We start from the raw sequence: 71823 nt of genomic DNA, 5'->3' as shown, positions 1-71823 counted from the left end.
TATTCCCCTCGCTCCCAAATTGCTTATAGTATCAGCCTTTATATCTAAGTCATGAACCCATTTTGACTTTATTTTGGTATATGGAGTAAGATATTGGTCTATGCCCAATTTCTGCCATACTATTTTCCAGTTTTCTGATGAAAGTATTTTTAGGTATTTGTTGCTTTGCATTATTCAGAGTGCTCTGTTAGAGTTTTGGTGGCTATAAGAAGCTTCAGCTTGACTGGAGCTAGGGAAATTTAACTATAGATAAAATGTACATGTATTAAAAATGTATCTTCTTTTGTAAAGAAATTTGGTAATTGTGTATCTGGTGGGTGTGAGGTACACAAAGGCCAGGCATGTGGTGATCTCAGGTAGAACATTTGTGATAGACCAAAAATAGTTATAACTCAGGACTGCATGTAGCTTTTGAACATACTGTGACTTTGGAGAGAAAAATTAGAATGATTTAGAAAGTCTTAGGTGACTGGTCTTCTAGAAAAACTTTATGGACAAAACCAGGAATCATAGCTACAGAATTTGGTACTTGTAAGAGAGTGCAGTGAACATCTAGTCCAACTCACACCTGAAAGGAATCCATACTGTAACGCATCCTCTGAAAACTTAATAGGGAAATCCATCACCTCTAAAGGCAGCCCATTCTGCCTTTGGACAGCTCAGAGTGTTATGGAGTTTTTTCCTGACTTCAGGCCTAAATTTGTCTTTCTGCAACTTCTACTGATTTCTCCTGGCTCTGGCTACTGGGACCAAACAGACAAAGTTTAATCCTTCCCTCACATGACAGCTCTTCACATACAGCTGTTATGTCCCTCCTGAGTCTTTTTTAAGCTCAGTAACCCCATTTCTTTTCCTTCTCTCTCAAGGCAATTGAGGTTGAGTGACTTGCACAAGGTCATACAGCTAGTAAGTGTCAAGTGTCTGAGGCCGGATTTGAATTCCGGTCCTCCCAACTCCAAGGCCAGTGTTCTATCTACTGTGCCATCTTTCAACCAAACTTTATATAACAGAGATCAAAGTCTGTTCCTCATCCTGGTTCTTCCTTTGGATATTTTTCAGCGTATCAATGTCTTTCTTGAATTGTGATGTCCAGAACTGAACATAGTATGCCAGGTGAAGTCTGACGAGGGCAGAATACAATGAGACTATTACTTCCTTATTCCTGAGAGCTATGCCTCTTTATGTAGCCCAAACTCTCATTAGTATTTTTGTTTCCCACCACTGACCCAGTCAGCAAGCACTATATGCCAAGTACTGTGCCAGGTGCTAGGGATAAAAAGACAAAAGTAAAGCTATTAGTGCCCTCAAGGAACTTATATTCTAATGAGGAAGACAACATGAATACACACACATATAAGAAATATAAATTGACTAAAAAGTAGTTTTGGGAGGGCAGTGAACTAGTAAGGGGGGCAATGTTAGGAAGGGCTTCATTGTGTAAGGTGGTGCTTAGGGACAGCCAGTGCAGAGGCATGGAAGTAGGAGGTTGGAGTGTCATGTGTGCAGACCTGTGAACAGTCCAGTAAGGTTGGATCATAGAGTGTGAGGAAAGGACCATTGTGAAAATATAGGAATGGGTCAAGTTGTGAAGAGATTTAACTGTCAAAAAGAGGAAGTTAAATTTGGTCTTATAAGGAAATAAGGAAATATTGGCCTTATCGAGCACAAGAGTAGTATGATCAGAATTTTGGGAAAATTCCTTTGGAAGTAGTCTGGAGGATAGTTTGGAATGGAGAGAGAGCTCTGAGGACAGATTGAGCTTGTCCACTAAAACCCTCAAATCTTTTCTAAACAAAATGCTCCCTAACTATGCCTCCTCCAACTAGTACTTGAGAAGTTGAATTTTTGTACCCATCCAGCAGATTAAATTTTGCCTGATGCTCCAATCTATCAAGATATCTTTGTATGCAGACTCTTGACATCCAGTGTGTTAACCAGCCAGGTTTGTCTCATCTCCAGATTTGAGAGGCATGCGTGTCATCTATGCTTTTTTCCAAGTCATAGGTGAAAATGTTAAACAGTGCAGGAGCCAAGGGATCCTTTAGGTACTCCATTGGAGACATCTTGCTGTGTTGACATTTAACCATGAGGGCAGGCTACTTGTCCTCTCTCAGCTTTGGATTCCCCATCTGTAGAATGGGGATAATAGTACCTACCTTAGTTGTGAGGATCAAATGGGATAATGTGCAAAGTGCTTTGCAAACTTTAAATTTTAATAAAAAAAAACAAAAACAGAAAACAAACAAAAACCCCCTAAGATCTTGGCAGCTGGTCTCATCACTTCCTAACAGAAAGAGAGAGAAGAAATGGAAACTGTGAGATTTTATATTCTTGGGCTCAAAGGTCACTGCAGACAGTGGCTGCAGCCATGAAATGAAAAGACTTTTGCTCCTTGGAAGGAAAGCTGTGGCAAATCTGGACAGCATACTGAAAAGTAGGGACATCACCTCGCCAACAAAGGGCCACATACTCAAAGCTGTGATTTTTCCAGTAGCAATGTATGGCTGTGAGAGTTGGATTGTAAGGAAAGCTGAGTGCCGCAGAATCAGTGCTTTCAAATTGTGGCGCTGTGCAAGACTTTGGAGAACAGCAAGGTCAAATCAGTCAATACTTAAAGAAATTACACTATTCACTGGACGTCGAATATTGAAGCTGAAGCTTAAATACTTTGGCCATGTAATGAGAAGATGGGAATTACTGGAAAAGACCCTGATGTTATAAAAGATTGAAGGCAGAAGGAAAAGGGGATGGCCAAGGATGAGTGTTTCAACAATCTGGCTAGCAACTGTTGTGGGGGTGAAAGACCAACACAAGCCCAACAACAAGCACACTACCAGCACACTGCAAAAGCACAGGTTCTTTTGATGTGCTTTAGTAAGCAAAGCAATGTTAAGGGGTTGACAAGCTTACTTTAATCCAGCATACAAATATCACTCACTTAGTTCAGGGGAAAAATCCAGCACCCCGAACTTCGGAACAAATACAAACAAATTACAAACATCAACAGACAGACCTTGTCTGATTCAAATCCCAATACATAGTTACTGGAGTTCAACGAAGTCCCAGCATCCGGGTTTACAAGCTGGAGGGCTCGTAGCTATAGCTGCCCGGAGTCTCCGCATCATCTCACGCCATCTCGAGTGAGAGCCCTGTGCAAATGGCTCTGTCTTCTCTTCTTATAGCATTTCAGACGTCATCAAACGTCATCTGAGTGACCAGAACTTAGGCTCCTATGATTGGCTCTTGAGTTAGCACCTCCCCTTAGGACCCTGGGAGGTTCACATCCACATAGGTTAGGTTAACACCTAATAGGGGTTAGAGCCTGGGGCTTAGCACTTAGTAAGACTCAATGAAATATACTGAATTACTCAAAGGAAACAAAAGCCAAACTCTTCAAGGGCACTTGGTTGAACTAAGTGCTAAGAGCCCATTTTGCTTACCAACACAATGAGATGGATAGATAGTATCATGGAAAAAACAAACATGAACCTGAACAGACTTTGAGAGATGATAGAGGATAGAAGGGCGTGGTGTGCTATGGTCCATGGGGTCATGAAGAGTTGAATAGATCTGAACAACTGAACAACAACAAATAAATGCTAGATGTTACTACTACTACTACTACTACCACCACCACTACTAATTATAATAATAATATTCCAGCTAGTTCTCTACTTCTGAATTCATAAAATTTTATTATCATCTAGTCCATATCTGTCCGTCTTCTTTACAAGAATAACATGGAATACTTTATCAAAATTTTTAAAAGGTGAAAAGATCAAAAGAGAACTTGGGATATTCTGATGGAGTTCCCAGTCTTATATCAAAGAATCTGAATTCTCATTAAGTGAACCTGTATTCTCATTAATTGAAAGGCTAATAAGTTTCCTGTGCACAAAATCCAAACGATACCAGTTGAGTTGGCAGATGAGGTAACAGTGAGGGGAATCTCTCCAAAGAAGTTGAACCTAACTTCTTTAGAGACTAAATAGACAAAAAGAGGCATAGAGGTAGAATTAAAGGTATGTAGACAACTCCCCAAGAATAGATGGTCAGGACTAGTTCCCTGGAAGAGGAGACTGTTGACCAAAAGAAAAGTAAACATATCATATACAAAAATGTCAGTTTAGTACTATAGATCATAGGACCAACATCCTTATTTTAAAGATAAGGAAACAGGCCTACTAGAGAGATTAAATGACTTCTCTAGGGTCACACATGTAGTAAGTGTGGAGTGGGATTTGAACTCAGGTCCTATAACTTTTAAGTGAAATGTTTCTTTTTCCTCCCATGTACCACTGAGTACCTTGAAACTACATATTGCTAACTTACTTCAAATGCATATAGTTTATAGTCTTCAAATTCCCTCACACCATTAAAAATTGATTGTGTGCTGGACCTCTGAGCATGTTGTTCTGCAGTGATCATGGTGAAGGTTGGCTACTCCCAAAGAAGAAAAATTGAGGCAAGGCTGTGGATTCTTTGGAGGTGAAAGTCACACCTTTCAGATCACCCAGCTGCTGGAAGCATAAAGTTCACTTCTCCAGTTTTTACTTACCAGTTCCCAGGATATTAGCCTTCCTTTTTCATTAAGTTCAGCTCCTGGTTCATGGTTTCTCTTTCCATGCTGATTCTTTCTAGGGAATTTCAACATAAATATTAAATATTGATGTTCTCCCAAATACCTTAACTTCCTGATCCTTAATCTTCTTGATTCTCATGACCTACTTTTTCACTCCACCTCAGATTTTCACCCCCCCCCCACAGGGTTGGTGAACCTTAGATCTTACCATCACACAGAGGTGTTCCACTTTCTTCAGTTGGTAAATCCAAGGACCTTTATTATGTACCAGCACTGTGCTAGGCACTGGGGATACAATAGAAAGAATCCCTATTTCCAAGGAGCTTGCATTATATGGTCTTGATCTCTGAAATTTCTTTATCCAGTCGCAAAATTTCATATAAATAGGAAGAGCTGTTATCACGTATCATAACAATAGAGACATTAATACTTCTACTTCTGAAAGTTTTTATTTATCTCACAAAGTTACATAAGTATCGAGTAAATTAATGAATATAAAATACTTTGTAACCATTAAATACTATATAAGTGTAAATTCTTGTTATACTTTTTTCAAGATAGCCTTGAAATTTGCCTTATTTTATCAGAGCCTCCTCTCTCCCACTAATGGAGAAGGCAGCATTAAGATATTCTTAATAATAATAAATTATAATTAGTAAGTCATTTTTGTTGACCTCTCTAGACCTTTTTTGCATCCTTGAATGAATTTACCTCCCCAGTAACAGTGAACCTATCAAGTATGCTTTTGTCAAATGCATTATATTTATTGTCTCTCAGAGCTCTGTCCTGGAACCTCTTCTCTCTATTTATTAATTCATTTAACTGCCCCATGAATGTCATGAGAATTCCATGAAGGAAGAATGGATTTCTAGTAACCTGGAGCTATGAGTATGTCCTGTGGCTATATGTTTTCTCCAAGAAGTAATCCACTCTCCAGATTTTGCCCCTGTGTTGGGGGGATGTTACTATGACAACTGTCCTTGCCTTTTTAGAAGTTAATTAACTTTGATAATGGAGAGTCCACCAATAGGTGCTTATGACAGTTCTAGAAACCGTAGCACCTTAGCTTCATCCCTAGAATCTTTTTTTTGTCTTTTTTATTTTTGGAGGGGGGAAGGCAAGGCAATTGTGGTTAAGTGAGTTGTCCAAGGTCACACAGCTAATGAGTGTGTCAAGTGTCTGAGGTTGCATTTGAACTCAGGTCCTCCTGACTCCTGGGCTGGTGCTTTACTCACTGTGCCACCTAGCTGCCCCTTTATCCCTAGAATCTCGAGGGGAGAAATATTCACCTGCCCTCTGGGTACCCAACCAGTCAATGCAGATAGTTCAGGAATTAGCTCCAAGGCCTCCTGGACCACCTTAATCTCACTGATGCCTTGGAGCTTCTCCCCTGGGATATCACTGTCTTGATTAGTGATTACTCCAAGAATAGTTTTAGGAAAGCCCCGGCAGTGCTTCACTTTTGCTTCCTCTTGAAACTATGAGCTGTGATCCAATCAATTATCATATTCCCTGGGATAGGGTGTTGTCAGTCTACTCCCCTTTGGTTGTAATCATCATCCTAACTTTGAGACCACCTGGCCACCATGCCCTTATGTGTGTCTTTCTTCTATTAGAATGTAAACTCCAGATGAATCTTGTCTGTTTTTTTAATTGTATCTCCAACTCTTAGCACAGTGCCTGATATACTATAAGTACTTAATAAATGCTTTTTCATTTTCACTCATTCATCTAGTTTCTTAGAATCCTTCATATTTGTTATTTCCAATGCCACCATAATAATCTCCTACATTCATATACTATTGTTTGTTCAACCATTCCCTAATTAACGAGCACCAACTTTGTCTCCACTTCTTTACTAACTCAGAAAGTGTGTTTTGTACTTATGCCAACCTTTCTTTTCAGTCTTAGAGCAGGGCATTTATCTTGTATTACCTTCATCATTCAGAGTAACCATTAATCTGAAGCTTGTTTTTTCTTGATATTGAGGCTTATTACTTTTAATTAATTATCCCACTGCCTGGTTTTTATTAGACTCTTAGTATGCTTATACTTTCTCTATGTTAACAATTTATTCCTTAGATCCCCGGACTGTCCCCAAAGAAATGACCAAGGGAAAATAACGAAAAACACCCTCCTCCCTCCTAGGAAGTGAACCTCCTAAACTCTGCAACCTTAAAATGGCAGCAGCTTTGACCCTCCCAGCTCCGGAGGAGCAGAAGGAATTTCTGACAGTGAAGGTGGAGGAGGAGGATCATGCATGGGGGCAGGAATCTGGACTACAGAAGAATGACCCTTATGCTAGAGAGATCTTCCGGAGGCAGTTCAGGCGATTCTGTTACCAGGAGACCCCAGGGCCTCGTGAAGCTCTTCGAAGGCTTAGAGAACTTTGCCTTCAGTGGCTGAGACCAGACATGCATACAAAAGAGCAGATTCTGGACTTGCTGGTGCTCGAGCAGTTTCTCAACATCCTCCCTGAGGAGCTCCAGACCTGGGTGTGGGAACATCGTCCAGTGAGTGGAGAGGAAGCAGTGACTGTGCTGGAGGATTTGGAGAGAGAGTTTGATGAGCCAGGAGAGCAGGTGGGAACTGGAGGTGTAAACTGTTTGGAGAGAATAAGGGTTTGAACTAAATAGCAAAAAAGAGAAACAGGGATTCAGGGGTGATTAGTTGGCATGGTTCAGTCTCTTCTCTGCATTTTACTTTTTCTCCTATTTCTTGCTTCCCCAAGCCCCAAGGAAGTAAATTAGACACTTGTTCTTCCTTTCCTACCCTGTATCCCTAGAAGAAAGTTCCTTGTGGTCTAGTTTTTTATATTTAAATGTTGGTTCTTGGTAATTGCCTCACAAACCTGACTGTATTTAATTGCCCATAGGTTCCAACGCATGCTCATAAACAGGAAATGTTTTTGGAGGAGATAGTGCCTATGGAAGCAACACAGGAGTCACACAATATTCAGTTCCAGCCCTTGGAAACACAGATCCAATGTAAATCACAGGAGATGCATCTTGTTAAAGAAATTGGTGAGAAGCAAAATTTCATCTGGAAGCCCACTGCCCCCTAGAATTTGCCATTCTCTGAGTATTTTTATAGAAATGATTCTACAGAGACTGTTTATATGTGGGAAAATTGAACAGAATAAAGAAGATTTGATATGCTAGACAAGTGTTGTCTTTAACCTTGAAATATGATACAGGAAAAAAAAATAAAAAATAAAAAAAGAAATATGTTACAGGTAAAATACCATTATAATGACCGCCTCTAAATAACAATGTTCTCTGTGACCTAGCGGATGCCCATAGATAAGAACTGTTGATCCGTTAACAGTGAATGATCCTGTGCTATGCCTCCTCTAGTTTGTCTCTATAACAGTTTTTTAAAAATTACTTGTTTTAGTCAGCCAAAATCTTCTTCCTCTCCCTTTCAATTTTTCCCTCCTTTACCACTCCTCCACCTCCACCAATTAGAAACCCACTAAGAAGTAAACCTATTACAAAACATGCATAGTCAATCAAAACAACTTTTTACATTGGTCATGTCCTAAAAGACATCTCATTCTGCATTCTAAGTCCTTATTTCTCTATCAGGAGTTGGGTAGAATGTTTCATCGTTAGTTCTCTGGAATTGTGGTTGGTCATTACGCTGATGAGAATTTAGCACAATAGTATTGCATCCCATTTATATACCATAACTTTCCAGTTTATGGGCACCTCCTGAGATTCCAATTCTTTGCCACCTTGGAAAGAACAATAAATATTTTTTTACATCCTTAGAGTTTGTTTTGCTTAGGACTAATCCTTCCCTTAATCTGCTTTCCCTCTAATTCCCCCTCTCCCCTTCTCCCTTTTCCTCTTATTTCTCTGATGAGTATTTTTATACTCACCTATAAATATGAGTATGTGAGTATGTGGGGTGTGTGGGTGTGTGTATTCTTCCCTCCTTTGATCAACATGAGCATGAAGTTCAAGTGTCAGCCATTCCACCCCCATCCTCTCCCCTTTGTTTGTATAGATGTCTATACTTGTACACCCTGATTGTATGAGATAATTTCCCCTAATCCTCCTTTCCTTTCACCTCTCCCAGTGAATTCCTCTTCCCGTCTCTTCTCATTTTTCTCCATCTATAATCCCTGATGGGATTCAGAGAGGACACTTGTATCATCCCATATTTGAATGTAAGCAGTTTATCTTCAATCACTCATTTATCATTGTCCATTCATATTTAACTTTTTATGTTTCTTTTCACTTCTGTGTTTGAACTTTAAAATTTCTACACAGCTCTGGTGTTTTCATCAGGAATGCTTGGAAATCCTCTATTTTGTTAAAGGTACATTTTTCCCTCTATAGCTTTATACTCAATATTCTTTGCTTCTAGGTAGTTGTTAAGTAATACAGGGTCAGAGTAACAGGTTAGTGGAAGTTTGCTTAAGTATAATAGATGAATTATATTAATAGATACAAGGCTATTAGGTTGGTCAATCAAGAGTGCTTACTATGTGGCAGGTACGATGCTAAGCACTGGGGATATGAAGAATTTGTGTATTATATGAATTTAAAAAGATTAAAAGTCACTGAAGAGTTGTGATAGAGGAATAGTTTGAAAGCAGTATTTGAGAAGGTGATGCCAAGATGGCGGAGTGATAGGAAATAATGCAGTAAGCTCCTCTCCACAAATTACTCCTAAAAGATCTAGAAAATGCAGCAAGTTGCATACTGATGGGGAAATTCAGGAAAAAGGCACAGTGAGTCATTTGTCTAGCCAGACAGTAGAGAGACAGACAGGAAAGTCAGTGGACAATGGGGATTCAGTTGGACCAAGAACATGCTGCATGAGTGGTACACTCTAGAAACAAAGGAAAAGCTGTTCACCAGGGCAAGAGGAAATCTCAGAACCAAATGAGTCACCCTGACACCCACAAGAGCACTTCAGTGGGGAGAGGTACTATCTGGCTGCTTTACTGGCTGTTATCCAGTCCCAGGTGAAAATCCAGGGTTGAATGATAAGGGGAACCTGCACATTGGCAGTGGAGTTCCCTAAAGAGAGGCCATGGGCTATGAGAAAGAGGAGGAAGATGAGAAGCTGCTAGCAGTAGGAGCAACAGCAGTAGCAGTGAGAAATAATCTTGGCTAATTAAAACAAAATATTTTTTAAAAAGCCTACAAAACTTAGGAACTCTGATCAACACAGTGACCAACCATAGTTCCTGAAGACTCATGGTGAAATATATTGTATACCTTATGATAGAAGTGATGGCCGCGGAACACAGATTGAGACAAAACTTTTTTAGACATAGCTAGAGATAAATTTTGTTTTGCCTGATTATACATGTTTCTGATGGGTTTCCTTTGTCATGCTTTCTCAATGGTGGAAGAAAGGAATGGCAGTGCTAAGGGAAATGGATGGCAGAGAAGGCTGCTCTTTGTTTCAAAGTAAAATTTAATTAAAATAAAACAGTAGTAGGAAACAAGGAATATGTCTACCTTTGTTCCTGGTCTTGTGGATGGAAGAAAATAGCAGTAGCTTCTAGTGAATTCATTAATTCAAAATTAAGCATCTTCTACTGTGACCATCTGTCAAGCTCTTCTTATTTTTGTCCTTTTTATCTGGCCTCTTACACATTACTATTTTTGGCATCCTACCTAATCCTACATGAAACTCCTTTCTGTTTCTCCATGTTAAAACCTCTTGTAGTCATTTCAAATCATTTACTCTCAGTGAATTGGTTTCAGCTAAACTGACCGCTTTACCCCAACTCCCACCCTCAGGAGCCTTTTTTCAGGCCTAGAGAACAGCTGATATGTATATGATCTATCTTTTATTTTAGATGGCAAGACCGGCATTGAAAATGGAGAATTAGCTCCAAAGCGGGAAACTTCTACAGAAATGGATATAATTGACAAACTGAATGGTGATATTCTCCGGGGTCCTGAATGTAGAGAAATGTGTGAACGAGAAGGCAGATCAGAAAGACAATGGGGGAACCCTGCAGTGGAAAGACCTTATGTGTGTGGTGAATGTGGGAAAAATTTTACTCAGAATTCCATCCTTATTGAACATCAGAGAACCCATACTGGAGAGAAACCTTATGAATGCGATGAGTGTGGGAGAGCCTTCAGTCAGAGGTCTGGCCTTTTCCAACATCAGAGACTCCACACAGGAGAGAAACGATATCAGTGTAATGTGTGTGGCAAAGCTTTCAGTCAGAATGCAGGGCTTTTTCATCATCTCAGAATCCACACTGGAGAAAAACCCTATCAGTGTAATCAATGTAATAAAAGTTTTAGCCGGCGCTCAGTGCTTATCAAACATCAGCGAATTCACACTGGAGAAAGACCTTATGAATGTGACGAGTGTGGCAAGAACTTCATTTATCATTGTAACCTTATTCAGCATCAGAAAATTCACACAGTGGCCGAGTCAAACTAGCTCCTGGTACTAAGGGCTAGGATTAAATCATCCATTTCTTTGGTACAGGAAACTCCCAGAGAAGGAGACTCTCTCTCTCAATGCATTTTGGCACTTTATGTTCTTAAGAGAGTTGACTGGTGACACTGAGAGGTTAAATGTCTTGTGAAGGGTCACAAAACCAGTGTGTGTCAGAAGTGGGGCTTCAACCCAGGTCTTCCTAATTCCAAGGTGAGCTCTTTTTTCGCTGTGCTGTGTAATAAGTGGGGAAAAACTTACAGATGCCGGAATTGTAGGTGGTTTATCCATCAGTTCTTTATTTTATCCTCCTTTGAGAATGAGAGGATGTTAATTGTGTTTAACTTTTTAGTATAATAATATCCTTCCAGGGAAACCTAGTGGTGATGCCTATACCATTCTCTGAGATAGGTGCTTATTTTAAATAATGTATTAAGTACTGTAAATAATTATTTTAATAATGTAATGAACTTTTAATTAAGAAGGAGCCACATTCGTAAGAGAATTCAAAATGGTACATTGATAACAGCTTTGTCAGGGTGCTGCTTCCAATACAACTCAGTCATAGTGTATCGCTAATCAAAAAGGGACATCAGTCAAATATGCTTATCTGCTTGATACTTGCAAGGTGCCCTGTAGCCATTAAATTTTTCAGCCCATTTTTAATTCTTCTGGATGCAGAAAATGCCTTACAAATACAACCTGTGCACAGTGCTTTGTCAAAAGTCAGTTAATCTGCTTTGTTAAAAAAAATGGAAAATAAAAATAGTTAGTATTTTCAATAGCCTGATTCTATTCATCTCTTCCAATATAGTGACATATCCTTAAAACTGCAGAAGGGAGAAAGCCATGATGGGCTATACTTTATAGAATTAAATTAGTCAGCACTCTCAGAATTATAGAAAATATATTTTAGCAATTCAGTGAATAGTCATAACTTCTGCTGCATATGCTTGCACAGATAACTTTTAGAATACCAATTTATACTTTGGTATCTCTGCAGATTCTTTCGATGGGACTGTAACTTACCCATTGTTTCATTTGTCATCACATATAATCATTATGATGATTTTTCATGAGCTTAGGTGTCTTCAGCACTCCCTTTTTAAACAATCACCAAGGTTCCCATATTTTTTATTCCCAGATTGTTATCTGTTTATATTCACCCAAAGGTAAACTCTTTTCTTCTGTCAAACAACATCGATTGAATAATTACTGTATACAAAGCCTTGTACTAGACGTGCTGAAGGTATAAAGCAATTTAAGACATGATGCCCATGTTTGTGGAGTTTATAAGCTGGTTGGGAAGTTGGAAATAAAGAAAACAGCTTAAAACTCAGACTCCTGGAACTAGAAGGTAATATAGAAATCACCTAGTCCAAGGATTCTTAACCTACAGTCTGTGAACTTGTTTTTAAAAATATTTTGATAACCGTTTCAATATAATTGGTTTCCTTTGTATTCCTATGTATTTTATTTTGTGCATTTAAAAATATTCTGAGAAGGGGTCCATAGGCTTTGCTATAGGGCCTTTGCCAAACAAGTTTAAGAACCCCTGATCTGGAGCCAGATGCCTCATTATACAGATGAGAAAACTAAGGCCCAGAGAGGTTAAACCTCTCTTTACCCAAAGTCACACAGCTAATTTGAACAGTATCTTAATTCTCAGCTTTTCCACTATACCACCCTAAAGATAAATCATCACCCAATAATAATTATAAACATATCGTGTTAAAAAGAAATGTGACATGATTGAATTATAAATCAAGAAAATTATTTAACATAACTTTATTATCAGGCCATCTCAGCTATGTTTCAGTAAATCTGCACTTTCACTAATAATATTATATGGTCTAATAAATGCCCTTCAGATTTTTTCATTGCTGTATTTTAATTTGTTGCCTTTTCTATGTTTCAGTCTAATCCTTTCTTCAACCCATATTATCCTCTTCATATTTCAAAGCTAGCAGCTTCATACCATGCCAGGAAATAGAACTGGAGCAACGGCTCCTATCCCACTGTAGAAGAATGAGGAAAAGGAGTACTTAATAGTACTTAACAGACACTACAACAATACAACACGCTGTGTATTGATTGTGTTGATTCAGGTGAGCCTGATGTCCCTGACCTGTCTCAGGAAAACCAATGAAAAAGGTGCTGCGAGAATGTTTCCTTGTGTTTTTGGTCTCGACGAGACACTAGAGAGAGAAGGGAACAATCCCTTTTTGAAACAAAAGGTTAGATCTTGGAACTGGGTCTCCTTGCCCATTTTGACTTTGAGCTCTGTAGTTAGCCCAATGTCTCCATGGCAAAGAAGGTGGCAGTCTGTGTCCTGAGATGTTATCAAGGAGGCAGCTATGGGGCAGCCAATGCCAGTCAAGTTTGTAAGCCTAACAATGATGGTTCCAAAGTTCAGGAAGTTGGCATCATCTAAGCTTGCCTTGGTGAATTTCTCTTCAAGTTTTTAAAATTTACTTTTAAAGAATAAACCTGCCCAATACTCCCCTTATATTCTGTACAGAAGGGGGTTGTGTGGGATTTAAATAAATTTAATGTGCATGTCTCAAAAAAAAAATAAAAAAAAAAAAAAAACACTGTGTTGTATTGTTGTAGTGTCACTGTTTTTCTTTAGATTTTTTGTTCATCATGAGTAATTTAAGTAATTACCATTATCAGAAAAATACTAATTTTAATTTTTATTATGTGACTTCTTTTAAAAACCTTAAATATAATTTTTATTATGTGTTCACATCAAAAATTTTAATGGCAGAAATGAGTAGAAAAATTCACCATAAAGGAATCTGTCAGCATCCAAAATATACCATCAAGTCAAATGAAGTGAACAAGCATTTCTTAAAAGCACCTACTATATGTCATATACTGTTCCAGTCCCTGCCCTCAGGGAGCTCACAATCTAATGGGGAGATAACATGCAACAACTATGTACAAACAAGCTATATACAAGATAAATTATAGATAATTTCAGAGGTAAAGCATTAGCATTAAGGGGAACTAGTAAAGGCTTTTTCAGAATGTGAAATTGTAGTTGACATTTAAAGGAAATCATGAGGCAGAGATAATGGCAGAGAATTCTAGGTATAGGCGACAGCCATTAAAAATACATGGAAGAGGGAGATGGAGTATCTTGTTGGAGGAAGAGTAAAGAGGCCAGTGTCATTGTAAAGTATAAGAAGTCTGAAAAGGTAGAAAAGGGCCAAGTTATGAAGATCTTTTAAGAGACAAGTAGAGGATTATATGTATTTGATCCTAGAGGTAATAGGGAGACAGTAGACTTTATTGAGGATGGTAGCAGTTAGTAAAGGGGTATGACATAGAGTTATACTTTAGGAAGGTCACTTTGATAGCTGAGTGGAGGATAGATTGGAGTAGAGAGAGACAAAGTAGGGAGACCAACCAGTAGGCTAGTGTAGTAATCCAAATGTGAAGGTATGAAGGCATGCACTAGGGTGGTGGCAGTGTCAAAGGAGAGAAGGGTATATATCTGAGAGATGTTACAAGGATAGAATCTACAGGATTGGCAGATGACTAAATGTGGGGGAACTGAGCATGACGGAGGTGTTAAAAGAATGATACTAGGTTGTGAACCTGCTTGACTGGGAGAATGATGGTGCCCCTCACAATAATGGGAAAGTTAGAAAGAGGAGAGAGTTTGGCGGGGGAAAGATGACTTCAGTTTTGGACATGATGATATTAAGATGTCTACAGGACACCCAATTTGAGATGTACAATAGGCAGTGAGAAATGCAAGACTGGAGATGAGGAGAGAGTTTGGGATTGGATAAATATAGCTGAGAATCCTCTGCAAAGAAATCTGTGGGATCTGATGAGATCACCAAATGAGACATTACAGAGAAAGAAGAGAAGAGGACCCAGGACATAGCCTTGGAAGACATCCATAGTTAGCAGGCTGGTTGGTTGGTTATCCTTCATTCTCAAAGAGGACCAAAATGACATCGCTATGCTAGAGTCAAGTTACAGTGCGTTTGACTGTGGCTGATCAGACCAATATGAGCTCGGAATGTTGTACCACAGGTCAGGCACAAATAGTTCATGTGAACATCTGGAGTGGATTCTCTGAATTTGTGCATCTCACGTTTCTTTTGAGCTACTTCAATTCTGCTTTGCTTATACAGCACAGCACTGTCTCTGATGCGGGCACACCATGCTTAGCGGTCATGTGCCAGTGTCTCCCATGTCACACAATTCCAAAGTTCTTAAGATGGACTTTGAGAGTGTCCTTGTATCAATTCTGACTACCATGTGAACAATTGCCCTGTGTGAGTTCTGCATAAAATGATCTTTTTGGCAAGCATACATTTTGCATTTGAATAATGTGGCCAGCTCATCAGAGTTGCGCTCTGAAGTAGAATGTTTTGCAGTTTAGTTAGAGAAAAGACTTCAGTGTCTGGTATCTTATCCTGCCAGATGATCTTCAGAATCTACAGATCTTCAGAATCAGATAATTCAAATGGAAATGATTCAGTTTCCCGGCATGGCACTGGTATACTGTCCAGGTTTCACTGGCATACAACAAAGAGGTCAGCATAATGGCTGTGTAGACCTTCATTTTGGTAGGTAGTCTAATACTCTTTTCTGCCACGCTTTCCTTCAGAGCCTCCCAAACACTGAGCTAGCCCTAGCAACATGTGTATCAACCTCATTATTAATGTGTACATTTCTGGAAAGTTCACAGGACTTTCATCAGTTGCTGTAACTGATGGTTCCATGTATAGTTGGTGTGGTGGTGACTGATGGAGTACTTGTGTTTTCTTGGTGTTAATTGTTAGGCCAAAATTAGCACAAGCAGCAGAGAATCCATCCGTATCTTGTTGCATCTCAGTTTCAGAGGCTGCACTGAATGCACAATCATCCGCAAACAAAAAAAAAATAATGCACCAAAACTCCCTCCACTTTGGTCTTGGCTTGTAGCCATTTCAATTTGAGGGATTTACCATCCATGCAGTAGCTGACCTTAATGCCGTGTTTGTCCTCATTGAAGGCAGTTGACAACATGGCTGAAAATGTCATGCTAAAAAGCATGGGAGCAGGCACACAGCCTTGTTTCACTCCACTGATGACAGAGAAAGCAGGAGAGCATTGCATCCAAAACCTGAGCAAGCCTGCTGTCATGAAATTGACATACATGCTGATGAACTTCTCTGGGCAACCAAATTTGGACATAATTTTCCACAAGCCCTCACTTGACATATCAAAGGCCTTGGTCAGAACTACAGATGTTGTATACAGACCTCTGTTCTGCCTCTGGACTTTCCCCTGGAGTTGAACACCATATCGACCATTCCTCAGCCCTTTCTGGAGCCACACTGGCTCTCAGGTAGATCTTCCAGGTGAAGGAGCAGCCTATTAAGGAGGACTCTGGCAAGAATCTTGCTAGCAATGACTAAGAGAGACTCCCCTGTGATTGTCACAGGACAATCTATTTCCCTTAACTTTATAGAGATGGACAATGGAGGCATCCTTGAACTCCTGGGGGATAACCTCTTCTTGTCATATAACCTAGAAAATTTCAGTCAGCTTTTGTATGAATAATGGACTCCCTGCCTTGTAAATCTCAGCTGGAATAAAATCAGCACCAGGTTCTTTGCCACACTAAAGGAGCCTAATGGCATTAAAAACCTCTTCAGCTGGAACTTCAGCTAGCATGTTCCCAGTCAACTTACTTGACCCTTGAGTTTTTCGTCAGGGTATGACTGCTCATAGAGTAAAGAGTACTTTGTTCCAAGCTTGAGGGGATGCACTGTTGTTTTCAGAGCTATTTCTATACAGCCAACTCTGCCACACCAGCACTCCTCCTTCCCCAAGAATCGCCAACCCGGACCTGACTCAGATCTTAAGCAGGCTCTGCACTCCTGCTCTGATCCACCACTTAATTCCTCCCACCAGGTGGGGCTGGGGCCAGAAGCAACTGCAGCTGTAGTTCTGTAGCTGTCCCACCTCTGCTGCCCCTGGGGTGGTGGCTGAACCGCCAACTCCTTTCACTCCCCGCAGCTTTTCCCACTAACCTTCTCTGTTGTCTTTGGTGTTTGTGGGTTGAGAAGTCTCGTAACTGCCACAGCTCACTGATTCAGGGCACTAGGGCCTGTTCCGCCCAGCTCCCGATCTGGTTGGTCCTGCCGCCGCCCACGCTGGACTCCGCTCGCCTCCCCGCTCCGTGAGCAATAGACCTCACCCAGCCACCATCCAGGCAATCCTGGGCTGGAGCCCTGCTTCCCTCTGCTATTTTGTGGGTTCTGCAGTTCTAGAATTTGTTTAGAGCCATTTTTAATAGGTTTTTGGAGGGACTTAGTGGGGAGCTCACGCAAGTCCCTGCTTTCCAGCTGCCATCTTGGCTCCACCCCCTCCCAATTCTGCTTTTTAAGGCATTCTTCTCATTGGCTTTTTGGATCTCTTTTGCCATTTGGGTTAGTCTATTTTTAAGGTGTTATGTTCTTCAGTATTTTTTGGGGTCTCCTTTAGCAAGCTGTTGGCTCATGTTTTTCATGACTTTCTTGCATCACTCTCATTTCTCTTCCTAATTTTTCCTCTACTTCTCTTACTTGATTTTCTAAATCCTTTTTGAGTTCTTCCATGACCAATTCACATTTTTCTTGGAAGCTTTGGATACAAGATATTTGACTTTTTTGTTTTCTTCTGGTTGTATGTTTTGATTTTCTTTGTCACCTAAGTAAGATTCTATAGTCTGAAGTTTTTTACACTGTTTGCTCATTTCTTTCTAACTCTTTGTTAAGTAGGACTCTGCTTGCAGGGTGGAAGATGTACTGGCCCAAGCTTCAGGGCTTTTGTGCAGCTGTTTTTCTGAGATACTTCTAGGGATCTGTAAATTTTCAGTTCTTCCAAGGTGATATGATCAAAGGAAAGGTGTTTACTCCACTCCTGGCCTGTGATTGACCATAAGCACTCTTTTCTGCCCCAGAACTGGGAGGAAGATTCGCCCTCCTCCACAGCCACAAGCTTTACCACACCAATGCTCCTCCTTGCCCCAGGACTATCACCTAGAACTGAGACCCATATCTAAGCAGGGCAAAGGAAGGGAAACTTGCCTCAGCACCAGCAAAGAGATCCCTGAAATCTCCTTCTGATCAGCTACGCATTCCCCCCAACTGTCTGTGGCCCAAGAGCTCTGGAAGCAGCAGCTGCTGCTGCTGCTGCTACTGCTGGCACTGCAGCCACCTCTGTCACCCTGGGGCTGGAGCCTGACTGCACTCCTCTCTCACCCAGGTCCAGAGATACCTCTCCCACTGACCTGCTAAATTATCATTGGCATTTGTGGGTTGAGATGTCTAGAAACCGGTACAGCTGCCAGTGATTCAGTCCTCTGAAGCCTGCTTTGGCCCTGTCTGTCCTGGCACTGCCTATGCTGGACTGCATTCTTCTTCCAGCCAGATGCAATAGATCTTTCCTATCAACCTTCCAGGTTGTCCTGGGCTGGAAATTTGTTTCACTCTGTCATTTTGTGGGTTCTGCAGCTCTAGAATTTGTTGAGAGTCATTTTTACAGGTATTTGGAGGGGTTTGGAAGAGAGCACAAGCAAGTCCCTGCTTTTACTCCACCACCTTAGCTCCATCCTCGCCTCCAGGATTACTTTATAGAGCAAGAAAAAAATTATAACAAAATTTATATAGCCAAGAGAGAGCAGAAGGAAGTAGTACAGTAAACTTCCTCTCCTTCCCCCACAACTCCTCCAAACAGATCTAGAAAATGCACCAGACCAAATTCTGACAGGGAAATCCAAGAAAAAAAAATCACAATGAATCATTTTTTTCAGCCCAGCTTAGCACAAGAAGACAGAATAAGTTGGTGGACACTGGGGACAGAGCCGGGCCAGAAACATGCTACTCTCAGAGGATCCAGGTAACCAGGGAAAGGCTGTGCAGCAGAGTAAGAGGAGGTCCTAGACCCATATGGAGCACTATAATTGGAACAGTTGCCAACTGACAGCTTTGTCACCTACTACTCAGGTCTTGGTCCAGATTCAGGGCAGACTGAGGAGGTATGCAGCTTGGGCCCAGGGGTGTTGTTTTTGTAGGGAATTGTGTGAGACCCTGAACAATGTACTTAGGAGCAGGTTCAGAGGCAAGCAGTTAACTGTGGGACTCACACCCTAGGAGTCTCATTTCCAGCTTTTAGCTCAGTCTGAAGCTTATCAAGTAATATAGCCAGGGCAGGACTCCTAGATGAGAGGGAAGCATGCAATTCTGTTTCTCTACACCAACAGAGAGACTAGTTGTCCATTGGGAGCTGAGTCTAGCAGCAGTCTACAGGAATTTGTAGAGCTCAGACTAAGGGGGCAGCAATCATACTTTGTCCTGGATTGGATCCTTTTTAGAAGGACTAAAAGCTTGCAGGTTCCCAGCCAGAGATGTCCCTCAGATCCCAGAATAACACAACACTCAATACCCCAAGAAAGCAGCAACAGGACCAGCCCAAATCTTCCTTCCAGAAGTGGGCAGAGGTTGGCCCTAACATGAGGTCTGAAGTCAAGAGGTAGGCTGGAAGAATGAGCAAACAAAAAAAATCCCACTATAAAAAGATATTGTGACAAGGAAGCTCAAGACAAACCCAGAAGAAGAGAATGACTTCAAAATATCTAAAAGCAAAGCCTCAAACTAAAACAAAGCTTGGGCACAAACTCAATTAGAATTCCTGGAATGGATGAAGCAAGAATTTAAAAAAAAACTAAAAAATTTTTTTTAATTAAATGAGAGTGCTAAAAGAAAAAACTGGAAAATAAATGAGAGCTATGGAGGAAAGAATTAAAAGGGGAAATTAACAGCTTAATACAAGTGATCCAAATCCTTGCCCAAGCAACAAATTTCCTGAAAATTAGAAACCAAATAGAAGCCAATGAATCCATGAGACAACAAGAAATATGAAAACAAAGTCAAAGACTGGGGAAAAAATAGAAGGAAACATAAGATATCTTCTAGCAAAAACAATTAACCTGGAAAAGATATCAAAGATAAAAAATTTTAAAATCACCAGATTATCTGAACAATATGACCAAAAAAATAGCCTACATATTCTATTTCAAGAAATCTTAAAAGAAAACTGCCCAGATATCTTAAAATGAGAGGTCAGGGTGTCAAAAAGAAGAATCCCTGGTCAGATCCTGAAAGAAAACCCCAAATGAAAACTCCCAGGAACATTATAGCTAAAATCCAGAATTTCCAGGTCAAAGAAAGAAATCCTTTCTCTCCTTCGGCTATCCAACTCTTGATTTCCAGGGCTAGCTTTCTCTTTCTCTTTCTCAGCTACTTGTGTCCCATTCCCCAGAGCTACTTCCTCCTTGGAATGACTGCATCTCTGTAACTCTGTATCTCTGTCTAAAAAAAATTTACAAATTTTTTTTGCAAAGATGATTTCACTCAACATCAGTACATGTAATGTGCACACACTTATGGACAATGCAAAATCCAGTAGACCTGAAAGATGACTAGCTGTTGCTGTGAGAGAACTCGGCAGGTGTCACGTACAAATAGCAGCTCTAAGTGAAGGCTGGATACTGTTTTTCTGGAGTGGATGCAGTGAAGGGGAGTGCCATGCAGCAGGTGTAAGTTTCACAGTCAAAACTAATCAAAATCTAATCAACAAGCCTAGAACATGCTTCCCAAAAGGAGTGAATGAAAGGCTCATGATAATGAAATTGCCACTTGCCATGCCACCATCACCAGTGCATATGCTGCCACCATGACAAACCCTGTTAAGGTCAAAGAAAATGTTTATGAAGACCTGGAGACCCTCATCTTCAATAGGATGAAAGAGGACAAGTTTGTAATTGTGAGTGACTTTAATGCCAGAATAGGCACAGACTCTCAGACATGGCAGGGAGTTCTTGGGAGTAATGGAGTTGAAAACAGCAAAGGTAACAGTCACTTACTATTGAAGGCTTGTGCATCCCATGACCTTCTCATTATCAACACTGTCTTCCATTTACCTAAATGCATTTTTGTGACTGCACCCTCATAGCAAACGTTGGCATTTAGTAGACTATATCATTCTAAAGAGAAGGATGTGAGACAGAATGTGAGATTTATCAAGGCAATGTGTGGCACAGAGTGCTGAACTGATCGTAGACTTATCCTCTCCAAGTTAAATATTTGCATTTGACAAAAGTGGTGGCCCCAAGGCAAGATAACTACCCAAAGACATAATGTCAACAGAGTAAATGCTTCTTTGTAAGTGAACAATTTATTGCTAACTCGGAGGAAAAGCTGAGCCAACAAATAGTTGGCAACAGCAGAGGGAAAAAGGAGTGGGCAACTTTCAGAGATTTTGGTGTACAATGCTACATTTACTCATCTGGGCCAGAACAGTTGCAATCATTAATTTGATGATTTGATGAAAATGAGGGGGAAATTCAGAAGCTGCTGGAAAAAAAACAAGAATTCCACAGGGTTTGCCAGCAAGATAGTTCATCCATATTTAAGAAGGCAACATTTAACTCCATCAAAAGTAAAGTGCAAATGAAGCTTAGAGGATTCTTCGCTCAGTAGCAAAGCAGATGAAATTCAGTTTTACACTGATAGTAACAATCCAAAGTGCATTTATGATGCCTTTAAGGCTACTTATGGTCCAAAGACCTAGGGTGCATCTGAACTACTAAGCATTGATGGAACCACATTGATTAGTGATAAGGACATGATTCTGGAGAAATAACTTCCATAGGGTTCTCAACAGACCATCATCAATCAATGCTGAAGCCACTGACCATAAACCTCAGGTTGAAGTCAATCCTTCTCTAGACAGATTTCCAATTGAAAAAGAGGTATTGAATGCCATTAGGCTCCTCTTGTGGCAAAGTGCCTGGTGCTGATTCTTTTCTAGCTGATATTTACAAGGCAGAGAGTCCACTGCTCATACAAAAGCTGATTGAAAACTTCTAGGTTATATGGTAAGAGAAGCTTATCCCCCAGAAGGTCAAGGATGCCTCCATCGTCCATCTCTATAAAGGAAAAAGAAACAGGTTGTGCTGTGACAATCACAGGGGTTGGGTGAGTTTCTTTTAGTCACTGTCACCAAGATTCTTGACTCCTTAATAGTCCGATCCTTCACCTAGAAGTAGTCATTTACTCAAGAGCCAGTCTGGCTTCAGAAAGGGCTGAGGAGCAATTGATACAGTGTTTGCTGCCTGACAACTTCAAGAGAAATGCCAGGAGCAGAACAGAGGTCTGTATACAATGTCTGTCAATATAACCAAGGCTTTTGATACTGTCAGTTACTGTGGAAGAGCATGACAAAATTTGGTTGACCAGAGAGGTTTATCAGTACTGTATGTCAGTTTCATGATGGCATGCTTGCATGGGTTCTAGATAATGAATGGTGCTCTCAAGCTTTCTCAGTCATCAATGGAGTGAAGGAGGGCTGTGTGCTTGCTCCCCTGCTTTTTTTCTTAAAGAGTAATTATCTTTCTTATTTTTATTTTTTCCACTTAATAGTATTTTATTTTTTCCAATTATATGTAAAAATAGTTTTCAACATTCACTTTTATAAAATTTTGAGTTTCAAATTTTTTCTCCCTCCCTCCCTTGCCCCATCCCCAAGATGGCAAGCAATCTGATATAGGTTATACATGTACAATCATATGAAACATATTTCCACATTATTCATGTTGTAAAAAAAAAAGAATCAGAACAAAAGGGAAAAACCATGAGAAAAAAAACAAACAAAAAAAGAAAATAGTATGCTTCAATCTGCATTCACACTCCATCAGTTCTTTCTTTGGATGTGGATAGCATTTTCCATCATGAGTCTTTTGGAATTGTCTTAGATCATTGTACTGCTGAGAAGATCTAAATCTATCAAAGTTTATCATTGCACAATGTTGCTGTTACTGTGTACAATGTCTTCCTGATTCTGCTCACTTCACTCAGCATCAGTTCATGTAAGTCTTTCTAGGTTTTTCTAAAACCAACCTGCTCATCATTTCTTATAGCACAATAGTATTCCATCATAATCGTATACCACAACTCTTTCAGCCATTCCCCAATTGATGAGCATCCCCTCAATTTCCAATTCTTTGCCACCGCAAAAGAGCTGCTATTAATATTTTTTGTACATGTGGGTCCTTTTCCATTTTTTATGATCTCTTATCAAAGGGTATGCACAGTTTTATAGCCCTTTGGGCATAGTTTTAAATTCCTTTCCAGAATGGTTGGATCATTTCACAACTCCACCAACAATGCATTAATATTCCAATTTTCTCACATCTTCTCCAACATTTATCCTTTTCCTTTTTTGTCATATTCATCAATCTGATAGGCATGAGGTGGTACTTTGGAGTTATTTTGATTTGCATTTCTCTAATCAACAACAAAGAGAATTTTTATATGACTATAGAGACTTTAATTTCTTCATCTGAAAACTGTCCATTCATATCCTTTGACCATTTATCAATTGGAGAATGACTCGTATTTTATAAATTTTATTCAGTTCCCTATACATTTTAGAAATGAGGTCTTTATCAGAAACACTGGTAGTCACAGTTGTTTGCCAGCTTTCTGCTTTCCTTCTAATATTCATTTCATTGGCTTTGTGCAAAAACTTTTTAATTCAATGTAATCAAAATTATCCATTTTGCATTTCATAATGTTCTTTATCTCTTGTTTGGTCATAAATTGTTCCCTTCTCCATAGATCTGACTTGTAAAGTATTCCTTGCTCTCCTAATTTGCTTATGGTATTATCCTTTATTTCTAAATCATGTACCCATTATGACCTTATCTTGGTGTGCAGTTTAAGATGCTGATCTATACCTAGTTTCTGCCATATTATTTTCCAGTTTTCCGAGCAGTTTTTGTCAAATGGTGTTGCTTCCATGCTTTTTAGGCACGATGTTTTCATCGATGTTGTCAGATGTCTTCAACAAGGATAAAAATATCATCAAAGTCAGCTACCACACCGATGGTAAATTATTTAACTTAAAAAAGCTACAAGTCAAGACTGAAGTGAAGGGAGAGTTGGTACTTTGGTTTGCAGATGACTGTGCACTCAGTGCAGCTTCTCTGGCTGAGATGCAACAAAATAATTGTGCTAATTTTTTTTTGTTTTGTTTTTTGGAGGGGGAAAGACAGGGCAATTGGGGTTAAGTGACTTGCCCAAGGTCACACAGCTAGTAAGTGTGTCACGTGTCTGAGGCTGGATTTGAACTCAGGTCCTTCTGACTTCAGGGCCAGTGCTCTACTCACTGTGCCACCTAGCTGCCCTGTGCTTGTGCTAATTTTGATCTAACAATTAACACTAAGTAAACAGGTTCTCCACCAGCCAGCACCACACCATCCATATGTGGAACCACTGGAGAGATTTTGAATGCTATGGATGAATTCACTTACCTTGGCAGTATACTTTCCAGGGATGTACACATAGCTGATGAGGTTAATACATGGACTGTCAGAGTTAGCTCAGTTTGTGGAAGGCTCTGAAGGAAAGTGTGGGAAAGAAGAGGTATTACACTGCCCCCCCAAACTGAAGGTCCACAGCCCCATTGTGCTGACCTCATTGTTGTATGCCTGTGAAACCTGGACAGTATACCAGCAACATGGCAGGAAACCGAATTGCTTCCATCTGAATTGTTTTAGGAAGATTCTGAAGACCACCTGGCAAGACAAAGTACTGGACAGTGCAATCCTTTCTCAGCCTGAATTGTCAAGAATTCAAAATCTCAATTCTGATGGGCTGGCCATGTTGTTTGAATGCCAAAAGCACCTTTGCCTAAAAGACCATTTTGCAGAGAACTCAGTAACACAGGCAAGTACTCACATGGAGGACAGAAGTGATACAAAGACACCCTGAAGGTCTCTCTGAAGAACTGTAGAATTGATTGTGAGACATGGGAGACACTGGCACAGGCCCACCCAGCATGGTGTGCCCACATCAAAGAAGGTTTTGTGCTCCATGAGCAAAGCAGTATTGTAGTAGCTCAAAAGAAACATCAGATGTGCAAATTTAGTGATATCTCCACTCCAAATGCTCATATGGACTATTTTTGCTCAACCTGTGGTAGAGTCTTCTGAGCTAGTATTGGTTTGATCAGTCACAGTAGGACACACTGCACCTTGACCCCAACAGAGTGATGTCATTTTGGTCCTTTTTTGAGAAGGAAGGAAGACAACCAATCAACCAACCAACTGTGTCTATCTAGAGTGTATGCCTATCTCCCAAGCCTCATACAGTATCTCCTATTTGTGTAGCTCCCCCTCAAAACTGCAAGGCTGATGTAGGGGAAGGAGAGAGAGATTCCCTCTAGTCTGAGAAGTGATTTTCTCTCAGGCTGGGAGTTCTTTCTGGTGGCTCTCCTTCAAGCTCCAAATCTGTCCAGGGCTTAGCTATTTAAAACCTGGCAAAGGCTCCTTCCTTTTACTCTGTCAGAGAAAATTATTCACACTTCATAAAGCTACCAGTAGGTGTTAAGACCTAAATACCTTAGATTATGCAAATATCAATAACTTTAATAAATCAGATTAATAAATTAAATACCGACCAACATGACCAACCTTCAATTAACTATGAATGAACAATTAAATATTAATCAGTACCAACACCCTCAATGAACTATATTAATTAGATATAAATCAGCATGAACACCTTTAATTATATTAATAATTAGCTGAATATGAACCAGCAGAATAGCTTTAATTAATACATGGATAATTAATGAAATCTTAATCAACATCAACACCTTTAATAATAATCAGCATTCATTGTGCCGATAATTAATTATTGCTCAACACTGACAACTGTAATTATATTAATCATTAATTGAATATTAATTAACATCGACACCTGTAGTTAATTATATTAGTATCTTATACATTAATACCTTTGATATGTCACCTGTGGAGTGGGGTGGGAGAGGACCAAATTCCCCCTCCCTTAGACTTGTTATTTATATTTTCTCTCTGAATAATCAGACTAAAACAGGGAACCACAGAGTTCCAGATCCTCCAGAAAGCCTAGAACGCACCCGGAAGTGAGACTGAGAAGCGAGCTCTTTGCTTTTGTCTGCTCTTCGGAGGAAGTTGCCCACAATCCTCCGAAAGTAGACCCCTGGGACCCTGTTGTGTAGTGTGTTTGGTCACTATTCTGCACCCCATTTGACCCCCCACCACTGGGCGGTGAGCCCAGCTAGAGTCCTCTTTAGCCCCCCGGGACCTGCCGTGTGGAGGGTCCCCCCTTCCGTGCCCCCTGCCTGGGCTGGAGGGCGCGCGGGAGGCGGAGACCCAGGGAGCGGGAGCGGGACTGGGGCTAGGGGTTCTGCGGGGCTCTGTCGTGGGCTGCTGCGGAGGAAGCCGGGCCCTTTCTCGGGGTCAGGGAAAGACCCTCAGGAGAAGTGTTGGGGGTGAGGGTCGGGGTGGAGCCTCCTAGACACCTGTAGGTTAAAGGATGAGAGAAAAATCTGTTCATACCTTCCTCTATACTCTGACTTCTTCTGGCCCATCACTCGAGCTTTTTCACTAATGATGCATTCGTTCGTGTAGACAAGGGGAGGATGCTTGGCATAGTGGCTAGAGAACTGCCCTTGCAGTCGGAAGATCTTGGTTAATGTCCTGCCTCTGACATACGGGTCAATCTGGGCAACTCACTTCATCTCTCCTTCTGCCCCTCCCAAGACAACTGCTTTAGATTAAGAGCAGGTGCACAGTTGCATTAGTAGAGGGGGTTTCTCATCAGGAGTTCCATGTATTTCACAGGTCTAATACTTAAAAAAAAAATAGAAACTTTTTTTTCTAATTCTCTTTGTGATTAAAATACTTTTAATTATCTTTATGTCGGGGTAAATGTATTATAAATGTTGATTTTTAGTTAAATGTTTGCTACTAAATCTTACTCTTTCAGCCTAAAGTAGATTAAAGAACTGAAATCACTGAACTTCCTTCTGTTTTTGTAATCTCTCCACTTAAGGTAGCAAAATATCTACGCCTTGTACTGTTGTCACAGAACTCTGGTACCATTCAGTAATTTGCCCTGGTCACTGGTCTTCGTTAGTGTAGTTATGATTTCCTAACAATTAGCTTGTTGTTTCTTTGTCTTAAAAGTCTGTTATTTCTCAGGAATTTCCACAGATGAGTTGTTGAAAGGGAATCTTCCTGAAATTTAGGTAATCGATAGAACTTGCTGTCTGTTAGGCTTTGGAAGTTCAGCATGACTGACGTTTCAGCTGCCCAAGCTCCAAAGGAGCTGGAGGGACTTTTGATAGTGAAGGTAGAAGAGGAAGATCGTGCCTGGGGACAGGAATCTGACCCTCTTGGAAACAAAGCCTGTATCCAAGAGATCTCCCGCAGGAACTTTAGACACCTCTGCTACCAGGAGACAGGAGGTCCAAGAGATGCTCTGAACCGACTCCAGGAACTTTGTCATCAGTGGTTGAGGCCTGACATACACACAAAGGAGCAGATCCTGGAGTTCCTGGTGTTGGAGCAGTTCCTGACTATCCTGCCTGATTCACTGCAGACCCAGGTCCGTGATCACCATCCAGAGAGTGGAGAAGAAGCTGTGACGTTGGCAGAGGATTTAGAGAGAAACCTTGGTGCACCAGGAAAACAGGTGAGAAGAGATCGCTTGTGGGAGACGAAGGGCTTTATGCTGTGGAATCACAGCTACAGGAGAAATACTGCCAGCCTTCAAACTTCCTTAGTCCCATCAGAGCTACCAGTTTCTTTATCAGTTTCCTTTTCCTGCTCCCTACTGCCATTAAAAACCAAATGACTTTTTTTTTGGCCAGTTTTGCCTTTCCTAACCAAAGTTCATTGTAGTCACTTACCTAACATTTTATTTCCAAGCCTTCATGATTGTTTTGCAAGCCCAACTATGTATAATTGTTCCCAGGTCCAAACCTATGCACTAGGATGTGAAGGGCTTTTAGAGAAGGCGACATCTGTAGGAGTGTCACGGGATTTACAGAATGCCCATTTCCAGCCAGTGGAGACCCAGATTCCACATGAAGAAGGTAAGTTTTTGAACTTCATCTGAGGAAGAGATAGCCCAGGAATCATTTATCATTGTCAATTATATCTCCTCAGATTTTACCCACTGAGGGAAACTAGATCTTCTGACTTCCATCCCAGTGTATTTTCTACTCTATGCTGGTCTGGGTTGCCTTTCATGTAAAAATTTACTTCCTATGTATTTTAAGTTCTTTTCCAACTCTTGTCATTCAAATAAAATAATGTCCCATAATTTTCTTCCTGCACTATTATCTGGATGGAATTGAAGCATTGTTTTCAGCTGTCACCAAAGCCATATTCCAGATAATCACAATAATAACTTCAAAAATGATAACAAACAAAACGCTTTAGTGCATGGGTTCATGAGTTTGTAGGTAACAGAGAGAGAACCCAAATCCAGGGCTTCTGACGCTAAGTCCAGTATTCTTTCTCATATTTCATATTGCCTGCTGTGTTCTTTTCCACTGCAGTAAACTCTTTACTAACTTTACTGAACTGTTGTAAGAAAACACTCTATAAATTCTAAAGAACTTTATGAATATGATCTATTGTGATTATTACCCTCAGTGTTTATTATTAAAATCTATATACCAAAGTACAAGCACGTTATGTTTTAAAACACTCAAAGAATTTTGAAGCTGGGGCTCAACTCCCTCATTTTATAGATGCAGAAATCCAAGATCCAGAGAGTCAATAACTGGCCCAAGAAAGAGAAATAGAAAATTAGAAAAGAGAGCATAAAGCACATAGATAATTAGTGACAAAACTGGAACTAGCATCATGGGATTTAGAGCTTTACATAGGAAGTTGGAGCTCATGCGGTCCACCCGCCCCCTCGTTTTTCAGGTAAAGAAGCTGAGGGTCCAGAGGGAAATGACTTGCCCGTGGTTACACCGCTTGTGAGTGTTAGATCTTCTGATGATTCCCTGGCCAGCATTCTTTCCCTGAACCACATTGAGGCTCCCTACTCGTGGTCTAATTTACTTTACACTATGATATGCCACCTACAACATTCGTCGTTTTGATTCATTCAGGCCCTCCTGTGGTCTCGGTTGGCCTCCGTGTAAAATTAAGTACCCTCTGGTTCTCAGTTTTTACTCCGTTGCCTCTTCTGACATCTTCCAAAAATTCCACCCTCACGCTTCCAGTGCCCCCTTTTTCTGATTTTCCTGTTGCGTCTCAGCCTTATTTCGCCACTGAAAAGCCTCATAAAATCTCATAGTTGGGAGGGAGCTCAGAGGCTCTTTAGTCCAATTTGTACTTGAACAAGAATCTCCTCTAAAATATATTTTACAGATTGTCAATGTATATTTGCTTTTCAATCCTCCAATAAAGGAGCAAACACTGATGCTTTGGGTGGCCCATCCACTTTTGGATGTTTCTAATTGTTAGGAAACTTTTTGACATCAAGCCTAAATGTGCTGCCTTGCAATTTAGAACTGTTGCTTCTTATTTTACCCTCAGGGACTAAGGACACGATCCTTGATCCTTCTTCCGTGTGACAGCCTTTCAAATAATTGAACATACCCGTTCTCTTGTCTCACAATCCTAGGTTTCCTTCACCATCCTGGCTGCCTTTTTCTTGCCTCTTTCTGTCTTATCAACATCCTTCCTAAAATGTGATGTCTCAGACTAAACACAGTATTCCATATATGATCTAACCAGAATAGAGCCTCTTTTCAAGATGTTTCATTTTTCTTAATGTCCCCCTAAGATTGCATTCATTCTTTTGACTTCCATACCACATCACAGTCATAATGATTTTACCATCCATTTAAACACTTAGAATTCTTTCAGGTGAACTAAAACAATTCTAGTTACGTCTCCACCATTTTGTACTTGTGAAGTTGACTTTTTGAATCCAAGTGTTAAGAATTTATATTTATTTCTACTAAACTTAATTATATTTGCTTTCTCATAATCTAGTACAGGGCTGTCCAACCTTAGGTTTTTATTGAAACAACAGACAATCTATTTTGATTTGCCATTTTAGTGAGAGCTCTGCTGTAGCTCAGCTTCGTTTACTAAAGCATTTATGTAAATTTCTATGCCTGTAGGCTGGCCACGTAAATCACACTGTGGGCCTCAAGTGGTCCGCCCTGATCTATATCAAATATATGACAAATACTAAGTCTCTGCCCATTCCTAGACAATCTCTGTTATCGACTTATATATGTATATTCCTAGGTCATCCTTTTGCAATATGAGTTACAGTTTCCCCTGTAACCCTTTCCTAAAATGTTTTCCCTCCTCTTGTGCCCCTCTCGCCCTTTTTGTCCCTTATTAAGCCATGTCACTAGCCATGGCTAGAAAGTTGAGTCCATAGTCTTTTCAACTCCTTCCTTATTCATGTAGTCTGTTTATAGTTTCAGATGGTAAGACCAGATGCAGTGCAACAAAGTTGTCTCCAAAGCAAGCACTTTTGAAGGAAATGGAACCACATGAGGAGATAACTAATAAGTTTAATGGAGAAATTCTACAGGCTCCTGAAGATGGAGAAGCATGTGAACATGATGTCAGGTTAAAAAATCAATGGGGAAAGCCCACAGGCAATGAACAACATAAGCATGGTGAATCAGAAACGAACTTCATCCAGAACTTAGTTCAGAATTCAATTCAAAATCAAAGCCATCAAATAGGGGAGAAAGCCTATAAACATGTTGAGCATGAGAGGACCTTTAATCACAGTACAGGTGTAGTGGAACATCAGAAGAACCACATAGGAGACCAATCCTCTAGATGTGAAGAATGTGGGAAAATTTTCAGTTCAAATAATGGTCTAATTCGACACATGAGAATCCATACTGGAGTGAGACCCTACAAATGTAATGAGTGTGGAAAAGCCTTTTGTCAGAGATCAGTTCTTAATCAACACCAGAGACTCCATAGTGGAGAGAAGCACTATCAGTGTAATGAGTGTGGCAAGGCCTTCAGTCAGAATGCAGGGCTTTTTAATCATCTTAAAAAACACACTGGAGAAAAACGCTTTCACTGTAATCAGTGTAGCAAAAGCTTTACTCGACAGTCGATCCTTATTCAGCATCAGGGAGTTCACACTGGAGAGAAACCCTACGAGTGTAATGAATGTGGGAAAGCCTTTGTTTATAACTCATCCCTTTTTTCACATCAGGAAATCCACCACAAAGAAAAACATTTTAAATGTAATGAATGTGGGAAAGCTTTCTGCAGGAAAACAGGCCTTACTGAACATCAGAAAATCCATTATGTGGAGAAATCCTATGAAAATGATGAATGTGGGAAATCCTTCAATCAGAGTGGAAGCCTCATTGAACATCAGAATAACCACACAGAAGAGAAACATGAACATGAGGAAGGTGAGAGCTCTTTTAGTCAAAACACAGGATTCACTGAGCATCAAAACCATTCAGCAGAGAAACACTATGACCATGAGATAAATGAAAAAAGCCATAGTTCAAGTACAGGTTTTGCTCAACATCAGGTGGAGAAACACTCTGGACAGACTGAGGATGAGACAACCTATAGTCAGGGTACGAGTCTTACAGAACGTCAGACCATCCAGACTGGTGAGGAACAGTTTGAAGAAGATAAGAGTATAGCAAGCTTCGATCATAGTACAAACATGGTTGAACATCAGAGATCCTACACTACAGACCAACCATACAAATGCGAAGAATGTGGAAAAACTTTCAGTGCCAAAGCTGGCCTTATTCGACATAAGAAAATTCACACTGGGGAAAGACCCTATAAATGTGAGGAGTGTGGCAAAGCTTTTTGCCAGTTGTCAGCCCTTAATCAGCATCAGTCTGTCCACACTGGAGAGAAACGGTATAGATGTAATGAGTGTGGCAAAGCCTTCAGTCAGAACACAGGGCTTTTTTATCATCTCAGAGTCCATACTGGGGAAAAACCCTTTCAGTGTAACTTATGTGGTAAAAAGTTCAGTCGGCGCTCAATACTTATTAAACATCAGAAAATTCACTGGAGGAGGGCTTTGGTAGCATGACAAATAGAAAGTTTGCCAACCTGCTTTTGCCTTATTGGCATGTGATTAAGTTCTAGAAAATTTGTGTAATGACCAAGAAAATCAGGTAGCATTTCTAATGGAGTAAATTGTGCCTTACTCCTTTCACACCTGAACATGCTTTGGAACAAGGTGCTCAAATTCACTTTGATGCATCTAACAGTGTTTCCTGGATTTAGTGATTGGGAGAATATTTATCATTATGCCCCGGGGTCACAAGCCAGTATATTTCAGTGGTAGGTTGGTGGTATATTTTTATGGAATGATGATGTAGAAGCGTTTACTCAGAGAATTGCATTTTCTTACATTCAGTTGCAAAAATTAAGCTCTTATTATGGGGTAGGCATTATTCTAAGCCTTGGGTATTAATGAAAAATGACATAATCCTCTCCCTAGGGGTAAAATTATGAAGTTGTGCCATAACTACTTGTGATAGACTTGTATCTGGTGCCTAATTCCAATGCTGTCAAACTACTTGGTTTCCTTGTGATTCTAAAGATTGGTTGCTTTGCATTAAGCATGACTAAATTGTGTCTTAGAGCCAAAATTTTTCCAAATAAATCTTAGATTTTATAATGAAATGATCAGAAAATAAGAGTTCAGCATACTAGTATGTAACTTAGCAATTTTTCAATGTAGTAGTAGTGTTCTTGGTAATAATGTTTAGTGGGGATTTTGAAGGATACAAGTACCTTTTTCATACCCTAGTCTTAAACCTTGTAGGTCCTGCCTTGGTTTTATCACTATGCCACGGCTGATCAGTTTTGGGGGGACTGATTGACAATAACAATGCACAAAAAACTAACACTAATTAATTTACAGTAGAAGACATTGGTTCCAAGAAATAGAACCGTTCATTTCCAGAGGGCATTTTCCCTGTTGATTGATTTATATAGCAAACCAAATTACTTCCTAGAAGTTTGCTTGCTAAGTACAGAATTCAGAGCCGGGGAGATTGAATGTTCTCAAATTGTAACTTTGTTAAGCCGCAGTAGTTCAGTAGAATATCCTTCTCTACAGCAGAGTAGATGCGAAGGCTATTCTCCTTGTTTCCCTCTAAAACTGAGGAGCAAAGCAAACTTTTCCCAATTTGTTTTGGTTTTCTAGTACTTCACATCTTTATATTAAATAGTGATTCTATGATCAACCTAAGTTATGCATAAGACACTGTTGTGTTCCTTTGTGAGTTTCTTTAAGATTTCAAAAAATAGCCTATATTTCCATTTCCCCCAAAATGACAGTTTGAATACCTCATCCTACCCCCAAGGGTTTAAAATTTTACGTTTCTCTCCAAAGAAGTAGATCCGAAATCAGGGTACTTTCTCCATTTTGTCCAGTGCTGGACAAAAAACCTGGCAAATCCTTATTCTTATTTTTCTAGATCCAGAGACCTACACTTTTTGATTTCCATGGTTCTGCCTCCTTTCAAGACCTAGCAATTTTATACTAATGGTGCACATGTTCAGTGGGCTGTTTCCTGATTGCCCCCAGAAGGGCTTCCCGTAGCTGCTAATTCAGTCTGTCTTGTGGATTCTTTTTAAGTCTTACCAAGGTTCTCCCTTTTCTGACCTCACCTTTTCCTTAATGCCCTTCTTGAGAGTCATCTTTTTCTTCTCTTGAATTTTGTGGCAAGGAAAACATCAATAAGTTTCTCACGACAATCATAACCTCTTTATTTTGATACCAATATAAAGATACTTGACTTAAACTTGGCTACGATGTATTAGTAATAAATGAAAATTCAGAGGCAAACTTACGAGTTGTGTATGCTTTTTATGTCTGCGGTCTTAGCTTCCTCCATGTTGACAGAGGACCATTGCTTACTTAGCATTCAGAATTCTCTCTGTGCTTATATTCTCTTCAGATTCTGGAGACTTTTTCTCCCATTTTGCCTCTATGAGAAGAGGCTTGTTGTACTTTACCTGGGTCTGTGGCCAATTCGATTATTCCCAGGTAAATTAATATCCTACCACATGAGACAAGTTGTGCAGCCTTGTATCAATTGAAAGAAGCTCAAAGTGTTTGATAGTGTATCAGTAAATAATTTTTTTAAACAGACCTATAATTTCATTGGTATAGGGAACTCTCAGTGGGGAAAATTCCTGTACCAATGCAGATTGACATAGTTTATAGTTCTAGAAGGTTACTTGGGGCACTAGACTTGCCCTGGAGTCACATAGCCAGTATATTTCAGAGGTAGGTTGGTGGTATATTTTTATGGAATGATGAGAGTTAGAAGTGTTCACTCAGAGAAATGCATTTTCCTACATTCAGTTGCAAAAATTAAGCTCTTGTTATGGGGTAGGCATGATTCTAAGTTTGGGGTATTAATGAAAAATGACATAATCCTCTCCCGAGGGGTACAATAGCTGGAATACTGGACTCAAGAGTCAGCAAGATCTGAATTTAAATCCTAACTCAAGTGTTTACTAGCTGTGTGATCTTGGGCAGAGTTACTTAACCTCTCAGACTCAGTTTCCTTATCTGCAAAATAGGGATAGTAATAGTGCCCACTTCCTAGGATTGTTGTGAGGATCCATGGGATAAAGCACTTTGCAAACCTTCAAGTGTCATATAAATTCTAGTTATGATGAGAGATGAAGCATGTACACAAGTCACCATAATAAAATTGGAATGTAATTAAATGCATAGGGGAGGTCAGACAGGTATTTGAGGAGATTAGGATCATTTCTAGCTGGAGGTATCAGAGGTAGCTTTTATGGAGGAAATGAGACTTGAGTTAGGGAGGAGAGGTGGTTGTGTCAATAAATGGCATTCTACTTTGTTCCTAGCATTTCTGATTTGGACAGCATTTTAGTGTCATAGGAAGTATGCAGGATCTGGTGCCAGAGGTGCTGGGTTCAAATGCTGACTCTCCTGTGTGTCACAGCCCCTCTAGACTTCAGTTTCTTTTTCTGCTTAGTGAGGGGTCAGTCAATATTAACATTTATTAAGTACTTCTATGTGTCAGGCACTGTGCTAAAAGCATTGGGGATATAAAAAGAGACAAAACACAGTCCCCACTCTCAAGGCGCTCACAATCTAATGGAGAAGAACAAGAAAATAAATAGGTACAAATAAGCTATATATAGGAAAATTGTAAATAATTAAGAAAGGGAAAGGTATTAGAATTAAGAGGGGTTGGGAAAAGCCTCCTGTAGAAGATGGGCTTTTACTTGAGACTTAAAGGAAGCCAAGGAAGTCAGTAGGTAAAGACGAAGAGAAAGAGCATTTCGGGCATGGGGGACAGCCAGAGAGAATGCCTGGAACTGAGGGGGAGTGTCTTGTTCGTGAAATAGCTGGGAGGCCAGTGTCGCTCGATTGAAGAGAGTCATGTCACTATATGGGTAAGAAGACTAGGAAGACATGAGGGGGCCCGGTTACTAAGGGCTTTGAAAGCCAGAAGACTTTGCATTTGATCCTTGAGGCCATAGGGGGCCACTGGAGGTTATTGGGTAGAGAGATGACATGGTCAAAGCAGTGCTTTATAGGAAAATCACTTTAGTGGCTAAGTGGATTGGGGTGGGGAGAGACTTGAGGCAGCAGATCCACCAGCAGGCTATTATAGTAGTCCAGGTTAAGGTGGTAGAAGCTTGTACCAGGGTGGTGGCAGTTTCAGAAGAGGGGAGGAGACATTGGAGAGATGCTGCAAGGGTGAAATTGACAGGCCTTGGCAACAGATTAGATGGGGGGGGGGGCAGAGCGAGAGAGAGTGAGAAGTCTAGGATGACTCCTAGGATGAGCCTGAAGGCCTAGGAGGATGGATTGCTCTCTACAGTAATAGGGAACTTAGAAGGGGGAGCGAGTTTAGGAGGAAAGATAATGAATTCAGTTGGGGATGTGTTGTGTTTGAGGTGTCTACTGAACATCAAATATGAGACGTCTAAGAGGTGAGCACAGAGGTTGGGGCCAGATGGATAGATTTGGGAATCATCAGCATAGAGATGGTTATTAAATCCATGGAAGCTGATGAGGTCACCAAGTATAGAGGGAGGAGAGGGCCCAGGACAGAACCTTGTGGGACAACTATGATTAAAGGGCGTGATCTGGATGAGGATCCAGCAAAGGAGACAGAGAAGCAATAGTTGGAGAACCAGGGGGAATGGTGTCCCGAAAACCCAGAGAGAAGAAATTATCTAGAAGAATGAGGATTGAGAAAAGACCATTGAATTCAGTAACTTTGGAGAGACCAATTTTGGTGGAATGTTAAGGTAAGAAGCAGGATCACTAGGGGTTAAGTTAAAAAGAGAATGAGAGAAAAGAAAGTGGAAGCAACCATTGTAGATGGCTTTGTCAGGGAATTTAGCTACAAGGGCAGAAGAAAGGATCAAGTGAGGGGTTTTTGAGGGTGGGGGAAAGATAAGCATATTTATAGTCAATAGGAATGAGTCAGTAGATGGGAAGAAATTGAAAATTAATGATAGAATGGGAATAACAGAGGGGTTGGGATGGAATGAGATTGCTTAAGCAGGTAGAGGGGTCAGACTTGGTAAGGAATAAGGCCATCTCATCATGTGAGATGGGGTGGTTGGACCCAATGACTTCTAAGGTCTCTTCTAGCTTGAAATCTATGATAGCAGGATCATTTGAGTTCCTACTTCATTCTAACAAAAGTTCTATGACTTTTAGAATGATTTTGTCTCATTAAATTTAAGTGAGCATCTTAGTCATGAGATCACCTTGATTTTGAGAGGCTGCACAATGAATGTAGGAACGAGGCTTTCCTAATGACTCTGCTTAGAGAATTCACCGCTGCCCTTTCTGGAAAGGTGAACATTATTGCAGGGAAAATTAGTTGCCCATAATAACCACATTTGAGAAATTATTCCATGGAAATAGAAGACATAGGTACTATTCTTTGACAGTGTTTCTACATCCCTTACTTGAGTGTTCAACAGTGAGTAATGACTTATTGTTGGGCCTCTCTCCTGAAATTGTTTACAGGCAGCTTTCAGGAGGGTGACATCTTCTTTACAGAGGGTAGTAATAATTGATGTTTACATTACACTTTAAGGTTTACAAAGTCTATTCCAGCTGAAATTTTCAAGGCAGGAAGTCCACTGCTCATACAAAAACTGACCAAAATCTGCCAGGTAATATGGCAAGAAGAGGTTATCCCCAGGAGTTCAATGATGCCTCCATTGTCCATTTCTATAAAGGAAAAGGAAATGGGTTGTCATGTGACAATCACAGGAAGGGTTTCTCAGTCATAGCTGGCAAGATTCTTCTCAGAGTCCTTCTTAATAGGCTAATCCTTAGGTAGATGGTCATCTATATAAGAGCCAGTGTGGCTTCAGAAATGGCCAAGGAACTGTTGATATGGTGCTTGTTGCCCAATGACTCCAAGAGAAATGCCAGGAGCAGAACAGAGGTCTGTATACCATATTCATCAATCTGACCAAGGCCTTTGATACTGTCAGTCATGAGGGCTTGTGGAAGATCCTGGCAAAATTTGGTTGCCCAGAGAAATTCATCAGCATTGTATGCCATGACAGTATGCTTGCACAGATTCTGGATGATGGATGGTGTTCTTAGAGTGAATCAGGGCTTTTTAGCATGATTTTCTCAGCAACGTTGTCAGATGCCTTCAGCAGGGGTGAAAATGGCATGAAGGCCAGCTACCACACTGATGAGGAGAAGAGTTGGTGTGTGATGTTTTTGTTTGCAGATGATGGTGCACTCAATGTAGCCTCTAAAGCTGAGATGTAACAAAATATGAGTCGATTCTCTGCTTCCTGTGCTAATTTTGGCCTAACGATCAACACCAAGAAAACACAGGTTCTCCTCCATCCATACATGGAACCATTGGTAGCAGCAGATGGAGAGATTTTGAATGTTGTGGATAAGTTCACTTACCTTGGCAGTATACTTTCCAAGGATGTGCACATAGATGATGACATTGATGCACACATTACCAGAGCTAGCTCAGTGTTTGGAAGGCCTGGAGGGAAAGTGTGGGAGAGAAACTGCCTGCCAAACTGAAAGTCCACAGAGCCATTGTGCTGACCTCGTTGTTGTATGCCTGTGAAATTTGTACAGTATACCAGCGCCATGCTAGGAAACTGAATTGCTTCCCTTTGAATTGTCTTAGGAAGATTCTGAAAACCACCTGGCAGTTAAGGTATGGGATACTGAGGTCCTTTCTTAAGCTAAACTGCCAAGCATGGAAACTCTACTGCAGAGAGCACAACTCTAATGAGCTGGCCATCGTGTTCAAATGCTAAATGTATGTTTGCCTAAAAACCCATTTTATGGAGAAGTCACACAAGACAAGCACTCACACGGTGGTCAGAAGAAGCAATACAAAGACACTCTCATGGTCTCTCTGGAGAACTTTGGAATCAATTGTGAGACACGAGAGACACTGGTATGGGATCATGCCTGCATCAAAGAAGGTGCTGTGCTCCATGAACAAAGCAGAATTGCAGTAGCTCAAAAGAAATGTGAGACATGCAAATTTAGAAACATCTCCATCCAAGTGTTCATGTGGACTATTTATGCCCAACCTGTGGTAGAGCCTTCTGAGCTTGTATTGGTCTTTTCAGCCACAATAGGACACACTGTACCTTGACCCTGACATAGTAATATCATTTTGGTTCTCTTTGAACATGAAGGACAACAACCATTAACTAGCAGTTGGCCTTGAAAATTGCTTTGAAGAGCCATTAAACTTCTATTAGAAATCAGAAGAGGGGAGGTAATAAAAGCTGGCAGGCTTTTCTGCCATTCAAGCCACCATGGCAAAGCCAACATTCCCTTTACATGTGTATTCCAAAAATAACAAACGTAGCAGTGTTGGGATGGGGTTGGTTGATGAGCTGGGTTGTCTCATCACATTTATTTCCCCCTCATCCTACTACTGATTTGTTGCTTAGAAGAGTTTCCCAATGCAAATATTCCTTCTCTGCTTTGGGAAGTTGTATGGGAAGATAGAGAGACAGAGACAGGAAAGTACCACAAGATTGGAAAAGAGCCAATGTTGATGCAATTCAAAAAGAAAAAGGTTGGGGTGAGGGGGTCAGAGAAGGAGAGTGATAAAAAAAACTATAGACACTGGATTTGATTTCAAACAAATCATCAAAGATGGGAATGAGTCAAGTAGTAGTCAGTGATGACCTATAACTAAATGTGATCAGCTCTAGTCCTGATAATCTTGTTACCCAGCAGAACTTATGGCTCAGATTTTTTTTCTTTTCCATAGGTATTTTCCTCATATTTGCAGAGTGCTAATAATGATGCTACTGACAATTAATGACTTGTCTGTTTTATTGTTTTCTTTGATGCATATTAATTACATAATTATTATTTCATTATTACTTTATAGATTATATGTTTAAGGAATAATTTAGTATTATTGGTTACAAAATATATTTATCATTACCACAATTTTATATTGTATATTGTGTACCTAATCCGTTCCATTGACCAACCTATTTCTTACCTGGTACTAAATTGTTTTCATAGCTTTGATCTGGTATGGCTAGGTCCCCTTCCTTCCTATTTTTTTCCATTGATGGCTGTGATATTTTTGACCTTTTGTTTCTCCAGATGAATTTTGTTATTCTTCCTATTTCTACAAAGTAATTATTTTGCAATTTGGTTATTGTAACATTGGATAAGTAAATTAAATTAGGTAATATTGTCATTTTTTGTTATATTGGTTGGCCTACCTATGAGTAATGAATATTTCTCCAGTTATTTAGATCTGTCTTTATGTGAAAACACGTGAAGAACCTATATGAAGAATATTTTGTATTTGTGTTCATAGTTCCTTTGTGTGTCTTAGCAGGTAGGCTCCCAAGTATTTTATATTGTCCATGGTTATTTAAAATGGATTTTCTCTTTCTATATCTTCCTTCTACATTTTATGGATATTATGCAGAAATGCCAATGTTTTGGAGGTTTATTTTATATTCTGCAACTATGCTGAAGTTGTTAGTTGTTTCAGTTAGTTTTTTAGTTGAGGTTCTCTAAGGTTCTCTATAAGATAATACAAAAAAGTAATAATTTTGTTTCCTCTTTGCCTTTGCTTATTTCTTCAATTTTTTTCTTATCTTATTGCTACAGGTGGCATTTCTAGTGCAATATTGAATAAGAATGGTGATACTGGACATCTTTGCTTCACCCTTCATCGTAATGGAAAAACTTTTAGCTTATTCTTATTAAAGATAATGCTTATTTTTTATTTTAGATAGATACTACTTATCATTTTAAGAAAAGCTTCATATGTTCTTATCTTCTAGTTGTTGTTTTTTTAAACAGGGATGGGTGTTATGTTTTGTCAAAAGTTTTTTTTCTGCTTCTACTGAAATACTCAAATAATCAAATGATTTCAGTTGGTTTTGTTATCAATATGGTCAATTATGCTCAAAATTTTCCTAATATTGAACTAGCCCTGCATTTCTGGCACAAATTCCTGTAGTCTCTTTGCTAATAATTTATTTAATATTTTTGCATCAATTCAATAGAGAAATTGGTCTATAGTTTTCTTTCTCTGTTTTGAGTCTCACTGGTTTAGGTATCAAGGCCAAATTTGTGTCATCAAAGGAATTTGGCAGAACTCCTTCTTTACCAATTTTTCCAAACAGTTTATGTAGAATTGGAATTAATTTTTCTTTAAATGTTTTGTAGAATTCACTAGTAAATCTACTTGGTCCTGCAACTTTTTTTCTTTAGTACTTAATTTATGGCTTGTTCAATTTCTTTTTCTAAAATAGGGCTTCTTAAATATTCTATTAACATAAGAAATTTTTATTTTTGTAAATATTCACCCATTTCATTTAGATTGTCCATTTCATTGGCATATAGTTGGATAAAGTAGCTCTTTATAAGAGCTTTTATTTTTCATTAGTAGTGAATTTACCTTTTTCATTTTTTATACAGGTAATTTGGCTTTCTTCTTTTAATCTTCATCAAATTAGCTAATGGTCTATTTTATTGTTTTTTCTAAAGCTCCTAGTTTTATTTTTTTGATTCAATTTTGTTTAAATTTCAAGTTTGTTGATCTCCCCTTTGATTTTTCAGAATTTCTTTTGTGGTGTTTAATTAGGGGTTTTAATTCATTGGTTTTCTAGGTTTCTTTATTTGTACATCCAAGCCATTGAACTGCCCTTCATTTCTTTTTTTGATTAAGTAATTTAGAGATATAAATTTTCCCCTAAATACTGCTTTGACAGCATTCCACAAATTTTGGTAACTTGTCTCATTTTTTTTATTCTAATGAAATCATTGATTGTTTCCCTAATTTGTTCTTTGACTCATCCATTCTTTAGGATGTTTAGTTTTCAATTAGTTCTTAATCTTTGCTTCATCTTTCCTTTGTTAAATGTAATTTATTTATTTTGCATCAGGGTCAGAAAAAGATACATTTAATATTTCTGCTTTTCTGCATTTATTTGTGAGATTTTCATGCCCTGATACATGGTCAATTTTTGTGAATGTGTCATATACATCTGAGAATAGATATTTTCTTTTCTATTACCATTCAGTATTCTCTAGAGATCTAATATATCTAATTTTCTAAAATTTTATTTGGGTCCTTACCTTTATTCTTGTTCATTTTTTTGACTTGATTTATCTAGGTCTGAGATGGGTAAATTAAGGTCTTTCACTATATTTTAATTTTCTAATTTCTTCCTGTAACTCTTTTAACTTTTCCTTTAAGAATTTAGATACTACGCAATTTGGTGTATATATGTTTAGTATTGATATTAATTCATTGTCTAAGCTACCTTTTAGTAAAATATAGTTTCACTGATTTATGTCTTTTAATTAGGTTTATTTTTGCTTTTGCTCTGTCTGAGAACATAATTGCTATCCCCATCCTTTTCACTTCAGCTAAAGCATAATAGATTCTGCTACACTCCCTTATTTTAACCCTGTTTATACTTATGTTTCATCTGTGTCTTTTGTAAACAATATATTATTGGATTCTGTTTTCTAATCCATTCTGCTATACTCTTCCATTTTATGGAAGAACTAACCCATTTTTTTCCCTGTAGGATTTTACTCAGTTTTGCTGGGTAGGTTATTTTTGATTGTAAGCCTAGATCCTTTGCCTTCTGGAATATCGTATTTCAAGCCCTCTGCTTCTCTGTTGTGGTAACAGCTAAATCTTGTGTGATCCTGATTTTGGCTCTTTAGTATTCTTGCTTTATCATTGCTAACATTATTTTCCCTCCTCTATTTGGGAGCTCTGGATGTTGTCTATAATATTTTAGGGAGTTTTCATTTGGGGGTTTCTTTCAGGAGGTGACAGATTTTTTGATTTATACTTTGCCTTCTGATTTTAAGCTATATGGATAGTTTTATGATTTCTTGAATTATGTTGTCTTGGTTCTTTTTTCGTTCAAGACTTTCAGGTAGTCTACCGATTTTTTTTTTTTTTTTGGCAAGGCAATCAAGGTTAAGTGACTTGCCCAGGATCACACAGCTAGTAAGCGTCAAATGTCTGAGGTCAAATTTGAACTCAGGTGTTCCTGATTCCAGGGCCAGTGTTCTATCAACTGCGCCACCTAGCTGCCCCTCTAGTCCATTGATTCTTAAATTATCTTTCTGTTCAATCTGTTTTCCAGGTCAGTTTTGTTTTTGTTTTTTTTGTATGAGATATTTCACATTTTCTCCTACTTTCAGTCTTTTGGCTTTATTTTATTATTTTCCTTAAGTAACGTTTTGTGCTTCTGACTGGGTCCACTACAAATTTATGTTAAATAACCTCAACTGGACCCTCACTGCTGCTAGACAATCCTACTATACCTCTCTAATCAACTCACTTTCCCACTCTCAAAGCACCTCTTCTCAACCTTTTATCCCTCCTCAAACCTCCCATACTTCCCTCTCTCTCCACCCTTTTGGCCGAGAACTTTCTTCATTTTATAGAAAAAAACTGAGGCCATTTGCCATACTCTCTTTTCTCCCCTCTTCCTCATCTATCATTCGAGTGCCTCCTGACACTCTCTCTTCCTGTTCCACATAATGACATGGCCTTACTCCTTATCAAGGCTAATCCCTCTACTTGTTGAAGCAATCCCATTTCATCCCATCTCCTCCAACAGATTGTTCCTTCTATCATCCCTACTCTTTCATTTATTTTCAGTCTCTCTTCCTGTCTTTTGGTTCATTCCCTACTGCCTACAAACATGCCTGTATCTCTCCTATCTTGGAAAAAAAAAACAAAAAAAACTTTACTTCATCTTTCCATCCCTGCTTGAAAAAGCCATCTACAAGAGGTGTCTCTGCTCTTTTCCTTCTCACTCTCCTCTTAACCCCTTACCATCTAATTTCTGAACCTATCATTTCACTGAAACTGCCCTCTCCAAAGTTATTAATGATCCCTTAGCTGCCAAATCCAGTAGCCTGTGCCCTATCCTCATTCTCCTTGACCTCTGTGGCTTTCGAGACTGTTCATCACTCTGTCCTCCTTGATACTCCTTTCTATCTAGGTTTTTGGGATACCATTCTCTTTTGGTTTACCCCCTACATATCTGACCACTCCTTCCCCATGCCCTTTGCTGGATGTTCCCCCAGATCAGGGCTGTCCAATCTTAGGGTTTTATTGAAACAATAGACAATATATTTTGATTTGCCGTTTTAGTGAGAGCTCTGTGTTAGCTCAGCTTCCTTTACTAAAGCATTTATGTAAATTTCTATGCTTGTAGGTGGGCCGCATAAATCACACTGCAGGCCGCATGCAGCCAGCAGGCTGCATTTTGGACAGCTGTGCCCTAGATCATGCCCTCTAACCCCCTATACCCCTCAGGGTTGTGTCCTCGGTCCTCTTCTCTTCTCACTCTATACTACTTCAGTTGGTGACCTCATCAGTCTGCAAGGATTTAATTACCATCTCTATGTTGATGATTTTCAAATTTACCTATCCTGCCCCAGTCTGTCTCCTGAACTCCAATCTTGCTTCTCCAGTTTCCTCTCAGATATTTCAAACTGGATGTCTGGTAGACATCTTAAACTCAATATGTCCAAAATGAAACTCATTCTCTTTCCCCCTAAAGCCTCCCCCACTCCTACATTCCCTATTACTAGAGAGGGCAATACCATCCTCCCAGTCCCTCAGGCTCACAACCTAGGAGTCTTACTGAATTCTGCACCGTCTCTCACCTGCCATTTCTAATTTTTTTCCAAGGCCTGTTGATTTCACCTTTGCAATATCTCTTGAATACGCTCCCTTATCTCCTCTGACGCTGTCACCATTCTAGTGCAGGCCATCATCAACTCATACCTGGACTAATCTTGACCCCATATGGGGTAGAGACCCACAGATTAAGAAGCACTAAAGGGGTCGTGAGTGGAAAAGGTTTAAGAAGCCCTGGACTTGTAATTGTCTGCTGATGGATCTGCTCGCCTTGGGTGTCTTTACTCCAATGCAATCTCCATTCAGCTGCCAAAGTGATCTTCCTAAAGTGCAGGTCTGACCCTGTCACCCTTCTACTCAGTAAAGTCCAGTCATTCCCATCAGGATCAAATACAAAATTACCTGTTTGGCATTCAAAGCTCTTCATAACGTAACCCCTTCCTACCTTTCCAGTGTCCTTGCAGCTTACTACAGTGACACTGGCCTTCTAGCTGTTTGATGAAAAAGATACTCCATCTTTCAGCTCTAGGCATTCTCTCTGGCCTAGAATATTCTCCCTCTTCTGCTCCAACAACTTACCTCCCTGGCTCCCTTTAAGTCCCAACTAAAATCTCACCTTCTATAAGAAGTCTTCCCCAACCCATCTTCATTCCAGTGCCTTTCCTCTGTTAATTATTTCCTATTTATCCTAGCTATATGTGTGTATGTATGTGTGTATATATATTTGTTTGCAGGTTGTTTCTCCTGTTAGCTTGTAAGTTCCCTTAGGGCAAAGACTGCCTTGCTTCTTTGTACACCCAGTGCTTAGCACAGTGCCTGGCATATACCATAGTAGGTTCTTAATCACTGTTCATTGATTGATTGACAGTGTTCCTTTTCTAGGACCCAAGTGGCATAGTAGATAGAGTGTTGGGCCTGAAGAAGAGATGTAGCCAGCTTCACTATGAGAATGAGACCAGAGTAATAGTTCACATATTTTCACATTAAATATATTACTCATAATGATCCCCAACATCTTATGCTACTATCAGACAACGTTCTTTCCATATTTTGCTCCAGTCAAAGAAATAAGGTCCAATTTAACAATCAGATAATGAAGACAGTTAGTGGATAGGAAATACACATTGGTCAAAATGATTGAGGAGCTAAAACAAACACAAAAACTACCAACCTCTCCTGCTCCTCCCACTTTTAAAAAAATTGGCAAATGACTTTGCTACTGGCTCCTTTCTTGAATTTTTGTCCCTTGAACTTCTGGGTGCTTCTGCTGTTACTCTCCCCAAATTGTAGCTGTGATAGTATCTTGCTTGGTGGAATTGCATTGATTGTTTTCTCCATCCTCATTCCTTTTCTAAAAGGTGGTCGAGGTGAGATTGATAATACGTTGTTAGATAATTTGTTTGGGATAAATCAAATGGTAGACATTTACACTTTTGTTGTTGTTTTCTTTTGTTTGAGTATTGGGTTTCCTAGCTATTGTCACAAGTTTATCATTTAAAATTCCATTTATTTATTTTAAAGAATCATAGGATTACCTCCAATTCCCAGAGAGAACCCGGAAGTGTACGGGAGTGGGCTGGGGTGATTTGTACACTTCGGTTTCCCCCAAACCCGCGGAGACTCGCTGACACACTTCCGGTCTTTGTGGTTAACCTGGCGTGGCTGTAGGGGCGTCTTTCTGATCTAGTGTCGCCTGCCCACCGCGCCTTTGAGCCTGAGCGGGGCTGCACCTCCTCAAAGCGCTCGGGAGGGCGGGCGCACCAGCCTCCTCCCTCCCGGTTGGGTAGTGCGCCGGCGGCCCAGCCGACCCCTCCTCTGCGCACGGAGATCTGGACCCCCCGGTGGGGGGGGGGGCTCCTCTGAACACGGCGCAGCCCAAGAGAAGCCTGGGTCACTGAAAGCGCCAAAACCCAGGGCTGGGCCAGTGACCTGTGTCCCCGGGGCCCTGAACAGCTGGGACTACCCCCCGCCCGGGTTAAAGATTGAGATTTATAAAGCTGAAAGGGATTCTGGAGGGATTATCCGGTACAAATGCCCTGTGAGGAAACAGGCCCTCAGAGGTTAAACCTCCAATTAAGGGAATCTTCCCTTCCCCCCGCCCCGTGTAATTTCACTCCCATCCCTTTTTAATTTTCTCTTTAATTTTCTCATTTTTATCTTTTCTTTTTAAAATCTTTTATTCATGATTATTTCATATTTTTAGAATTTCCTTCTCTTTGGTGAATTGATGCTCATTAGTTCATGTTTAAATTTCTTGGTAGTATTTGTATCACTACTCATAAATGAATGAATCAGCAGAAACATTGTAAGTGCCTAGAGTGGAACTTAAGTGCTCTTCAGGCCTAGGATGGCAACCCCCTGGAACACTGAGACTCCACAAGACCTCGAGAGAGTTTTGAAAGTGAACATTGAGGATGAGGGTTACACTTTCAGGCAAGATTCCACCCTGCCAAAGAAGCATCTCAATACCAGAGAGTGTTTCCGGCAGTGCTTCCGGCAGTTTTGCTACCAAGAGACCTCTGGGCCTCGAGAGGCTTTGAGCAGGCTCCGGGATCTGTGCCACCAATGGCTAAGACCAGAGATAAACACGAAGGAGCAGATCTTGGAGCTTCTGGTACTGGAGCAATTTCTAACCATCCTGCCTGAGGAGCTTCAGACCTGGGTGCGGGAACATCATCCACAGAGTGGAGAGGAGGCAGTGACTGTGCTGGAGGATTTGGAGAAAGAGCTTGATGAACCAGAACAGCAGGTGGGAAGTGGGAGATGTGTGGGATTTGTTTGTTTGTTTTTGGTGTTTTTGTGGGCCAACAAGGATGTGTATCTGCAGTCCATTAAGTATCACCCACCAAAAGGTATTCATCCAAAATACATCCTAGAGTTATTATGGCAGACTGATGACCTGAACTGCCCCTTCCCTCTTCATGGTTTTCTTTCTAAACTGAATAGCATTATTTGTTGCCTCTGCTTTTAACTTTGGAAGTAAATACAGTCGTCATGGAAAAAAGACGTAAAACAGCTAGGGATGGAGTTCATGTTGCTTCAGTGTAGAAATTCAACAGCCATGAAAGGTCAAGATCCTATTTTTGTACTGCCTCTGCAATTCTTAATTGATGGTATTCAGAACAGGAGAACCAGTTACAGTGGAGAAATGAGATAGGGAAGCAGTAGTGAGAAGGGGGTGTGGTGAGAGAAGTTTCTTGCTTACCAGTACTTCTCCTAGGACCATTCCAAACTATTCCTTTACTCTGTCCCTGTCTCATATGATTAGTGGCAGTGACCCAGACATATTATTAGCTCATAAAGTCCTGGAGCTGGAAGGCGTCTTAGAAATTGACTTCCTTTACTATATAGCTCTTAAGATACTGAGCCAGATGTAGGCCTTCCAACTCCTTATCTAGTGCTCTCTCTGCCTCCCTTTTCTTGTTCTATTTCCTCTCCCAGGATATTGGTGGATGATGACATATCTTTTTGATCTTCCGCTCTTCTTTACTTCATTCATTAAATCATTCATTCATTGTTTAGTTCCTCCTCTTTGCTTAGCACCATGGAAGATATAAATATTAAGCTGTGACTGTAAGCTCCTAGAGGGCAGTAATATTCTCTTTTTTCTTTTATATCTCTAGTGCCCAGAACAATGACTTTCTTAATATTTATGGAAACGAATTGAGGAATTCACATCCTAATTTGAAAGATGAAACATAATGTGTGAAGTTAAGGCAGCATATGATCACTGCCAATTAGTATAGACAATTTGTGCTGAAGAAATTCAGAGGAGCAAATGTTCAGTGTGTCTGGAATAGTCAGGGTTGACAAGAGGAGGAGGAGGTTTCTTAAGGTCTTGAAGTTAGATGTACCTAGAGGAATCATTCTCCTAGGAAGTACAGTATATTCAGAGAGCAGTAAATAGAATGAGTTGTTTGGATTGTAAGTGTAATGACAGGACATATGGGTAGATGGATGACCTCAGGCCAGATCGTGGAGGGCCTTGAATTTGAACTTTATCCAGTGAGTCAGTGACTCCCAATAGCTGGCTTTGAAGCCAGCTCTTTAACCACTATACCACACTGTCTCTCATCACCAAAAGAGAAGAATTTTACCTATTTTTAAAAAAATGTAATATTCAGGATGCAGGTGATTAATTTGGGGTAAAAAGGGCCTCCCACTGCCTCTCAAATCACGTAGTTTGGGGAACCCTTTACACAGTGGCAGACTTTGGCTATACTCATGCTTCATATAGAGGAAATATGAATCCATATTAGAGGGGGATGACACTTGCCTAAAAGAACCCAACCAATTTTACTTGTCCTTAGCAAGGGAAGGTTAAGAAGTTAAAGGTGGGAAGGAAGGAAGGGAATGCTGCTCAAGAGGCCAGCATCTCTGGTCCCAAACTTTTACCACCAGCTTCCCTCGTTTGGAGTTGGTCTTTCTTTCCGCAGCCATTGTGTGGGCACTAATGGTAGCTGACAGCAGTTTGATTACCTGCCATAAGCATGGTATGCCTTGAGAACCTGTAAAGGTCTTCAGTTTCTCATTCATTTCACTTCAACAAACATTTAGTGCTTATTACATCTAAAGTGCTGCTAGAGGCTCTGAGATACAAAGGTGACTAAGATGTTGGCCCTGTCTTTAAGCAGGTTATAATCTAGTTTCCTGCTCTTGCTCCAACTTGAGTTGTACTCAGTAGGACCTAGAGATAGGTGATGGGAAGGGTTGATTGGTCTCCAGGGTTCCACTTCCAATTTGTATGTGGCCTAGAAAAGGCTGTGGACATAATCCCAGCGCTTTCCTGAGCTTGCCCAGAGGTTGCTGCAATCCTTCATGGCCCTTTTATACATCTTCAGGGACCCTAATTTGGGTTGTAATCTAAGTATAAGCAGTGGAGAGCCATTAATTTTTTTTAGCAGTGGAATGACATTAAAAAAATTTTAGGAAATTAATTTGGTGGTGTGTTGCAAAATTAATTGTAGAGACTGTTGGTAGGAACACCAAATATAAGGTTATTAAAGAAATCCATTTGTAAATTGATGAACACCTAAAATGGGCTGGTGGCAGTAGGGGGAGAGAAGAGACAGGGATTTACCAAAGGGACATTCTGAGTGAAGAACAACAGGACTGATAAATTATTGTTTATATGGATGACTTCAAATGTTTCTGTTTGTTTGTTTTGTTTTGTTTTTAGGCAGTTGAGGTTAAGTGACTTGCTCAGACTCACACAGCTAGTGCATGACTGAGGCAGGATTTGAGCTCAGGTTCTCCTGACTCCAGGACCATTGCTCTGTCCATTGTGCCACCTAACTGCCCCAGTGACTTCAAATCTTAATGAATCCTTAACAAGAATAGAGAAGTCATTAGGGAAAGATGATGGTTTAGGCCTATTGGTAATGTCAATAAAATAGCCAGGGTGTATGTACCTGGTGGAATTCACAGCAAATCTTCCAGCCAATTCTCATGCAGTTAGTTAGTATGCCTTACTTCTCTAATAATTAGAAGCAAGCCAGGTGGGTATATTAAATAGAATGCTGAACTCGGAGTCGGGAAGACCTGAATCCAGATACTGCTTCAGACACTTATTAGTTGTAGCCTTACTATCTGGGCAAATCACTTAACTTCTTATCCTCAGTTTACTCACCCATAAAATGGAGGGAATAATAGCATCTACCCTGGAGGGTTGTTTTGAGGATTAAATGAAATAATATTTGTAAAATACTTTGCAAACCTTAAAACACTATAGAGGAGTTAGCGAATATTACAATAATACATGTCTAGGATGAAATTCTGCCCAAGGAGCGAATGGATGATGGTATCAGTCAGCAGAAGTTGAGTAGAGAAAGGAAGGGGAAAAATAGGAGGAAGTATTTCTCATGAAATAGAGAGGGAGGGAAATAAAGAGAGAATATGTAATTAAGGGGTCAAGGTCCCAAAAGAGGCAAAAGAGAATGAAATTGAGAGCACTAAAAAGAGAGGGCTATGTCTTCCTTGGAGCTAAAAGGGAAGAAAGTCGGGTGTAGAGAGAAAAAATACTTTTGAAGTAGAGAGAAGGGAAGATGTGAGACCTTGTGGGTTCGTGCCCTTAATCTCAGTTCGATCTTAAATTGGATCATAGACCTATAGCTGGAAGGGATCTCAGGGATCATTTAGTCCTACTCCCCTCATTTTACAGATGTGGAAAGGGAGGACCCGGGTTAAATGACCTGACCAGGGTCACATAGTAGTGGGATTTGAACCCAGATCTTCTGACTCCAGAACCAGTGATGTCTTCAAGATAAGAAGTACAGCCATCTACTAAGAATGGCAGGGTGGATGTGGATTTGGAGATTTAAATTAAATAGAGGAAGTTTGGAACTGTTGTGTGGAGTGCACTAGAGAAATTCTCTCCTTTAATTCTTCTCCTTCTTTCCCCATATTTTTTCCTCATTTCTCCACATTCTCCCCTTCTTTTTTTCTCTTCTCTTTTTTCAGCTTCTTCCTATCCTTTCATTCTTCTCATCTCTTTTCCCTTTCCCATTACATTTTCCCCCTCTCATATTTTCTCCGTTGCTCCATCCCTCTTTATTTCTTTTCTTCTCTCTGTTCTAAATTCCTTTTTCCCCTCTTCTGTTTTTCTGTTTGAAATATATTTAAACATATATTTTTTCAAAGGATTGCTATTTCCTCCTCTCCATCCTCAACATGCCCCTACCAAATTTTGTGAAAGAGAAGTAGAATTTCACTGGGGTGCCATAAAATGAAACATTTTGAAAAGCAGTAAGATCAGTAAGCAGTAAGAGCAGTAAGAGGAGAATTCAGTTTCAGGCTTCATTTGACCTGGATGAGACTGTAGGTTTCTGAATCTTTTACTCTTTGAATTTTGGGATTGAAGGAGACATTTAATGTTCAGAATTACAGGATTTCATATTTGAAAGGGCAAACTCAGAGGCAAACAGGTTCAAGCCGTTCCTAAACAAGACGCCTTGATTCAACATCCCCAAAAGATCATCATCCGACTTTTGCTTGAAGACCTGAAATAAGAAGAAATCCACTCTCTCCTAAGATTCCACTTAAGGATGGTACTAATTAGAGAGTAAATCTGTCTCTTTTACCACTTTCTCTCATTGCTCTCCATTTTGCCCTGTAGGGTCAATCAGAACAAGTCCAATCTCTTTCCCATCTGCCAATGCTTTAGTTACTTGAAGTCAATAATCATACAGCTCCTAAGTCTTCTCCTGGTCTAAATCCCCAGTTCCTTCAATTGATGCACATATGCCATGAACTTGAGGCCCTCGGCCATCTTGGTTTTCTTCCTCTGGATGTTCTTCAACAAGTATGTATTGCCTGTTCTCTTTAAGGGTCAATGCAAGGCACTGTAGGGAGCACAAAGATGATTAAAGTATGATCTCTGATGTTCTAATCTACTAGGGGAAATAAGATATGTATGCAAGTTGTAATACAACTCAATACAACTCAAAATATGATGAGTGTTGTATTACAAATAAAATGCTATAAAAACACAGAAGAGAGGAAAATGGCCATTGTCAAGGAAAATTTTGTGGAGGAGGTGACATTTGAACTTGGCCTTGGAGATGAGTAGGATTTTGATAAAGGCGACAGTGAGGAAACATTCCAGGTTGAAGGAAATGGTGTGAAAAAAAGGTGAAAAAGGACAAAGCATTGTTGCTTCTTCTCCTTGTTTTGGATAATGTGAAATTGTTACTTCCTGTTCCCAGAAAGATTGTCTCACAAACCCAATTAAACCTAATTGTCCCCAGGACTCAGCATGTTCACAAGGACAGGAAATGTCTTTGAGGGAGGTGGCATCTGTAGAAAAAACACAACAACCTTTGAGTGTCTCTCGCTGGCCTGTGGCAGCCCAGTTCCAGTGTGAATCACCAGAGCCTCAATCCCTACGTGAGAGAGGTGAGGAGATCTGTAATTATTTACTTTGTATTTATTTACCTGTCTACTTTTCTCTCCCCCTTTTACCAAAGTAGAATATAACCTCTTAAAGAGAGACTGTCTTTGAATCCTCAGTGCCAGTCATAGTGTACAAACACATAGTGGACACTTAATAAACGCTTGTTGAATGGAGGAATAACTTATCTGTGGAGAACAGTGAGGAGAGTTACCCAGAAGTGCTTTAGTGCTCTAAATAGATAGCGTTCCTTTTATTATTATGCTAAAAGAGTCTTTTCCACTTTCCTGTTTCCTCTAGTCTCAGCCTTGCTGTGTATTCTTCATTTCTTTCATCCATTTCAACCTGCTGTAGTACATAAGACTTGGAGGAGACCTTAGACATCATCTAGCCCACCTTGCTCATTTTAAAGATAAGGAAACAGGCCCAGGGAAATCAAGTGACTTCCCCAAGGTCACAAGTAGTAGAGTTCTGATTTGAATCCAAATCCAGTGTTCTTTTATACTTCCTCCTTCCCATTCAAAATGTCCCCAGGTTCTGCTACATTTTATCACTTAGTTAAGCCCTTTCCTAGCCTTCTGCTCATTAAGCTCAATGCTCCTAGCTTTTATCCAAACAAGTTTTCATTACCAGATCATGACATTATCATGATATCTCTTTGACTCTGTCAAGTCTTCAAAGGCTTTTCTTACTATGTTTAACTGCTTTTTTGGTTTGAAGGACCATAGAATGGAAAGAGCACTGGATATGGAGTTCAGATCCTAGCACTGCTATTTAATACCTTTGTGACCTTGGGCAAATCACCGGGACTGAGCATCAGTTTCTTCATCTGTAAAACGAAGCAGATCCTGAAATCTTTCCAGCCCTAAATATATGATTCCGTTGCTTCAGTCGAGATGTTTCCTCTGTATTATTTTGTTTCCTCCCTTATTTCATGTATGACTGATCATTGTTTACCATTACTAGCCACAACATTTTCCTTATTCACAGTCTTCCCAGCTTCCTCCGGAGAGGTAATACTAAGTAACAAAGGTGAGAGAATATAAAAGTCTTCCTTAGTACATGTGTACTTTATATTCAGAAAATGTACATGGGACGAGTTTTACTGCCGTGTCTCCTTAGATTGTAGGGTGGGGATCGCACAATAAATCATCTCAGTTGAACCTCCTTCCTCCCTCCCCTTCACGTCTCACTTTCTGACTGGATAGCTTCCATGTTATAGTTATGGAAAGAGTCACTCACCATTCCTTGGTTTTAAATCACCTTCAACCTTATTGAATGAGTTCCCTTTCTGGTGCCTTCTGATTGGCCTTCCTGCGCCGTATTCTGAAGTGATTGTTGCAGACGAGCCATAGATCCTGGTTCGTGTTTGTTTCATTAAGACCTGCATTGGGAGAAGTTCAGTGAAATAATAAGTCTGCTTTTATCCCTATCCTATCCTACGTTGTTCCTCCCTTGCAGTTTATTGCTTCCCAACACGGGGGAAAGTGTCATTAACCACTTCTTTTTATAGTTTCAGATGATGAGACCAGAAGTGAGCGCGGAAAGTTGACTTCAAAGCTGGAAAACCTTGAAGAAATGGAAAAAATCAGGGAAATATCTGGCAAACTTACTAAAGGAATTCCCACAGGTCCTGAGAATGAAGAAACCTGTGAACAGCAGGAGGGAAAAGTAGAAGATCCCCGTGGATATCCTCCAGGGGATAAGCGGTCCAAGTGTGATGACAATGGAATGAACTTCACTAAGAGCCCAAGTATTATTGAAAATAAGAGAATGTATTCTGGGGAGAAACCTTATGAGTGTGATGAGTGTGGGAAAACCTTTAGTCAGAACTCTCGGCTCATTGAACATCAAAGAATCCATACTGGAGACAGACCCTACAAATGTGAAGAATGTGGAAAAGCTTTTCGTGGGAGAACTGTACTTATTCGACACAAAATAATCCATACTGGGGAGAAACCCTATAAATGTAATGAATGTGGGAAAGCTTTTGGTCGATGGTCAGCCCTTAATCAACATCAGAGACTTCATACTGGAGAGAAACACTATCATTGTAATGAATGTGGGAAAGCCTTCAGTCAGAAAGCAGGCCTTTTTCATCACCTCAAAATCCACACTAGAGACAAGCCCCATCAGTGTGGTCAGTGTGATAAAAGTTTTAGTCGTCGCTCAATCCTTGTTCAACATCAGGGAGTTCATACAGGGGAGAAACCCTATGAGTGCAGTGAGTGTGGAAAAGCCTTTGTTTACAATTCATCCCTTGTTTCACATCAGGAAATCCACCACAAAGAAAAATGCTATCAATGTAACGAATGTGGGAAAGCCTTCAGTCAAAGTGGCCTTATTCAGCATCAGAGAACCCACATTGGGGAGAAACCCTATAAATGTGACGTGTGTGGGAAAGCATTCCTTCAAAGGACGAGTCTTATAGAGCATCAGCGGATTCACACTGGAGAGAGACCCTATAAATGTGATCAGTGTGGGAAAGCTTTCACTCAGAGATCGGTCCTTACCGAACATCAAAGAATCCACACTGGAGAAAGACCTTATAAATGTGATGAGTGTGGGAATGCTTTCCGTGGGATCACTAGTCTTATTCAACACCAGAGAATACATACTGGGGAGAAGCCCTATCAATGTGATGAGTGTGGGAAAGCCTTCCGACAGAGGTCAGACCTTAGTAAACATCAGAGAATCCACATTAGAAGTGGCTCATATAAATGCAACGAATGTGGAAAGACTTTCAGTCATGACTCAACTCTTACTCAACATCAGTCTGTCCACAACGTAGAAAAATCTGTCTCTTTGTAATGACCATAGGAAAATTTTGTCAAAGTTTAGCATTAGGGCAGCTACATTGGAGTGGTACCCAAAACATATTGGGATAAAGTTTCGGTCACCATTCCTACAAACAATAAATATTTAATAGCAATAGGTGCTGTGTGGATCAAGAAGTATGAGACATGGTCCTTTGTCCTTGAGGATCTTACAGTCTCTTTGAAGAGATAAAACACACACCTAAAACAAGAGTTTCAAAGTTGTTTTAATTGCGTGAGTAGGAAAAATGAGTGCAATTGGAATTCAAAAGATAGAAAGAACATTGTGGTTGGAAGTGTCAGGAGTAGCTTCACAGGGGAGATGGGGCTTGAGTTGGATTTTAAAAGTTGAATAAGGTTTTAGATATATGGAACTGAAGGGAGAACTACTATGCACAGAGGAAATTGTATGAGCTAAAGTGAAGAAAGAGGATGCACACAGGGTGTCTGGGGACAGCAGGCATAGCAGTCTGACAAACAGAAGCACAGATTTGCCTTGGGTTGCCACTTTCTTCGGATTAGATTTAATTGTAATGGGAATAGGTCATTTTGAAGTAATGACTCTCCATATAAATGGTGTGTGGTTTGGTATTTACCCAGTTTGCTTGTAAGGACTAGACTAATATGGTCACCAGGCTAGATTCTCTGATGCTACCATTTTTGTTGGTACCCTACTATATACAGAATAACATCCAAATTCTTTTGCCTGATATTCAAGGCTCTTCAAAACCTTACCCTAACCTAACATTACAATTCATTCTAATCTGGGGGAAGTTGCAGCCCAAGGCATATCTCCTGAGTATCACCTGTGGAGGTGGGGAGGGGAAGACATTACAGTCAGTTATCTCTTCCACATCTCAACTTTCCCCATAATGTAGATGACACGTGAAGGCCAGCAGATGACACAGAAAAAGTTTAGAAACTGAAACGCATAAATATATATGTAGTATTATCTAATAGCAACATTTTATCTTTTAATACCACAAATATACCCAAACTTTACAATAAGGTACTATAAATACCCCATAAAAAGAAGCAATTCAGACTTCTCTGGTAGGAAGGGAGGGTCAAAAAGTTTTATATGGATTTTCCAAATCACAGGGGCACCATACACCATACCCCTAACTCCTGCAGTGTGGAAGGGATAGCTGTACTTCTCTCTTACTTTTTTCCTATCAAATTTAAAGCACTACACAAATGTCATTTATTTCCTTTTGAAGTCATTATTCTATTCCCTAATCTAAATACTACCATTGAAGAGTGCTTTGCAAACTTTTTAAAACTTTTCATATTTTATTTTTTCTAATTACATGTAAAAACAGTTTTTAACATTCTTTTTAAAAAAAAATTTGAGTTCTAAATTTTTCCCTCCCCCTTAAGGCAAGCAATTTGATATAGATTATACATGTGAAGTTGTGCAAAACATTTCCGTATTAACCATGTTGCAGAAGGAAACGGACCAAAAAAAACCCAAGAAAAATGAAGTTTTAAAAAAAACAACGTATGTGTCAATCTTTTGCAGGCTTTTACAATGCTAAGGCCACTTCAAAATGCTAGAATCTGGTGATTTTTGCCATTTGATCCTACATGACACTAGACCAACATTTAAAACAATACCAAAATAGGATGAATGGGTAAACTATTAATATTGCTTTTGATGAAACACTGGTGAGAAATATCAATAAGCAATTATTCCAGCTGCAAACAAACATACAGGAGTTCCTGACAAACATATTTCTTGCATACAAGTGAATTTTTAAAAAGCTCATTCCACCGCTGGCCCTGGGGAGATTTGCCTCCCTTCTGTCACTCTCATGCCGCAAATGATATTGCTGCCTGCATCCTCCCTACTATCCATAATCCCATACTCCCTTGCTCAGCCTTCTTTGACTTTATTCTCCCTCCACCCCTTCACTCCCTTGATGAAATCTCCACCTCCCATGGCTACCAACATAAGTTTCCACGTGTGAAAGCATATTAACCCTGCCCCCATCCTCTCCCTTTTAGAAATATCAAGTCATGGCATTATGTCAGAGTCCTAGTCTGAAATACTTTTTGTAACATCCTTATCAGAGATCCAAACGGTTTCTAAAGGGAAATTACATCAAAGTTCTGGGAGAAATTCTGATTTCCCTGCAGAGAGGGTGGTAACTTGGGCACAGGTAGGAGCCTTTTAGATTAATCCAATTACAAGCAGTATCTCTTTTTCTCCAAGTGAATTCTTAAGGTTGTGCTGAAGTTGTTGCTTTTATACTGTTTGGGGAATCAAAAACTCTTAACCTAAATTTCGGACTCTTGTTTAATCTTTACTGTGCAATTTTGCCTCCTGTTCTTGAATGCTGTAAGTTATAAGTAGGACATAGCTTGGGTCACAGAGATTTTCAAAAGAAGGATAGGTCTGTGTCCTTTTGGATCTCTCTAAGCAAAGCTGCTTGGGTTTAGAGGATTGATAAATTTGTTTTTAACAAACTTTTGCCAAATAAGGAGAGTATCGAAATTTTTTCTACAATTAAATAGTCTTCGGACTCAGATTTAAGCATCTGTTAAAAGCTAGCCTGCCTGGACAGCCTTGCTTTGAAGGACTTCCTCTGTCAACTAAATAAAAGGTGAAGGACATTTTGAACCTTTGTAGGATTGTTTTTCAGGATAGAGCTGTCCCATCTTGCTTATTCCTCATATAGGTTCATAGAGTCTGTGACTGTTCTGAAGAAAGGACTGTTAGGCATACTAAAAGGTGTTTGCCTGTGTTTCTCTGTATGCTCATGTTGGTAACTATCTAACATGCTTTATTGTAAACTTAATCTATTCCAGGTTTCTTTAGTACACATAGACTTGTTCTATATTTAGATATAGCAGACAAGTTGTGGGTTTAAGATTAACTAGGCAAATTGCTGAAAAAGCCTGAAAAAATACAAAAGGACAGCAAAAAGGCCTGTAGGAATAAGACCAGATACCCTGTCATTTGGGTGAGTCTTAGACCAGGTTACTGCCACACAGTAAATTCTAGAATCAGGTTCCCTCAGTAGATGAGTTCTAAGACCAGATTCCTTGGATGAATGAGGCTGGAAGCAGGCCATAGTAGGTTAGTGGGCTTTGAGGACAATTTCCCTATTAACTCAAGATCCAAAGAGTGTCTAATGAGGGGAAAGAAAAGTTGGTAGAACTTTCAGAATGGGGTATAGAATGACTCTGTTCTGGGAAAAAGAGCATTTTACACTTCACCCAATCTAGGCATGAAAACTTGCAAATTCTTAGGCAATTGGAGTGGCAAAAGATGTGTTTAAATATGAAAAAGATACTAGCTCAATGCAGAGAAAATTGTACTAATTTGCTAAGAGACAGATTCAGTGGAGGAAAGGAAGCCGGATCTAACAAAACAACTAGAACACTTGAAATGAGATTTGTAAGCAGAGAATAAAATTAAAAGAGTGAAATACAGAACCTACAAACAGACATGCAATTTTGTGATATGTTCCATTCAGTCTGGGTTAATCAGAAACAGGAAATGGACAAAAAGTTTGAAAAAATTAAAGGTAGTTAAAATGTCATAGCAGTGACATAATAGAGATGCTCTTGATGTTAGAAATTTGAAAGTGCAGCTCTGAACAAAGTATTTACTGATTTGGAGCTCTAACCAATGTCTTCAGTCTCTGCCCCACCCCCACCCCCACTCTGCCCAGGAAGATAGAATTAATGATTTTTCTCTTAAGTAGAAACCAACACAAGGGCCTCCTTTTTTGTGATAGCTAAAGCAGTCTCCAGCAAGGGAAACTGAAAAGTGGCAAAAAACCCCCCAAAACCAAACAACCCCTCCCCACCAATACCCCAGAAAGTAGCAACACGAGTGTACTGTTTTTTTAAAAAGACCTCATTTAAGCAAGTACTCCAGATGGAAAAAAAAAATGCTTTTTATAAATATGGGGTTCCTTATTTATTTATTTTTTTTTTTTAAAATGCAATTTATTTCTTTAACATATTTGGTTTTCAGCATTGATTTTCACAACAGTTTGAATTACAAATTTTCTCCCCATTTCTGCCCTCCCCCCCCACTCCAAGATGGCGTATATTCTGGTTGCCCTGTTCCCCAGTCAGCCCTCCCCTCTATCACCCCCCTCCCCTCTCATCCCCTTTTCCCTTCCTTTCTTGTAGGGCAAGATAAATTTCTACGCCCCATTGTCTGTGTATCTTATTTTTTAGTTGCATACAAAAAGTTTTTTTGTTTTTGAACATCTGATTTTAAAACTTTGAGTTCCAAATTCCCTTCCCTCTTCCCTTCCCACCCACCCTCCCTAAGAAGTTGAGCAATTCAACCTAGGCCACACATGTATTATTATGTATAACCCTTCCACAATACTCATGTTGTGAAAGGCTAACTACATTTTGCTCCTTCCCAACCCATCCCGCTTTATTGAATTTTCTCCCTTGACCCTGTCCCCTTTCCAAAGTGTTTGTTTTGATTACCTCCACCCCCATCTGTCCTCCAATCCATCATCCCCCCACCTTTTATTTTTTTTTTATCTTCCTCCCTCTTCTTTCCTGTGGGGTAAGATACCCAACTGAGTATGTATGGTATTCCCCCTCAGGCCAAATCTGATGAGAGCAAGGTTCACTCATTCCCCCCTCACCTGCCCTCTCCCCTCCTCCCATAGAACTGCTTCCTCTTGCCACCTTTATGCGAGATAATCCACCCCATTCTATCTCTCCCTATCTCCCTCTCTCAGTATGTTACTCTCTCATCCCTTAATTTCATTTTATTTCTTTTAGATATCTTCCCTTCATCCTCAACTCACCCTGTGTCTGCTCTCTCTCTTTTACATATATATATATACACATACATACACATACATACATATACACATAGATACATACATACATACACATTCACTTATATATATACTTAAACATATATATATATATGCATATATATATATATGCATATTCCCTTCAACTACCCTAATACTGAGGTCTCATGAATCATACTCATCATCTTTCCATGTAGGAATGTAAACAAAACAGTTCAACTTTAGTAAGTCCCTTGCAATTTCCGTTTCTTGATTACCTTTTCATGCTTCTCTTGATTCTTGTGTTTGAAAGTCAAATTTTCTATTCAGTTCTGGTCTTTTCACTGAGAAAGCTTGAAAGTCCTCTATTTTATTGAAAGTCCATATTTTGCCTTGGAACATGATACTCAGTTTTGCTGGGTAGGTGATTCTAGGTTTTAATCCTAGCTCCATTGACCTCCGGAATATCGCATTCCAAGCCCTTCGATCTCTTAATGTAGAAGCTGCCAGATCTTGGGTTATTCTGATTGGGTTTCCACAATACTCAAATTGTTTCTTTCTGGCTGCTTGCAGTATTTTCTCCTTGATCTGGGAGCTCTGGAATTTGGCAACAATATTCCTAGGAGATTTCTTTTTGGGATCTATTTGCAGAGGCGATCGATGGATTCTTTCAATTTCTATTTTGCCCTGTGGCTCTAGAATATCAGGGCAGTTCTCCTTGATAATTTCCTGTAAGATGGTATCTAGGCTCTTTTTTTGATCATGGCTTTCAGGTAGACCAATAATTTTTAAATTATCTCTCCTGGATCTATTTTCCAGGTCAGTGGTTTTTCCAAGGAAATATTTCACATTGTCTTCCATTTTTTCATTCCTCTGGTTCTGTTTTATAATATCCTGATTTCTCATAAATTCACTAGCTTCCACTTGCTCCAATCTAATTTTTAAAGTAGTATTTTCTTCAGTGGTCTTTTGGACCTCCTTTTCCATTTGACTAATTCTGCCTTTCAAGGAATTCTTCTCCTCATTGGCTTTTTGGAGCTCTTTTGCCATTTGAGTTAGTCTATTTTTTAAGGTGTTGTTTTCTTCAGTGTATTTTTCAGTATTTTTTTGGGTCTCCTTTAGCAAGTCATTGACTTGTTTTTCATGGTTTTCTCGCATCCTTCTTATTTCTCTTCCCAATTTTCCTCTACTTCTCTAACTTGCTTTTCCAAATCCTTTTGAGTTCTTCTATGGTCTGGGGCCAGTTCATGTTTTTCTTGGAGGCTTTGGTTGTAGGCTCTATGACTTTGTTGTCTTCTTTAGGCTGTATGTTTTGGTCTTCTTTGTCACCAAAGAAAGAATCCAAAGTCTGAGACTGAATCTGGGCGCGTTTTCGCGTCCTGGCCATATTCCCAACTAACTAACTTGACCCTTGAATTTTTCAGTGGGGTATGACTGCTTGTAGATTACAGAGTTCTATGTTCTACGTTTGGGGGGGAGGTGCCAGCTCTGTCAGAGCCGCACTCCTCCTTCCCCAAGGACCCCCAGTCCAGACTGGGCTCAGATCTTTGGCAGGCTGTGCACCCCTGCTGCGATCCGCCACTTAATTCCTCCCACCAGGTGGGCCTGGAGCCGGAAGTAACAACAGCTGTAGCTGCCCCACCTCCGCTGCCCCCGGGGCTGGAAGCCGAACCGCGAACTCCTTCCACTCCCGCAGCTTTTCCCACTAACCTTCTCCGCAGTCTTTGGTGTTTGTGGGTCGAGGGGTCTGGTAACTGCCGCAGCTCACATATTCAGGGCGCTAGGGCCCCCTCCGCCCGGCTTCCGGTCTGGATCGTCCACGCCGCTCAGGCTGGGCTCTGCTCCACTCCGTTCCCAGCTCCCAGCTCCCAGCTCCCAGCTCCGTGTGGAATAGAGCTCACCCAGAGACCATCCGGGCTGTCCTGGGCTGGAGCCCTGCTTCCCTCTGCTGTTCTGTGGGTTCTGCCGTTCTAGAATTGGTTCAGAGCCATTTTTATAGGTTTTTGGAGGGACTTGGGTACGGAGCTCACTCTAGTCCGTGCTTACCAGCCGCCATCTTGGCCGGGTTCCTTATTTATAAGAGGAAAAAAAATCACCATCTAGTAGAGAACATATTGGACTCTCAAAAAAATCATGTAGAATTCCAGAGCCAAAAGGAAAATGGAGAAAACCTAGGACAGATTGAAAAGGATTAGACCAGCAAATAAGGAAATTTGCCATAAGAATGAACGTCCCACTTGCCACACTGCTTTCCCATCCGTAATCACTGTATTAAAAAAGTATATACACATGTATTGCATACATATACATGTATATATGCCAAGACATACCCTCTTATCCTCCCACTCCAACCTTCACCACCCCTCCACTGAGAAAACAAATACATATAGTCAATCCAAGCAAATGTCAACATTGGCCATGCGTGCATTTTGAGTCCTTCACCTTTCTATCAGGAGGTATCAGCATGTTTCATCATTAGTCCTCTGACATGGTAGTTGGTCATTACAATGATAAAAGTTCAGCATGATAGTATTCCATCATATCTGAATACATGAGATAATTTTTTTCCTTAACCTTCCTTTCGAAGGCTTCTTCCCCAGTTTATTGCTATGAATTTCTCTGTTCATTCTTTTCCCAAGATTATCAAGAGAATCACTTCCAGGCTCATCTAATTGGACTCACTTATGATGATAGGGTTTAGAGGAGACATATATGTAATCTCCTCATATTTGAATGTAAGCAGTCTATCCTTGTTTTGTCTTTTATCATTGTTCGCTCATGCTTTCTTTTTTGTTTCTCTTCGCTCCTATATTTGAATTTCAACTTGTCTATGTAGCTTTGGTCTTTTCATCAGGAATATTTGGAAGTCCTCTATTTCATTAAAATGCCATTTTTCCCCCTGCAGCATTATATTCAGTTTTGCTGGTTGTTATTCTTGGCTATAAGACCATATCCTTTACCATTTGGAATATTATATTTCAGTTTTCTCCTTTATAATAACTGTTAAATCTTGTGTGATTCTGACTTGGTACTTGAATTCTTTCTCTCTGGCTGCTTGTAGTATTTTTTCTTTGACATAGAAGCTCTGGATTTTAGCTATGATGTTCCTGGGAGTTTTCATTTGGAAGTCATCAGGGAGGTGACTAGGGGATTTCTTTTATTTCTGCTTTGCCCTCTAGTTCTAAGAGATCTGGGCAGTTTTCTTTTAAGATTTCTTGATGTATGATGTCTTTTGGGGGGGGGGGGTCAGGCAATTCAGATAGTCTAATGACGTTTAAATTTTTTCTCCTTGATCTGTTTTCTAGGTAATTTATTTTTGTTATGAGTTACCTTACATTTTCTCTGATTTTTTTAGTCTTTTGACTTTGCTCTAATGTTTCTTTTTGTCCCATGGAGTCATTGGCTTCCATTTTGTCAATTTTGATTTCCACAGAATATGTTACATGGACAAGATTTTGTACTTCATGTCCCAACCTATTAATTCTTTTCCAATTATTTCTTCCATAGCTTTCATTTCTTTTCCATTTTCCCCCAGAAGAGCTCTCATTTCATTTATAAAAAAACATGTTAAATTATTTTTTAAAACTCTTGCTTCATCTCTTTCAGGATTTCTAGTTGAATTTATGCCCAAGCTGTATTTTTCTCTGAGGTTTTGCTTGTAGATGTTTTGGAGACATTTTTTCTTTTTTCTAGGTTTGTGTCTTGGGCTTCCCTGCCACCATGATGGTGGGATTCTTTTTTATTTCCTCATTCTTTCAACCTACTTCCTGATTTCATGTGTGATATTAGGGCTGAACTATGCAGCACCTCAGTAGAAGAGGTATAGGCTGGTCATGTTGCAGCTTTCTTGGAGCAATAGGTGTTGTGTTATTCTAGGGACAGACAGGATCTGAAGGCTTTCACACCACTGGATTTCTGCTTTCTATCAGTCAGCTGGGAAGCTCAGAGGTTCAGAGTAGCAAAGTCGTAGGCTCCCTCTAGGTTTGGGATTCCTGCCCTGGTTATTCATCTGCTAACTGGGCTAGATGGTGGAAATAAGGCCCTGCTTTGCACCTGTAGTCTGCACTACAGGGCTACTACTGTTGGCTTCTGAGTTACCTCCTTTCTTGGAACATTGCACCCAGGAACACCACATCTCTGCATTGATTTCCTTCTCAGTCTGCCCTGGATCTGTGACCTATAACTGGATAGTGAGTGACAAAACTGCCAGTTTGCACCTGTCCCTGTTTTCATGTCTCATTATGGGTCAGGGATATCCTCTCCCTGGGCACTGGAGTGCTCCTCCAAAGCATGCTTTTGACTTGACCCCATCCCCAGTATCCAGACTTCCCTTTCTATCTCCCTATGCCAAGTTGGGCTGGACAAATGACTCACTATGACTTTTTCTAGATTTCCCCATTTGGTCTGATGTGTTTTCTAAATCTGTTGGATGGAGTTTTATATTGGGGGAGCTTGTTACCTTGTTTCCTACCACTCTGCAATCTTGGCTTCACCTCCTCCCTCACCCTTTCCCATTCCATTTGACCTTACTCCCCTTGCTCAACTCAGTTTTTTTTCCACCTGAACTCCCGCAACCTAAGCCCAGATTTAGTATTAATTTAGTTAACTCCACTGGAATTAATATCCTTATCTCAAATTTTCTGCCCAAATATAATGCCCTACTCACTCAAATTAGATGTCATAGCTTATTTTTTTTTCCCTCTAAAGACCAGAACCATAATCAGGGTCACACTCCATGTACTGTATATACAGCCCTGTGTTTCATTTAACTCCATAAAGGACTGCTGAGACACAGGACAATAAATTGTGCTTTTTATGCATCATAAGCCATGTTTCCTAATTTTTTTTAAAAATAAGTTCTTGAGTCTTCTTGTTCTGTCATGTTGTGCCTAAATATAATATACTGCCAAAAAGAAGGAGGCAAGACATATGTATCAAAAGACATATGATTCAAAAGAAGTCAATGATCTGAGTTAAATAAGAAACAAGATTTTGATGAGTACGTATGAAAAATAATAAGTGAATTGTTGGTAGAAATGGTAATTTTGTAGTAAAGGTCTCAGAAGTGGATTGTTTTGTTTTTATTGGTGGTTACTGATGTGGCATAGAGATGGAATTCAGTATATAGGAAATCAAATAACTTTAAAATTGCATTATCCATAGAGTCATCCATGTGGATGTTTGAAGTCACTAAAGAAGATGGCAGAAGCAATATGGGAAGAACCAATAAATCATTATAAAACATGAGGCTGGGCCATAAGCAGTGGTAACCAATAATAGCTAAGAGTTGTAAGGGGTAGTAGAGGTGACTAACAGGTACTCTTGTCAACCACAGTGTACCTGAATCAATCCAAAGAGCACTGCAGATTGAGATATTTGAAATTTTCCTCTCTAACTGGTTCAAGATGAACAAGAAAGTTGCAATTTGAGGAATTTTGAGAAATCTACAGTAAAAGAAAAAATGTTTAAATAAATTGTTTCCAACAAATGAATGATTGGATATAGATAGGGCAGTAGAAAGAATTGTCAAAGTGGAACATTCAATTCAATTCAGTAAGCATTTTTTTAAGCACCTGTAATATTCTAGGCACTGTGCTGAACATTGGGGATACAAACAAGAAAAAGTTCCTGCCCTCAAGGAATTTAATGGGGAAAAAGAACAAGCAAAAAAGCTGAAGAGATAGGAGGACCTGGGGGTAGCAAGTGGACGTGGCGTTTGGTGGAGTCTGAGAAGCCCGGGAGAGCTGATGATGGAAAATGGAGTTACCAGGAAGGTGGGGAGCCTTCTAACAAGGAAAGCTTTGGGAGTTTAGTGCTCTACACTGCTGCCCTCCAATCAGAGGGGAAAGACAACTGAGGGAGAGTTGAGAAAGTGAGGAGCATCAAAACCGGAGTCAATCTGCATGGTGATGAAATTTCAGGTGACCAGCTTATCCTGGGGGTAGGAGTAGGGAAGGATATGATGTTCCCCGGAGTTGAAGACAAGCAAAGGGGAAATGAATATAGAGGAGTGGAATGATAGAACACCGAATGGAATAATTGGGCCATGGGAAGATGCTGCAGGAAATTTATGAAATGGATGGTTAGAAGAATATGGATGAGCGGATTGCAGAATGAAAGCAGAGACCAAAGGGAAATGATAATAGTGAAAGTAAAGGTATGGACAATGCCAAGTTAAAAGAGCTTTGAAGAATTCCATTTTCCTGTCAACACAGAAGCACTATAATTAATACTGGAGAGTTCACCATCATTAGGTCATTTAACCACATATTGCCCCAGACAACTCTGTCAGAATTACATCTTCATTGAAAGGGAGAATTTCCATGCTGGTGTGCCCTGATGAAAACCTTCCTTCCTTCTCCTCCTTTTCCTTCTCCTCCTTCACCTCCTCCTCCTCCTCCTCCTCCTCCTCCTCCTCCTCTTCCTCCTCCTCCTTCTCCTCCTCCTCCTCCTAAAATCAGTTCCAGATCCAAACATCCATCTTCCAGTCCTGTAGAGAAGTGCCTGATCACATGGACTGAGATACTTTTTTTGAATGTGATCCAGGTGCTATTCTCACATGAGAAGGCACTGGACTCCAGTCTAGGCATGGGATTGTCCTCAAATCCTCAGCTGACATCTCTCAAGAAGAAACTCTACCCACATTTCCCAAAGACATATGAGAATATAAAAATGGCTAAATTGAATCAAATCCCTCGATTCCCCCTATTGCAGCGTCCCATCTCTAATGCACTACTTATGCCACCAGACTAGCTTTTGGTTGGCTTTGTTAAGCAGGTCTTTTTGGCTTTTAATAATAATAATGATAGTACTTATATAGTACCTATTATATATGAGACACTTGTGCTAAGTGCTTTACATATATTATTTCGCTTGATCCTCTTAACAACTCGGGGAGGTAGGTGTTATTATTTTCCCCATTTTAGAGTGGAGAAAATAGAGTCAAACAGAAATTAAGTAGCTTGCCCAGGGTCAGATAACTAGGAAGTTTCTGAAGCTGGATTTGAACTCAGCTCTTCCTGATTCCAGGCCTGGCTCTCTAGCCACTGTGGCCCTGCGAGGAAAAGCCAATGGGGGGAGAGAGAGAGAGACAGAGAGAGAGAGAGAGAGAGAGAGAGAGAGAGCATGAGCAATATATTCAGAAAATAATGGAGAAAATCAGTAAACTGTGCTCACTAGGCCCATCAAGAATTTGTGGTACATAATCTCAACTAGGCCCTCACTGCAGTGTGGCAATCCTCTTACATCTCTTTAATTGACTCACTATCCTAAATGACTGTAGCAGCTTTTCCAAACCTTTTCAATCCTCTTCAAGTCATCCATGGCTTCCCGGCCTCCAATCCTTTTGTCTTAAAACTTGGCCTCTTGTTTCATTGACATCCCTCTTCCTCCTCATCTTATGTCACTAAGATGCCTTCTGATGATTTCTCCGCCATTACCCATCTCCCATGACCCTTTACTTTGCCAAGGCAAACCCCTTTACATGCACAAATACTCCATTCCATCCTGTCTTCTCCAAAATATCGCCCCCTCAATCTCTCCCTGTCTATTGGCTGCTTCCCGACTGCCTACAAATACACCCATGTCTTCTAACCCTCAGAAAACCCTCCCTTAATCCAATCTTCACTGTTAGCTATTATCCTACAATATTATGTTTTCTCCCTTTTGTGCCTAAACTCTTGTCTACAAGCATCACTTCCATTTCCTTTCCTCTCACACCCTTCTTAACTCTATGCAACTTGGCTTCTGACTTAAATCATTCTATTGGAACGGCTCTCTTGCCACATCAGTCTTTTCTCAATCCTCATCCTTCTTGATCTCTCTGCAGCCTTTGACACTCAGTCACCTTCTTCTCTCGATATTCCCTTCTTTCTAGGTTTTCTTGATGCTACTCTCTCCTTATTCTTCTATCTGTCTGAACGCTCTTTCACTGTCTCCTTTGCTAGCTCTTCATCCCACTCACACCCCTAACCATGGGTGTCCCCCAAGGCTCTGTCCTCTCTCCTTCTCTCTCTTTCCTCAATGCTATTTCACTTGGTGATCTCATCAGCTCCCATGGATTCAACTATCATCTCTGTGCAGATGATTCTCAAATTTGTTTATACAACTCTAGCCTCTCATCTGACACCCAGTATCTCATTTCCAACTGGCTATTGGATATCTTGAAGTGGATGTCTCCTAGACATCTTACACTCAACACATCCCAAACTGAACTCATTATCTTTCCCCCCAAAATTCCTCCTCTCTTCTGAACTTACCTATTATTTTCAAGGGCACCACCATCTTTCCAGTTTCCCAAGCTTACAACCTAGGTGTCAATCTTAACTCCTCATTATCCCCCACACACCTATCCCATCACTTGTCAAATCCTGTCATTTCTACCTTCAAAACATCCTTGTATACACCCCCTTCTCCTCTCTGACACTGCCATCTTCCTGGTACAGGCCCTCATCATCTTACACCTAGAGTATTGCAATAGACTGGACTGCTTGCTTCTCCCCATTCCAATCCATTGTCCATGTAGCTGTTAAAGTCCTCATCTGAAAGTACAAATCTGACCCAGGCTCATCCTGTTCAGTCAAATACTCTCACCTTCAGAATCAAATATAAAATATTCAGGTTGACTTACAAAGCCCTCCATAACCTGACCCCTTCATACCTCCAGTCTTAAACCTTACACTCCATCTTTTGACACTGTACATTTTCACTGGCTGTCCCCCCCCCACCCCCAATGCCTGGAACTCTCTCCTTCCTCATCTCTGCTTCCTGCCTTCTCTGCTTCCTTCAAGTCTCAGCTAAAGTCCCACCTTCTACAAGAAGCCTTTCCTGATTCCCCTTCCTTCTGCTGATTATCTCAATTTATCCTATATGTATCATGTTGTACATAGTCATCTGCATGTTGTCCCTCCATTAGACCATGAACTCTTTGAGAGCAGGGTCTGTCTTTTGCCTTTCTCTGTATCCCCAGCTCTTAGCACAGTGCCTGGCACATTATAAATGAGTTTAATAAATGCTAGCTGACTGACTTGAAAGTGATGTTGATACAAAAGGCATCAACACTTAAAAAAAAAAAGAATTCCATCATAGTTACTTCCTATTGGTATGACTTAGGTCAAGTGATTGAAACTATCTGAACATCTTTTGTAAAATAGGGATAATAATCACATATATCTGAGGGTGTATACACACATATATCTATATATGCATGACACATACATATACATATATGTATACATAGCATAAATGTATATGTGGTATGTGTTATAAGTGGCATGTATGTGTATATACACATGTGCATATATGTAGGTGTATATCTATGTGTATATATACACACGTACACATATAGCAACTAGTTGGCTCAGTTGATAGAGTGCTGGCCCTAGAATCAGGAGGGCTTGAGTTCAAATCCTGCCTCAGACACTTATTAGTTGTATGACCCTGGGCAAATCACTTAACCAAGTTTGCCTCAGTTTCCACATTTGTAAAATGAGTTGGAGAAGGAAATGACAAACCACTCCAGTATCTTTGCCAAGGAAACCCCAAATGAGGTCACAGAAATTCAGACACAACTGGAATAATTCAACAACAACAAATATATATATATATATATATATATATATACATATATATTTGTATGCACATAAATATATATATTTGAACTTTACAAATATTAACTCAGATGCAGGGATCCCATAGAGCACGATATAAATTTATATATTTATATGGAGATATTTATTATGTAGAAGTATTTATATATTCACATCTAAACCTTAGTGCACAATATAAATTTCGGGTACTATTACTATTATTATCCCATAGGTTATGTAAAGAGCCACTAAAGAGTTTTGGCCAGGGAAGTGACCCAGTCAGGCCTTTGCATTAGAAAGATTTGGGCAGTTTTGTGAATAATATTTTGGAGACAGGAAGGAATAGATGCGAGAAACTGGTTGGCAGGGAAGGTTTGAGTAACAAACTCAGAGGAGGGGGGTGGAGCCAAGATGGCAGCTGTAAAGCAGGGACTAGCGTGAGCTCCCTGCCAAGTCCCTCCAAAAACCTATTAAAAAAATGTCTCTGAACCAATTCTAGAACTGCAGAACCCACAAAATAGCAGAGGGAAGCAGGGCTCCAGCCCAGGACAGCCTGGATGGTTGCTGGGTGAGGTCTTTCATGCACGGAGCTGGGAGCAGAGCAGAGCCCAGCGTGGGTGGTGCAGACCAACCAGACCAAGATCTGGGCGGAGCATGCCCTAGCACCCTGAATCAGTGAGCTGTGGCAGTTACCAGACTTCTCAACCCACAAACACTAGACAACAGAGAAGGTTAGTGGGAAAAGCTGCTGGGACAGGGGGATAGAGTTCGGGGTTCAGACACTGCCCCAGGGGCAGCAGAGGTGGGGCAGCTACAGAACTACAGCTGCAGTTGCTTCTGGCCCCAGGCCCACCTGGTGGGAGGAATTAAATGGTGGATCAGAGCAGGGGTGAAGAGCCTGCTGAAGATCTAAGTCCACTCTGGGTTGGGGGTTCTTGGGGAAGGAGGAGTGCTGGTGTGGCAGAGCTGGCTGTAATAGCTCTGAAATCAACAGCGCATCCCCCCAAGCTTGGAACATAGTACTATTTACTCTATAAGCATTCATACCCCGCTGAAAAACTCAAGGGTCAAGTAAGTTGGCTGGGAACGTGGCCAGGCAGCGAAAATGCACTCAGATTCAGTCTCAGACTTTGGAATCTTTCTTTGGTGACAAAGAAGACCAAAACATACAGCCAGAAGAAGTCAACAAAGTCAAAGAGCCTACAACAAAAGCATCCAAGAAAAACATGAACTGGTCTCAGGCTATGGAAGGACTCAAAAAGGATTTGGAAAAGCAAGTTAGAGAAGTGGAGGAAAAATTGGGAAGAGAAATGAGAAGGATGCGAGAAAACCATGAAAAACAAGTCAATGACTTGCTAAAGGAGACCCCAAAAAATACTGAAAAATACACTGAAGAAAACAACATCTTAAAAAATAGACTAACTCAAATGGCAAAAGAGCTCCAAAAAGCCAACGAGGAGAAGAATGCCTTGAAAGGCAGAATTAGCCAAACAGAAAAGGAGGTCCAAAAGACCACTGGAGAAAATACTACCTTAAAAATTAGATTGGAGCAAGTGGAAGCTAGTGACTGTATGAGAAATCAAGATATTATCAAACAAAACCAAAGGAATGAAAAAGTGGAAGACAATGTGAAATATCTCATTGGAAAAACCACTAACCTAGAGAATAGATCCAGGAGAGAGAATTTAAAAATTATTGGACTACCTGAAAGCCATGATCAAAAAAGGAGCTTAGATATCATCTTTCAAGAAATTATCAAGGATAACTGCCCTGATATTCTAGAGCCAGAGGGCAAAATAGAAATTTAAAGAATCCACCAATCACCTCCTCAAATAGATCCCAAAAAGAAATCTCCTAGGAATATTGTCGCCAAATTCCAGAGCTCCCAGGTCAAGGAGAAAATACTGCAAGCAGCCAGAAAGAAACAATTTGCGTATTGTGGAAACACAATCAGAATAATCTAAGATCTTGCAGCTTCTACATTAAGAGGTCGAAGGGCTTGGAATACGATATTCTGAAGGTCAGTGGAGCTAGGATTAAAACCCAGAATCACCTACCCAGCAAAACTGAGTATCATGCTCCAAGGCAAAATATGGATTTTCAATAAAATAAAAAGCTTGAAAGTTTTCTCAGTGAAAAGACCAGAGCTGAATAGAAAATTTGACTTTCAAACACAAGAATCAAGAGAAGCATGAAAAGGTAATCAAGAAAAAGAACAAGAAAAAGAAATCGCAAGGGACTTACTAAAGTTGAACTGTTTTGTTTACATTCTTACTTGGAAAGATGATGTGTTTGATTCATGAGACCTCAGTATTAGGGTAGCTGAAGGGAATATGCATATATATATGTGTGTATGTGTGTGTATATATATGTATATGTGTGTATGTATGTATATATGTATGTGAATATATATACATACATATATATATAAAGAAAGAGAGAGAGGGCACAGGGTGAGTTGAAGATGAAGAGATGATATCTAAAAGAAATAAAATCAAATTAAGGGATGAGAGAGGAATATATTGATAGAGGGAGAAAGGGAGAGATAGAATGGGGTAAATTATCTCGCATGAAAGTGGCAAGAAAAAGCAGTTCTGTAGGAAGGGAAGAGGGGGCAGGTGAGGGGGAATGAGTGAATCTTGCTCTCATCAGATTTGACCTGAAGAGGGAATACCAT

General features: G+C 40.1%; 3 protein-coding genes across 4 annotated transcripts in view; all 3 read left to right on the top strand.

Annotated features, from left to right (window-relative positions):
• LOC118855858 (zinc finger and SCAN domain-containing protein 23-like) overlaps nt 1–13570 on the top strand; it is a 17329-nt gene extending 3759 nt beyond the window's left edge. Inside the window, exons 2-4 of one of the 2 annotated variants that reach the window (XM_036765885.1) lie at nt 6665–7164; nt 7458–7605; nt 10407–13570. In XM_036765885.1, the coding sequence (XP_036621780.1) occupies nt 6763–7164; nt 7458–7605; nt 10407–11008 (1152 nt within the window). In that variant the 5' untranslated portion in view covers nt 6665–6762 and the 3' untranslated portion in view covers nt 11009–13570. The remainder of the gene's footprint in view (nt 1–6664; nt 7165–7457; nt 7606–10406) is intronic. The other variant, XM_036765886.1, reaches the window with a different exon arrangement.
• Nucleotides 13571–27183: 13613 nt separating this feature from the next.
• LOC118857931 (zinc finger and SCAN domain-containing protein 12-like) lies at nt 27184–46139 on the top strand. The gene is made up of 5 exons (XM_036768393.1): nt 27184–27585; nt 27868–27988; nt 30353–31306; nt 31625–31962; nt 45762–46139. The coding sequence occupies exons 1-5, from the start codon at nt 27184–27186 to the stop codon at nt 46137–46139; spliced, it is 2193 nt and encodes a 730-aa protein (XP_036624288.1).
• A 282-nt stretch (nt 46140–46421) lies between these two features.
• On the top strand, nt 46422–54800 carry LOC118857031 (zinc finger and SCAN domain-containing protein 12-like). Its single transcript, XM_036767625.1, has 3 exons — nt 46422–46830; nt 51827–51967; nt 53476–54800. Exons 1-3 carry the CDS (start codon nt 46422–46424, stop codon nt 54771–54773), a joined length of 1848 nt encoding a protein of 615 aa, XP_036623520.1. The 3' UTR covers nt 54774–54800.
• Nucleotides 54801–71823: the final 17023 nt, after the last annotated feature.

The sequence above is a fragment of the Trichosurus vulpecula genome, chromosome 7 (assembly GCF_011100635.1).
Source record: "Trichosurus vulpecula isolate mTriVul1 chromosome 7, mTriVul1.pri, whole genome shotgun sequence".
NCBI classification, from domain to species: domain Eukaryota; kingdom Metazoa; phylum Chordata; class Mammalia; order Diprotodontia; family Phalangeridae; genus Trichosurus; species Trichosurus vulpecula.
Note: the sequence above shows the minus strand (reverse complement) of the source record. Positions and strands in the feature narration are given on the sequence as shown.

Bases quoted from the DNA above. Each gene is read 5' to 3' on its own strand.
- LOC118857031 (XM_036767625.1), top strand. From the start codon at position 46,422: ATGGCAACCCCCTGGAACACTGAGACTCCACAAGACCTCGAGAGAGTT. The intron at 46,831-51,826 runs GTGGGAGATGTG...CCCAGGACTCAG, and splicing joins ACCAGAACAGCAGGTGGGAA to CATGTTCACAAGGACAGGAA. The intron at 51,968-53,475 runs GTGAGGAGATCT...TTCTTTTTATAG, and splicing joins TCAATCCCTACGTGAGAGAG to TTTCAGATGATGAGACCAGA.
- LOC118857931 (XM_036768393.1), top strand. From the start codon at position 27,184: ATGACTGACGTTTCAGCTGCCCAAGCTCCAAAGGAGCTGGAGGGACTT. The intron at 27,586-27,867 runs GTGAGAAGAGAT...AATTGTTCCCAG, and splicing joins TTGGTGCACCAGGAAAACAG to GTCCAAACCTATGCACTAGG. The intron at 31,963-45,761 runs GTAGCATGACAA...TTTCTGATCTAG, and splicing joins TTCACTGGAGGAGGGCTTTG to TGTCGCCTGCCCACCGCGCC.